The sequence below is a fragment of the Myodes glareolus genome, chromosome 7 (genome assembly GCF_982192425.1).
Source record: "Myodes glareolus chromosome 7, mMyoGla1.1, whole genome shotgun sequence".
Classification (NCBI taxonomy): Eukaryota; Metazoa; Chordata; class Mammalia; order Rodentia; family Cricetidae; genus Myodes; species Myodes glareolus.
This window is the reverse complement of record NC_142032.1, coordinates 95,574,133-95,635,896: the sequence shown is the minus strand read 5'-3', so window position 1 is coordinate 95,635,896 and position 61,764 is coordinate 95,574,133. Positions and strand designations below refer to the sequence as shown.

The window sequence follows — 61,764 nt, the reverse complement described above, 5'->3', positions numbered from 1 at the left end:
GCTTCATTTATCTTCTGCATCTCTCTTAACCTGTGTTAGACATTGGTTAGATAAAAGGATAGAAGGAAGGCAGGATGGAGAGATGGGTAGCAGTGGGGGATGAATTAAATCATCTCACTTTTCTTTGCCTTACACACACTCTTCTTGGAGCTGCTTTCACATATTACAGGTTAAAGGTACCACAAATTGCCATGTAGATAGGGGGTGCCCAGGAGAGAATAGACATCAGCTCTTTGGCTTCTTGGAATAGAGAACTCTGTGGTATAGTAGATGTTGTTTTGGTTCAAAACTGAAGCGTTCCTTATAGACTTGCATTTTGGGTAGTTGTTTCCCAGATGGAACTGTTTGAGGAGGCTGTGAAGCCTTTAGACTGTGGGACCTATGTGGTGGAAGTACATTATTAGGGGTGGACATTTTGAAGGCGATGTCTGACCTCTAGTTCCTAACTATGTGAGCAGTCATGAGCTCTTAGTTCTACACATTTGCTGCCAGGATGGACTGAAACCATGAGCTGAAATAAATAGTTCCTCCTTCCAGTTTTGTCCCAACAGGCACTGTGATTATGGTGATACAAAAGTGACCAATCCAGGTGTGGACCATTAGCATAATGAGAGTGGGGAATGGAGAGTGGGTCATGAGAATTCTGAGGAAGAGCTAGCTCTTGTGACAGAAAATACCAAAGGATGTAAATACTAAGCTGCTCCTTGCAGATACAGCAGCTGGAGAAGTGGGGTGTGCTTAGACCAAACAGGGGCAGGAGTTGTGGAGATCTAGATGTCACCCAGATGGGGTCAGGAGCCTGGAATATACATGTATTGGGGTACTCTGAAATGGGTACTTCTTCCTCTACATTGAGCTTTTCTCACTTGCAGACATCAAAAGGCAAAGCTTGAATGTATGCAGGACTGACAAAGTCCAGAAGGGGATTTAGATTATAGCACCTCACTCTTTGAAATGTCTCTGCAATTGGGGGCGGGGACAAAACCAGCTGTGGAACGTAGAGCCTGGTTCCTGCTTGGCACACTGGGAAGCCTTTGGCATCTCCAACAGAGCAGGTAACACCACTGCCCCTTATAACACCACTGCCCTCCATACAGAGCTCACTGAGGAGCTAAACACTAATGTGTATATTACACTGTGAGGCTGGGAGGAAGGCATGGAGGGACAGTTCATACCACATGTGACAGCAAAGAAAAGGCTTCTGACAGATGCCAGAAGAACCTTAGGGACTGCATCTCCCAGGCCTCAATAAATACAGGGAAGCAGAGCCAGATGGAGTTCAGAGTCTAAGTTAGAAACCCTAATTCAAAGAATAAATGTTAGGAAATAAACACATTTAGACTGAAATCAAGAATGAGGACTGGGGTTGCTGCTGAGTTGATAGAGTGTTTGTTGATCGTGCATAAAGTCCCGGGTTTCAATCCCAGTGCTGCACAAACCTTGTGGCAGCACACACCTTTTTGTTTTGTTTTTTTTTTCAAGACAGGGTGTCTCTGTTGTTTTAAGATCCTGGAATTCACTCTGCAGACCAGGTTGGCCTCGAACTCACAGAACTACCTCTGTGGTGTAGGATGTCCTTCTGTATTTGTATTGCTTTCATTAGTTGAATAAAGAAACTGCCTTGGCCTTTTGATAGGGCAGAATTTAGATAGGTGGAGCAGACTGAATAGAATTCTGGGAAGAAGGGCAGTGTGGTGGACACCATGGTTCTCCTGCCTGAGATGGACGCTGGTTAGACTCATGCTGGTAAGCCACGGTTATGTGGCAATACACAGATTATTAAAAATGGGTTAAATCAAGATGTGAGAGTTAGCCAATAAGAGGCTAGAGCTTGTGGGCCAAGCAGTAATTTAATTAATACAATTTCTGTGTGGTTACTTCGGGGGTTAAGCTAGCTGGGTGGAGGGATGTGGCCTGCTTGCCTCATACTACACCTCTGCCTCCCGAGTGCTGAGCTCAAAGGTGTGCACCACCACCATCTGGCCATCATACACTTCTAATCCCAGTACTTTGGAGGTAGAGGCAAGAGGACCAGAAACTCAAGGTCATCCTTGGCTACATAGTGAGTTTGAGGTCAGTCTTATTTATTATTTTGGTGTTTTGTAACTACTTCCTCTGAATTGAAACATTCTCTCCTGGGTTCAGGAGGGAGCCTCATTAAGACTGAGGAACCTAACCAAGATTACAAGACCCAGAAAGTTGAGAAAGCCAAAAGCTTCCCAAGGTTATGAAAATGGTAGACAATTTCTGGAAAGAGGAAACTGTTTGGTGCAGCTGCCCATCAGCTGTATAAGGAGCTGCAGGAATGCAATTGTTATCAGATATCATCCATAATGGGGTATGCTTTTCAATGACGCAGCTCCGTTTAAGTTACTTCTGTTCCTGCAAAGAACCCCAATAAACCATTGGTTTCCCAAGCTAGACTTCGGTGGAATAATTTCTTTGGTCTGTCATCAGTGTCCCATCTAGGGCACTCTCTGTATTTTTCACATCTCCCTAGGAAAAGATAATAACTCTATTCATTTTATAATGTATTATTTGTTTGTACTTTTCTGGTTCTAAATAGGGAACCATCTGCTCTTGAGCCTAAAGAGTTGTTTAGGAAAATCCAGCACCCTGGAGAGCTCCATGGAGCATGGCCACCCCAGCCCCAGCCTTGACTGACTTCTGGGATGCAACACAGGTTTATTTAAGTTCTGATCTGGGCTCAGGAGCTTTTACTGCAAGTTGCAGAGGTGCTGGTGTCCCCTCACCATGCAGATGTTCCCCCTCCTCCTCGACACCACTCCATCCAGCTTGATCCCATCTTGTCTGTTCTATCTAGCCTTTGCTTTGGGGGGATTCAATAGGATGCTGTGGTGTAGTGGGTCTTCAAAATCCAGTCAAGATAAGGGAGAGCCTCTGCTATTGCCCAAGAAGATTATATGGGGAACCACTTTCTGAAGTGGGGTTGGGTAGAGGGTGAGAGCAAGGCTCCTCCTTGAATGGGAAACGTTTAGTAATTAGCCTTAATGAGGAGGAAAGGGTGGCCCATTTCATTGCAGGAAAATGTGATTTTTAAATCATTTCAAGGGCTGTGTCAGTTCTAAATGGCCTGTAGCTGGGCCTCTGAGGGGTGGTAATTAGCTCTCTTGTCTCTAATGAAAGCAGAGGGGCAGAGGAGGGGGGGTCACATAATGAACACAAGGATTATTTCCCACATAGGCCCTAAGTAAGAAGACAGGTGCAGGGAAGGAGTACAGGGAAGGCTGGGGCTGCAGGAGCCCTAGACAGAGGGACAGCCAGTCTGTGAGAACTGGGAGCAGGGGTTTCAGTGCTCCCGAGTCCAGGGTACTCACCCCTACTATCCTTTATACAAGGACAGCCTCACTCCTTCACTCTGAGCAGCTATGTGTAGAAGATGGTCTGATGTCCCCAGACAAGAAGTGAATGATCTACTGTCACCTTAACAGGGATTTGGAAACCTGCAACCCTGAGTGAAACCCAAGCTGAAGCAAGATGGGAGGTCCAGAGGAGCCAGCCAGCAGACCCCTCCTCTAAGGGGCGCTGTAAGTAGCAACAGGCAGAACCCTGTGGACACCCCTCCTCCCCAGTCCCACCTGTGAGTCACAGCTAAGGGGAGCTCAGCAGCCTCGAGCTAGTTTTGTTCCAGGAGGCACAGAATGAGTGCCAAGGCTTAGCCTCAGCTCACAGCCCCTCCCATCACAGCAAACTGGGCAGGTTAAGAAGGGCCAGAGGGAAAGAACGCAGGATTCATCCTGCCAGCTCCCCATGTCCTGTGGTCCTTTGGGCATTGCTAATGCCTGCTTTTATAGCAAATTGTCTTTTTCCCTAGAAAACTAGTCATGCAGAGTATAGAGAAATCCACTTTCTGGATGTATCTTCTGTTCAGGGTAGTAATTTTAAGTGTTCAGAACAATCTCACCAGGAAACCAAGAGAATCTCCAGAAACCATAGATCCAGCCAATGTGTCCCTAGCTGGAACTGGGAGATGGGTGGTGGCAGCCAAGAACCCAAACCCAATTATTTATTTGTGTTTTACTAATCTGGAAAGCAGAAGGAAGGGTGCACTGAGAAGGTGTCAGGGCTACATGGAGTAGCCTGTCCTCCATCCTCTGTGTCCAGGCAGAGTCTTAGACTGGAACACAAGGCATGTCAGGCAGGAGGCAGAGGCCCATGGAAGCAGGATAAGGACACCAAGTCCTCAAGCTAGATGAATCCAGTGTGTACTTGCCTATCATTTCTTTGGACCTCAGTGTCCCCAGAGTGAGCCCTTTGGGTAAGGGAGTCTCTGTGGGTGGGTGAGCAGAGGCGACTCTAGTCTATCTATCTGTCTGCCTGCCTATCTATCTATCTATCTATCTATCTATCTATCTATCTATCTATCATCTATCTATCTATCTATCATCTATTAATCATCTATCTATCTATCTATCAATCATCTATTTATCTATTAATCATCTATCTATCTATCTTTTCTATCCATCTATCTATCCATCATCCATCTATATGTCTATCCATCTGTCTATCTTACCTATCTATCTTATCTAAATATACATCTTTCCATCTGTCTATCTATCTATCTATCTATCTATCTATCTATCTATCTATCTATCTATCATCTATCCACCCATCCATCTATCTCGGTCTGTGTGCATGCTACAGTGTGCTTGTGGAGGTAAGACGACAACATTTGGGAGTTGGTCCTCTCCATCTGGGTGTCAGGGATTGAACTGAGGTCATCTGGCTTAATGCCAGATACCTTTACTCACTGAGCCATTTTGTCCACCCTAAGGCCTAAATAAGCTTCTCTCTGATGCTCTATGACTTGGACTATTTCCTGTCCCTCCTCTAACCTCTGCATTATTGCTTTGCACTTAGTATTTTCACTTCTCAGCTCTTAGCACCAAACCTGGTACGTAGCAGACACTAGATTCTTGTCAGTTGATTGACTAATAGACTTGCTTCCTGACTGAAGAATGTTGCGTTGGGGTCCACCTCCCTGATAGGCTTCAAGCTGGGGACTAGATGAGGAGCCTGCCCTGGTTATCCTATCTTGCATCCAGTGCAGGTCAGGCTGAGCTGACACGCTTAGCTAAGACATGCACTGAAAGACAAATATGTCAGGCCCTGTCTTCAGCCAAGAACCATTCTGTGTACACCCTCATGGGTATGAAGGCCAGAGGACAACATTCGGCATCATTCCTTAGGAGTCATCCACTCTACATTTTGAGACATGGTCTCTCATTGGCCTGGAACTTGTCAAGTAGGCTAGGCTGACTGGCTAGATGGCCTCAGGGATCCACCTGCCTCTGTCGTCCCAGTGTTGGGATTACAAGTGTATAGTACAGGCTCACTTTTTAATATGCTTCTGAGAATCAAATGCAGGTCCTCTTCTTGCAAGGCAAGCATTTAACCAACTAAGCATCTCCCCATGGCAGCCAGGGCTATGCTTCTGTCTGAAGTAGATTCCCAGATACTCCTACTGGTCAGATCTTTGCCTCTGAGATTTTCATCGCTGAGTAACTTGCATGGAATGGAGAGTCTGACGAGACCTGAGTTCAAATCCAGAACACATAACTCACAAAGTTCCTAGGGGCTCAGTTTTGAGTTTTTTGTTTGTTTGCTTTGTTTTTTAACTGCCAAACTGCAAAAAGGTTGAAATGGGTCGGGTTTAATCTTGTCTGTGAAAGCCCACTTGCTAGTGTGGGATGAACTTCCTCTGGTCCCCACTGCTCCAGAGCACAGTGTTTCCTCCAGAGAGCAGGAAGGTACCAGGGACAGCCTGCGATGATGAGGCCAGGACTGTGGAAGCGAGCCAGGCCTTTGCACAGGAGGGGCCCAGAAACTGCCCTGGAGGTAGACCCAGGCCAGACCAGAGGACATGGGACAGTTTCGGAACATAAAGAGTCCTACACCAAGTGCTCCTCTGGGCTGGCCATCATGTCTGAAGTCGGAGTGTTGTCTAAATCTCAGGAGAACTTTGAAAAATAGGTATTGTCAATATTCTTCTTTCAAGAAAAGAATGTAAGCTGAGACTCGGGTAGCCACCCCAGACTGCGCAGCGGCCGGGTGGGGAAGCTCCAGTCCTAACCATGCCACCCGCCTGGCTTCTGAGTCAGCATTTCAGTCCAGAAAACTTCTTCCTGGACCCTTCCCCCATCCCTGCTCTATCCATCTTCTTGTTTCTTTCATCCCCACCTCACAGTCTTCTCCTTCCCCAGTCCCTCTCTTTGTGTTTCTGAGAGCACAGTCTCATGCATCCCAGGCTAGCCTGACCTCACTATGTAGCTGAGAATGACAATGAACTTTGGATCCTTCTGCCTCTATTCCCTAAGTGCTGAGATGTCAGGTGTGCACCACCACGCCGAGCACCGTCTTATATTCTTTCTCATTTCTTTGTTCTGATCCCTGTGTCCTGTTTGTGTCTGGCCTCAGATCTCACCGATGCCATGGGCTGGCAGATGGACACAGAAGTTGAGATAGGAGAAGGGGAGAAGACTTGAGATTCTGAATCTTCCATAGGAATTTTTATGCTCACCAAATACAGTGGGGGAAACCCACTACGTCAGGAGTTTGACCCACAGCCTGCCTTAGTCCCTAACAAACATCTTCTGCCTCTGGGAGACAAAATGTAACAAAACCTGGAAATTCCAGGCCCTAACCAGAGACCCATTACAGAGCAGACTTAGGCCAGGATCTGTAACTAACCTTCAGGGAAGACCCTCTGGACCCCTCCTTTCTGGAATCTGTCTGTGTGCCAAAGATGGGAGGGACAAGGAAAGAATTATCCCCATCACAAAGGACCACGACCAGCCAAAGGGACCCAGACTCTCAAGGGGTCTTGAATTCTCTGCCAAGCCCAGGCTAAGGGGGATAATTGGGTAGTTGCTTTTGCTGGACTCAGAACCCATGAACTCAGAGAAGCAGACTCTGGACAGCGTCCACTGGAAGCAGTGGGTAGGTAGGTATACAGCCTGGGGGAGGGGGTGGCCTGAAAAGAGGGGAAATGAGTGTTCTGAGGAAGCTCAGCTCATCCAGGGCTTCCACCAGCTCTCAAGGAGAAGTGGTGCCCAGAACAAAAACCACCTGGGGGAGACAAACTGAATGCAAGCCTGTTTGACACAGCCCCTCCCCACCCCCACCTGCTGGGAATAAGAGTTTAAAGACTGATTTCTTTTCTGAGTGCCTGTCTCCCTTCTCCCTGAGCCTGCAGAGAGGAGGAACCAGACCTTCCTCTACAGCTGTGATCAGCAACTGCCTTCTTGCTGGGTCTGACTCAAACCCTGGAGTGTCAAGAAGGTGGAACCCAGGTACAAGGAGCTTCATCAAGAGACGTCCCAAGCTCCAAGAAGGAGACACAAGTGGCTGAAGGGGCAGAAATAGTCCTACATGAAGCTTACTATTTTAACACTGGACTCAGCTAGGAGTCCAAGAGAATCTAAACATGAGCAAGAGCCAAGAGTGCTACAAAACTGAAGACAAAACCATAGGAAGGATGGGCTGGCTTCTGGTGGGTGACAAAAATTGTGGAAAGAGCTAAAAAATAATCTACTTTAGTGGTATCAACAGTCTGAAGTTTGGGACAATCCTTTGTCTTCCTGCCCTAGGGACAAGAAACTAAGACCCTAGATGGGCTAAAACAATATGAATGCCTGCTCCGCCCCCAATCTCATGCAGAGATAAAGGCTGACTGGTTTCTGAGTAAGGTAATTCTTTTCTGGTTTGTGTGTGTGTGTGTGTGTGTGTGTGTGTGTGTGTGTGTGTGTGTTTCATATGATTATTCTCTCATGATAAGCCAAGATTGACCAAACAATTTTTCTGAACCCACCTATCTTTATATCAGCTCATCTATATTCATTCATTTTCAGGAAATTCAAGTTTTAAAGGTAAAAGATAGCTAAATATTGACTCACCAGCACCATTTCCTCCGAGGGTGATGAACAGTTACAGCCAGGAAGCATCTTTCCTGGGTCTGCCCTCGCTTAGTAGTTCTGAGGATCACTCGGCGCCTGATTTAGTTAGCCTGGCCACGAATGGTCTCTGGTGGCAGAAACCAAGAAAAGCAATCATCTCTTCATAGAGATGAGCTCCCCCAGACAGGGATGTCATGTGAGTTTTGTCAGTGCTTCCTGTGTGAAAGGTTACCATGGTCCGGAGAGAGACTCATGTGAGAGTCCATCAAGATTGGAATCAGGTCCTTCCTGAGCCCTGCCCTGGGGTTAATCTGCAGGTGAGGGGCTGGGGACAAGAACAGTCTCCATCATACATGAGGCCCAGGAGCCCTGTGATATTATTTCTGATATCAGACCACCAAGGAAGACAGAGAGGGGAGCTGGAGGCCCACCCCCACACCTGGGGCTGGCTAAGGAAAGGTTTTATGTGTAGTGCAAAGTCAGTCCATAGTTCAAAGGCCACCTGCCCTAGGCGAGACCTGATGCAGCCCCCAATGGCTATTTTCAGAGCTCTCTGTCCCTGAATCTCAATCATCTGTGGGTTGCAGCCCCCAAGGGAACCAAAGTAGGACAACTCATACCCTGCACTTAACTAACTCCCCTAGCAGTGGCTGGGGTGAGGGAGGCGAGGCTTTTCCTAAGTCACCCCCAGAGAGCACAAATGCCCTCCAGATACATAATCCCTAGGCTGCAGCAGTCAGTGCTTCCCTGCCTCAGTTGCCCCATGAAAGAGCGCTTAGTCTTTGTTACCTCCTCTCTCCTAGTGGCTTCACATGGCTAAGGCCAGGCCTGCAGAGTTTGCTTTCAGAGCATTCGTGGACTGATGGGGGCTTCTTGGTGAGGTGCATCCAACTCAGGCCCTCGCAATGTCCAGCATGGTGAGGCCAGCTCATGCCAGGCAGCACAGCCTTCACAGTGTAGATCTGAGTCTCCTGGCTCACCTAGCAACCAGATCATTCTTACTTCCTGGGCAAGGTGGTAAGAAAACAATAAATTGGGTCCGTGACAGTGAGCTTGGAACACACAGAGCTGGGAGAGCCCCCTCCCCATAAGCTTTGAGAGTGGACAGAACAGGTCTCGGGCTTCTGAGAAGGCCAACTCCTCTACTGGGGGCTTTCAAACGCCGCCTGTCTGATTTTGAGTCTATCTTATTGTGAGTGAATTAATTGTTGTGCAACCTAGAGTGGTGAGACAAGTTAATTACATAATTACCGCAGAATGACATGTTATTTCATGGCTGCAATATGGTAACTCTGTTGGAAACAATTGTAATTGCCCAGAAACGGCATTCGAGTGGCTCCGTTATCTCTCCATAACCATGTAATTAACTTGTGTTACAACTTTATCTACAGCAAACTCTCAACTTAGGAGTCAGGCCTTTGGGGCAGGCACCCCGGACCTTAAGGGCCCACAGAGGGTCTGGTGAAGAGGACTGTGCTACAATCTAGGGAGGTGATCTGCTTTTTTTCAAGCTGAGGGAGAAAACTGTTCATCGTAGACTACAATTCCCCCATCTCTGCACATACTTAACCTCCTTCCCAGCCCACTATCGATTGCGCAGTCAGCACCCAATCCAGCCACACCTAACACACACATCACAGACACAAACACCCCCTGGTGTGCTCTCTCTCTCTCTCTCTCTCTCTCTCTCTCTCTCTCTCTCTCTCTCTCTCCCCACACACACATGCATGGGCATAGCTCCTTCACAGAGAATTCCTACCCTGTAATCTTTGGTTCTACCCATTCCTTCCCCTGGCCACAAAACCAGGCCTCAGAGAAGCAGTTTCTTCCAGGCACCTGATAGCCTTATCTCCACACTTCAGACCAGAGGAGTGGGGCTGATGCAGAGCTATGGAAGCGGCAGCCAGAGCCGGAGGTCATGGCCAGGCTCCTGCAATCCTGGCTTTCAGGCTACTGCCAGGTAGAAAACAGGCCCTGAGGAAGAGAAGCACAGGTCTGGGTGGAGAGCCTCTCCATACAACCTGCCCTGGCCAGACTTCTGCTACTGCCCATTGTCCGCTCTGCTCCCTCCCAGGCCCTGTGCCCGGCACTGGGGCATTATCCCTGCTACTCTCAGTGAGCCCAGCTCAGCCAGGCAGATAGAAACGCCACACTGTCTGCCTGTCTGCAGGCCCTGCTGTCTTCTGGCCTGGGCTGTCTGCCTGCTGGCTCGCCTGCCTGTCTCTTCTGCCTGTCGGCACATGTGTCTGTCTGACAGTATGTCCTCTGTCCCTGACTCTCAAGAATCATCATGGCCTATGTCTGCTGCAGGGAACGGGCCCATCTCAGGTCTCCCCAGTAGCATTATGTCTCCCCTGGTGTGCTCTGTCAGTTTTCCTGGCTCCCCCACCCCCCTTACTGAGGCTTCAGCTTTCTAAGTCCCTGGCAGACTCTTCAAGAGCAGGGACTGTGTGTCTCATCAATGATTGAACCTCATGCCTGATTCCCATGGGGTTAACGCCAATGGAGACATAAGACTAAGACCTGGAGTAGAAGGAGGGTTGCTGAGTGGCTGCCTGACCGTCTCCAGCCTGCATAGATAAGCTGAAGGGAAACAGAATTGTTCTTAATTGATGAATAAGAGTCTAGGTTCCAAGTCAGTCACCGTGAAAGAGAAGGGGGATTAGGAGGGTACTGCCACACTATGGGAGCTTGGGATTTGGGGCTCTACTGTGGAGCAGGGCAGAACTGGTTCCCCATCTGGTCACTTTGCTAGGGATTCCAGTGAGGGAGAGGTAGGCTAAAAGAACACCAAGCATCATGCTGGCCCCCTTCGGGGCTCTGCATAGCACCAGGATGCATGCTTTGTAGGAGGGGGAGGGATACCCCAGTTCTCACCTGTGGCTAGGACACTCTAAGTTATTCCCTTCCTTATGATTCCCAAAGCCAAGCTTGTTTTCCCCTGCTTGTTTTTCCCTCCAGCATATGCTGAAGTCTGCTTCCCCACGCCCTACCCACCAGAGGCAGAAGGTGGGGAGGTACAGCTGTGTCAGTCACGTGAACAACGCAGAGTCATGTCCCCGGAAACATTCATAAGTTTAATCCACGCCAGTAATAAAATCGCATTACATTTTTCATAAAATAAATGTTCCCATTTATATACACAAGACAGACTGTACAGGCCAAGCCTGGCCCCAGGAGGGCCCACAGAGATGGGCGGTGGTGATGGAGAAAAACCACCTTCCCATTGACGATGACGTTCTAACTTGTAGGACAGCAGCTGGCCAGCCCGCGCAGGCAGAGTGGCTGGCCGGCCTGCCAGGCATGTGGTCAGGCGGGCAGACGGACAGATGGACCTGGAGGCCAGATGCAGGGCGTTACTGAACCTGGGATTCAAAGGTGCCATTGAGCTGTCCCTCCTCATAGTCCATCTGACACAAGATCATGTTGTTCTTCAGAAAGAATTTGTCTCCCACGCAAAATCTAGAAAAATCCAAGCAAGAAAAAAAAAAGGCTATAGGTGAAGTCCAGCAAGAGGAGGTCCCAGCCGGGCCCAGGAGATGGGACATGCAGGGGAGGTGGTGGTGCTGATGAGCTAGCTCTGGGAATCTTCCAGAGATACAGAAGAAACATCAGAGCAGGCCTGGTCAATCACTCTCCACAGACCCCTGCAGCTAGGGCGGTGGGACAGACAGTAAAGCCACGGGCCTCCCACCATTGGGTTACTCAAGGAGGTGCAGGAGGAAATCAGATAACTCAGAACAGTCCCGGAGAAGGTGCAAGAGGGCATGGAACCAGAACTACACAGAGAGGAGAAGGGTGGGGAATGAGAGATGAGAGGAAGTGGGGAGGGAGACGAATCCCTTTGCCATCCCAGCTTGGGGCTTGAATCCTCGAAAGAAAGTGTGACCCAAGCCCACAGTTTATTCTCCAACACAAGGGAGCTCACACTTTGGTCTCTTTGTCCTCGGGAAGTATTGAGGGATTTCAAGCTTCCCCTCAAAGATATCTACTGGTGGCTGAGACTTTAAGCCCCAGCATCACCGACTCAATCCCAGCAGTGGATCTCAGTCCAACCACCAGGTGGCGATGGAACTTCATAGAGCCCTGCTAGGAGGCGGTCTGGCCAGTGCACAGGGCCAGCCAGTGTCCCCAGTGCTGCCTCTGGATCTCTCAACCTGGGAACATTTGTATGAATGCCTACCTAACCTGAGGGCTCCTGAGGAGATGTCCTGATTGTTGGTGGTAGGTTCCAAGCCAGGGGTGAAGGCCTTAAATCCCTCAATGCTTCCCCCAGGACTGGGAGAGTGTATGGGACCCAAAAATTCACAAAGGAGAAATAGAGAACTGGAACCAGATACACAGGTGTGGAGTGAGGAGGGAGTGATATTCCCTGAAGAGATCTCTCACCCTGTGGACCTGGAACCCCCTTCTCGCTAGACAAGACACAAAACACACGCACACAGATACAGGATAGTACACACATGTTTAAAGCATGTGCATAAACATTCTCATCTCATCATGTAAACGCAGTATACACACACTCGAGCATGAACAAGTACACACCAATCCCATGCACTAGTATCCATGTGTACACAGACATTTAAAATACATACACAAGCACATATATACTGGACATAGTGGCCTACTCCAACAATCCCAGCACTCCCAGAACCAGGGAGGTAGAAGCAGAAGGATCATGAGTTCAAAGTTATCCACAGCTACATTACAAATTTGAGGTATTGGCCTACTTGAGACCCTGTCACCAAGCAAAAATAATAGAGGTTGGGTTGAAAATGTAGCCCAGTTGGTGGAGAGCTTGCTTAGCATGCACACAACTGGGGTCAGGCCCAGAAATGAATGCACCGGACAAGGCAATAAAGGCCTGTGATCTCAGCACTCAGGAGCTAGAGGCAGGAGTTTGAGGTCAACCATGGCTACCCAGCAAGTCTGAGGGTGGCTTGGGATACATAAGACCCTGTCACAAAAACCCCTCCCCAAATGTACATATACTTAATATACATAGTGTGAAAATGCACACATACGCCATCATTAAGCTCATATAAAAAGTTGCCACCCATATGTGTGTATGGAGTGTACACATCTGACCACAGGGTGTAGATACACACACACACACACACATACACACACACACACACACACACACACACACGGTAACGACTGCATGCATACTCAGCTACACACACAAAAGAAGCCATCCTTGCATGCATGTCTCTCCAGCACTCCTGGCCCAAGCAGCAGGCCTCAGTCTGGGGTCTGGGAAGTGTGTTGGGTTGGCTGGTGGCCTGGCACTCACCTCTGATTGCAGAGCTGGCAGGCGAAGCAGTCAAGGTGATACACATTGTCTCGGGCTCGCATCACCATCTCGAAAGCTGGGATTAGCTTGCTGCAGGCCGCGCAGTTCCCTGTGGTGCCAAAGAGCCTGCCAGGGGAAGGGCACGGAGGATTCAGGGCCTGCCAATGAGTCGCCTGCACCCAAGAAACTGCCCCTTCTCTGGCTATGGGATAGCAGGTGAGCCTATCCCACGGACAACCGCTAGATCAAGCTTAAAAAACTGGCATCTCCCTCCCCAGGAGGCTGTGTTAGCACACACAATCCCCCCACACCCATTTCAGGTTTCCACCAGGCTCCCTGAAGGCTGGCCCCCAAGCAAAGGCTCCAGACCCTCACAGGCCTAAGTCTCTGAGGCAATCTGCCCGGTGTATCCTCAGGCAGTCACATGGAATCTCCCGGAGCCTCAGTTATCCTGACTGTCAAAGACTAAAATGTAACACTCACAGGACTATGCACTAACAACGCCTAACCTTAACCCTAACTGAACCTATAGCTCAGAGGCATGCTAAGAGTTTACACACACACACACACACACACACACACACACACACACACACACATAAAAAATCACCTCCTTTGATCTCAACACAGCCCTCTGAGGTCATCCCCATTCAAGATAAGAGTGACTCACAGATAGCTAAATAGCTCACTGGGGGCACATGCCTGGCTCCTCTGGGAGAGTGATCTATGCCACTGACTTCTTGCTTAAATGCAGTGCTTTCTGGGGCTGCAGCTCAGTCAGAGTGCTTGCCTAGCATGCAAGAAGCCCTGGTTTCCACCCCCAGGACCACATGAGTCCTATGTGGTTGTCCATGTCTACAATCCCAGCACTCAGGAGGCAGAGGCAGGAGGAGCAGGAATGGAAAGTAATCCATATCTACGCAGGGAGTTTGAGGCCAGCCTAGCTGACACGCCTCAAAAATAAGATTACAGTGTTTTATGAAATCGCCTTCTGCCGTAATCTCACTCTGTCACTCACCTACGCATCCTTTTCCTTCTTGGAACCTCAGTTTATCTTTTTGTAAAATGAGGCTGCCAGACCAGCACAGCCTGCCTAAAGATGTTTCTCACCCTGAACTGGTCCCCAAAGTAAGTTCCAAGGGAAGCTGGCACAGTGGTCTCTTTGGGGGGACGTCCCTCCTTGCTGCTGCTGGCTGCAGAGTTCTGGGAACAGGGGGACAGGAAGTTCACTCCCTCCCCATTCATAGCAATCCTTGGTTGGGCGCTCTAATGGTCTGAGCAAACCAAGCTCCTCCTTGCTTCCTTTCTGCTGAGCGAGCCCCAAATGGTGCAAGGGGAGCTGAGAGGCGGGTGGTGGGCCCCTTTAATCCCCCGATTTGTCGATGCGGCTCAGACACCTGCAGACCAGCTTGGCTCCATTATTCCCTGGCCTGAGTGCCTGGTGGCTCAGATAAAGGCAGACAAAGGCTGGGCCACACCATCTGCCTGCCAATGGGGGCCTTTTCTGCCACCAGCAGTTGCTGCAAAGGGCCAGCTCTGGGTAGTCACCCCTCCCTAACTTACTGGCCTACCTGGCTCCGGAAGTCATTCCTTACCTCTACCAGAGCATAGGAACAAGAGCCACCAGTCCCTATGGCTGCTAGGGCCCAGAATGCCGTGGGTGCTTTGGAGTTCCTGACAAGCCCACACTACACCATGGTGCTCCTCCCAGACCTGACGGCAGATCACCAATTGTACAGTTACCCCTCCCTAGTCTGCTAATTCAACTACCCAGGCCCCAAACCTCCAGACTTGAAGGTTCCCTTTCCATGCCCTTGGGTGTTAACTTCCCAGGTGTATCTTTAACCATTCTTCCCAACCTCAGTTCCTCTTTCTACCCTAGAAGCACTAAACACCATCACTTAAAAAAAAAATCTGTTTCTAAAGCTAAAGGCAACAATTGAAAGGAAAGGTACAGACAGGTAAGTCTCGGGCTCTCCAGGGAAGGTGGGCGTTTCTAGATAACCCTGCCCCCTCCAACCTGTCCTTACTTGAGCAGAAGTCCCACCAGCTCTCACCCCATTCTGCTAATTAATGTGATAGGCCTTCCCTTCCTCACAAGGCAGCCCAGCCACCATACAGCAGTCAGTGACAGCCAAATGCAGGTGCTGGGTCTCAGCCAAGGCCCCTGCTTCATGGCCTCCTTCCAGCCTTGCTGATGTCATACATGGCCTAAGGGAGGGTTAATTGAGGAAGGCAGCCCCAGGAGATGGGATCCAGGTTGTGGCAGAGGGGCAAGAGCTCTGAAGAATGCAAGGTGGGGAATGGGGGTTTTAAACAGAGAAAAAGTTCGAACTCGATGCCCAGGGCTGCTTCAAACCCAGGTCTTTAAAAAGCATTGGCAGTACTGGCCTTGTCCTAGGGTATGACTCCCTGCTAGCCAAGATAATGAGAGCCTAATCCCAGCACACCTGGGGAGAGGTGGGCAGGAGATGCCACCAGGGAGAAAGGCCCAGGCAAGTCTGGGCCATTTCATGTGCTCTTCCAGGCCCCTCTGAGGTATCCCCTCCGAGATACCCCTAGGAGATAGGTAAGGCTGAAGCCAGGCTGGTACCTATGGGGAGATTATCTTGGTGTCCGATTGCTACCAGTGCCTGCTTGGAGAGTGTGAGGCCAAGTCCAAGGAGTTAAAGACATAGGCCTGCTTTGGGGTGGCCCACAGGGCCGACAAAGGGGTAAACAAGGAGTAGCCACACGGCTGTGCACACAGGTTGTCTGGTTTAGAGCCTGGGGCCGAGTTGCTCCAGACTGGAAGGACAGGGGCTGTGCGAGCAGGGCGGAGCAGCAGAACCCACCTCAGGTAGTCACGCCGGCACAGGATGAGGTTGGCCTTGGTGTAGAGAGTGGAGCCCACCTCGCCCAGGCGGCAGTCACAGCAGGCACACTTGAGGCAGTCCTCATGCCAGTACTTGTCCAGCGCCTTCAGCAGGTACCTGTCCTTGATCTTGCGGTTGCAGCCTGCACAGCCCTTCTGCTTCCCTTTAGGTTGGACGGAGAGCATCGGCACACCTGTAATGGGAAAACAGACGGGCACGGGAGTGACCTGGAGCTCTGGCAGACCCTTCTCCAGGGAACGGGGGCGAGGGGGGGGTTACGTCTTTCTCTCTACTGCTTCTTCTAAGTAGAGGCTCCCTGGAGTCCTCACTTCCTTCATCCCCAGGCCTCAAGTCTGGTCTTCAAGCAACATACCATGCCTTTGTCCTGTCTAGACCCCTCAAGAGGTCTAGAGGCTGCTGGCCTTGCTGGGCCCTTCCCTTCCCAGCCACTGTGCCCTGAGTGATCCGATCCAGGCAGACTCACATCCTCCTAACACAATCAAAGCTGGCCACATTAGAGCTAAAAACGAGTTCCACTGAGAGTCCCACCTCCAGCATTTCTTGAAGCGCAACAGTCACTCTGCGTGGACCGTGGCAGCCTCCACCTACAAATGCAGAATGGTAGCATCGGGAAGAAAGGGGGAGGCTCAGGGTATCAGCCGAGGGGCTGTGTGTGGCTCCCCTCACACACAGCCAAAGTCAAATTTCTATCTGTCCTGGTCTGAGAGAGAGAAAGAGAGAGGAAGGAAGGGAGGGATGAAGGTTCCAGAGCCGCTGAAGCCTGGTTCAACCTCCCAGTTTAGGAATCTCCCTCCAGCAGCTCCCTCGCAAGCTTCTCAGCATATAAGGAGCAACAAGTACCAGGCAAGACTCAGTGTGCAGTCACTGAGGGCAGAGCCTGCTGGGAGGTAAGCAGGAACACTCACACAGCCTTGTGCACAGCATGATGTGCAGGTGTGGACAGAGGTGAGCACACAGGCACACATGCCTGGTCCCGTCCCCCAGAACCACAGGGAAGAGCAGCTGAGGAGGAAACGGGGCACACGGTGTCCACATAAGAGACCTCAGAAACCAAATGTTTGATTTCTCAAGGAGGGCTGCTGCAGAACAAGCCTCTTCAGAGAGCAGAGGGGGGGGGGGGGGCTAGAGGCAGACTTTACCCATGTCTAAGGCACACCAGCAAAGCCTACCATTCCAACAGGCCAGCTGCCGATAGGCCCGGAGTCTCTGCTTCCACTGGCCTTATCATGTCCCAGATACATACGTTCTTTCCAGGTGTATCATTCGGTTCCATTCCCGGATACTTCTGCCATGTCCAGCCCCAACTCTGCACCCACCTACAGGCCTAGCTGCTGAGCCACCTCGCTCCTTTGCCCTTCCTTCTTCAGAAAGGAATATGTCCTCTGGCTTCAGGGGAGAAGCTGTCTCCTAGAGACCTTAGATTCATAACTGTCTGGTCAGAATGGCCCTCGGCTTTCTGGGCAGACGCTCTCCCCTACATCCAGGGAAACTGAGGTTCAGGTGGTGATTGTGACCACTACACCACTGATGGAGACAACTTCAGGATTTGCTCCTCTCCCGTGTTTCTCCAGCCAACCCCACTGACTTCTGCTGGAGAGGAGAAGAGGCCCTAGGTCAGGGAAACCCTCTCTGCAAGAGAGCTCAGACCTATGGCAACACAGGACCAAGGGGACAGGTAGGGTCATGGAGGAGGACATCCTGTAGCTGCCCCAGGCAGGCAGAGGTTGACCCCCTTTCCCTCCCTCCTCCAGTCATCGCAGGACCATCTGTTAGCTGGGAAGTTCACCGCCTAATTTCCTTAATGCAGCTCTAAAGGTTAATTGGTCTGAATGAGAGATAGTATTCAGGAAGATGGCTGTCCGGGGTCAGTCTGTGTCTTCCCTGACAGAGCTCAGCTCTGTCTGCCCATGAAGCAGACCTCATAACAAGTTCCTTCTAAGGCTTGGCCTACAGGGAGGGATGAAGTGTAGGAAAATAGGGGAAGGCCTGGGGTCCCAAGGGTGGGAAGACTGTCCCTGGGACCTGTGGATGGGCACCCAGTCAGTAGAGCTGTTCATATAAATTCTAATTCAGATCTCAAGGTAGGGCCATTATAGCCTCAGTATGAGTGCTGTTCTTCTTGTTCACCTGGCTTGGCCTCTTCAGGGCTCTGTACTTGGTACTATCGGTGGGTGTGTGAGTGGCTGCACCATACCAGGGAAAGCTTGCAACCACTAAGTTATACACCTAAACGAAAAAGGGACAGAGCAGACCCCAGCTCTAAAGCATCTACGCCAGCTCTTCTGCCTGATAGTTGGCATTCATTCCAAGCTTGGGTTTCAGCATGCCTGGCCACACTTGAGGACCCAATGGAAGCCACAAGGAGTGATACCACAGGGTGCTCCTACACCCCTTACATTTCCATCCTCCCTAAGCCCATGCTGGGCCTGCCACACATAGGTTACCTAAAAAAGTCTATGCAAGGCTCCAGGACAGTGTGAACTCTGATCCCTGGGCTCTGCCTAACTCTTACAGAAGCGGAAACTTGAGGAAGAATCCTATGACCCTGATTCTGGACACCACAGCAGAGATCACTGAGGATTCTTCACTAGGAAAAGCCTATATCCCAGCATGTGCCTGTGGTGGACCAAGCTGTAGTCAGGTAGTCCAAAGGAAATGGTCTAGCCTCTGACCCTTAGTTCTCCCATCTGCCCAGTAAGGCAAATGGAAATAACCCTTTGCTTCCCACTGGAGTGGTTTTGGCTCTGCAGGGGAGGTAAAAACACCTCCCAGGGAAGTAAAGGGGCTTTAAGGGGGTACATCTACAACTTCTTGCTTCCCAAATGAGGCCTGGGCTCCCACTCCTATCTCCCCAGCCCCCTCTACCCTGCCAGCCAGCCAGCCCTTTGCAGACCCTCCTGCCCCTCCTCCGCTGGCTCTGAGAGCAGAGCCTCGGGCCATGCACTTTCCATTAGGGAGATAGCAGCCCTCTGCTGAAGTCCATTTGGGATCCATTTTAGCGTTATCTAAAAATCAAATCTACATGGTAATCCTTTTAACGTACTCCCGACTTCAGGAGGGGGAAAAAAAACAGCTTTGCACTCCTTCAGGAGAGGTTTTAAAGCATTACCCAATAATTACTATTCACGCATGAAAACACCCATCTTCGACAATGGAGGCTGCCTGTGCTCACACACATGCCCAGGCACATGCTTAGGTACACACATTGGGCCTGGCAAAACAATCAGCTCACTTAGCCCACGTGCCACCCTCAATCTCAGGGTGCAGGGTGACATCTGAAGGGATACAGGCTGAACTCCCGTCTTCTTCTGTCCCAGGGAGGGGGCCGCAGGGCTGATGAAGGAGGTGGCCAGGCAGTGGGGGAAGTCTTCAGTTTCCAGGTCCCGCTGTCAGCAGTGAGTTACCTAAGAGGTTGGTGCAAGGCTCCAGGCCTGTACAAACTCTGATTCCTGGGCTCTGCAGAACTCTGACTTCACCCTCAGCTCAGCAATGTGGGCCAAAGTCAGACACCCCAGTGATGAGGTGGGACGGGCAGAAGCTAGCAGTCCTTCCTCCTACCATGACCCTCACCCTGGAGAGAGGCCTTCTACACAAGAAGCTGTCCTGCCAACCAGACCCCATAGCCTCGGCATCTCCTACCTACACAGCCCAACCCAGGCTGCTCCTCTCCAGTGGGATGTGGGCCCCCCTCCCCCAGCCGCTTCTGCAAGGCCAGTTTGCCCCTGGTGTGTCTACTCCACTCTGCAGCAGGTCCCTGCAGCCCACACCTCAGATATGTCCCCTACTGGATTGCAGTATTGCCAGCGACAGATACCTGGGGACAGAGACTGCCGGTGCCAGACAACATATCCTGCTGCTTCTGGCTGCATCCTGGTGCCCTTCTCGTTCGAGCCTTGCCAGGGACCTTGCTTAATTTCTGCCCCAAGGGTGGTGTTCACCACTGCTCTGGGAGAAATGCCGTTGTCCAGGCTATGGCCTCTGTCCTGTAAAGGACAGAGTCAACTGTGGGCCGTAAACTGGGGGTTAGAGGCCCTCTGGAGAGCTAGAGGCCGGGAGCAGCCCCTCCCTCCTGACCTGCATCTGTGACACCAAGCCATGGGTTCTCATTGTTCACAGACTATAGGTCAAGATGAAGCTAGGAACCTGAGGCCATAGCCCAGAGGCTGGAATGGGGTAAATATACACCAGGAGGGTGCTATTCCTTAGGGTACTTGCTTCTTCTAAACTTTTTTTTTTTTTATCATTTTGAGCTTTACATTATTTTTAAAGATACATCTTTTGTGTTACCCTAGCTGTACTGAAACTAACTCTGTAGACTAGGCCGGCCTTGAACTCACAGAGATCCACCCGCTTCTACCGCCTGAGTGCTGGGATTAAAGATGTGTATCACCACCACCCGGTTTAAGATTAATCTGAATTTTGTGTCTGTCAGTGTGTGGATATGTGCATGTGAGCCCAGTGCCTATAGAGGCCAGAGGCATTGGATCCCTGGAGCCAGAGTTCCAGGAAGTTGTGAACCACCTGGTATGGGCACTAGGATGTGATCTCAGGTACTCCCTGAGCAAGCCATGAGGAGCAAGACAGGAAGCAGCACCTCTCCATGACCTCTGCATCAGCTCCTGCCTCCAGGTTCCTGTCCAGCTTGAGTTACTGTCCTGACTTCCTTTGATGATCAACAGTGACGTGGAAATGTAAGCCAAACAAACTCACTCCTCCTCAAGTGGCTTTGGTCATGGTGTTTCATCGCTGCAACTGTAGCTCTAGCTAAGACACTCACTCACTAGAGGAATTCCTAGGTATCCATCAGCACTTCTGAGGCAGAAACGCCAGCTATTTCTGGAGTATCCCTGACCTAGATTTATCTGATACTTTTTCATTAACCCTGGGCCTTAGTTTTCCTCTTTGTAAAACGGGTATGAAAACAATACTCTTGCTGGCCATGGTGGTGCCTTCAATCCTGGCACTTGGGAAGCAGAGACAGGTGATCTCTTTGAGTTTGAGGCCACCCTGGTCTATGTAGTGAGTTCCAGGACAGTCAGGATTGCCAGGACTATGTAGTGAAACTCTGTTTCAAGGAAACAAAACAAAAACAAATAAAGCCCAAAACCAAAGGAAATAAAGAAAAGAATCCTCAACTCAGAGAGCCCCCGTGAGTTATAAAGGAGTCTTTACGATGAGCTGAGCCTGAAGGTCAAGCGAGATGAGAGTTCTGACTCAGCACACTGGGAAGCTCAGTCACAGCCCCACCTCAGGGGCCGACAGTAGGGACAGACACTTCCTTTGCAGAGCAGAAGTCAGATATGAACCTGCCACTGTGGTTAGAGTCATGTGAGCTCTGGCCAGATTTCAGAGTCATCCAGAGGCCAGAAGAGCAGTCAGTGCGAGTTCGTCAAGGAGGAAGTCAGTCCCACTTGTTTGCCCAAAGGCAGCTCCAGCGGCCAGGTGAGTGGGGAAGGCTGGCTATAGGGCTCAGGGAGGTCTCTCGGAGGTTCTGAGCAGTGTTCTGGGGCCTCAGGCATGAAGAACCTTGGTATCTCTCCTAATCCCTTAATGAACTTCCGTGTTGGGTCCATAGTAGGCCAGAGAAGGAGGAAACTCAGCTGTAGGCCATACCCAGAGCCTCACAGCACAACACGGATGCCAGGTACCTTCCGGGTCTCCCCTTTTTCACCACGAGCACCCCTGGCCCTGTGATAAGCAGGGACCTGGGATGGACAGTCTGAACTAACACCCTAAGGGTTTTGCTCACCGCTGAGTTAGGGCTGCATTCCTTCCATTCCATCACCGGAAAGGTAAGGTGTAAGAAAGGCTCCCAACTCTTCTGCAAAGCAGCTAAACCTTGGCAGTCTGTCTCTGGGCCCCAAGTGTCCTGACCCAAGGCTGGGCTGTTCAATGAGGTCCTAAGGACACTCACACAGGAGATTTCATGAACACTGGACAACACTGGGAATTATGAAGATGCACTCAGCCACAGGACACAGGCAGAACACACAAACACTCCTCCACAGGCATGGAATCACACAGTCCACACAAGAAGGATTTGTGTCTGTTTCATTCTCCCCATATCAGTTCCGTCAAAGCCCAGCTTGGCACTGACACACACCAGGTGTTCGGTAATGCACATGAAAGCACATTCATGCGTGCAAGTGTGCATACGCATGGCTGGGTCCACACACATGTTGGTGTGCTGATGTAAATGCACGCTGAGGCACAGGTGCACACAGCCACGGGCTGTCACAGCACCACCTCTTAAAACAAACCTGACACCTCCGGGACAGAAGGAAGCTGTAGTCGCCTGAATCCTTGCAGAGCCCGAGAGCCCCCAGCAGGCAGTCCTGTCAGCCCAGGACTCAGAGGTTTCACAGATCGGGGCTCTTGCCATCCACCTGGGCCCATCCCAGATGTGGAGCTGCAGAGATGTACCCCAGCGGATCCCGTCTCTGCTCCTCCTAGGCATCAAGCCCCTCGAATAAAGAAATTTGAAAGTGTAATCTAATTCTGCCACATCTCTCTCAATCTCGTTTTCTCAGAAGTAACTCTATTCTGCACAGGCCCGTGCAGCCTGCAAGAAGGCTTCCATTTCACACCGGTTTTATCTCCACAATTTCTCGTCTGACTGCACTCCTATCCCAGGCCCTGCCACGTGGCAGCCGAGGCCTGCGCTAATAGCATTTCCTACTCATTTGGAATCAAAAGCCACGGAGAACAACCACTGGGACCCACGGCCATGGTCACCTAGTCCGCACTCATTACTGACCTCTCTGCGAGTCCATTTGCAGCATGGTGCTTACTGAGTCAGGTAAGGGAGGGAAATGGAGGCTCCCATGGCCTCCAGCTCCCTATTGAGGCAGGGAGGGAAAACTGGAGATGGGTCAGTTTAGGTGAGGGACTGATGCCTTTGCCTCTGAAGTTAGAGAAGGTGAGTAGCTAGCAGACATTTGAAGACACGTGGCCTCTGCTGGAACTCTGGTTCTGTTATTTTCTAATTTTGATTCCATTTGCTCATTTACTAAAGGTGGGTAGACTATGCCAAACGATTGCTTTGAAGATTAATTTAGGTCATCACCATGAAATACTTTTAACTAATTTTGACACAATAGTTTAGGACAATCAGCTAAGAGAAGGCACGTGTATGCTATGAGCCAGCAATTCTATCCCTAGGGTCCTGGCAAAGCAGCAGAGCTACATGCAGAGGTAAGAACTTGCAATTCCAATCCAGGGTGGAGGGGGAGGCTCAATGCATGGCTGCAGACTTGTGTGTGGATGATGGGTGGGGCCCTGGAGAGTTCTGGAGGGGGCCTGGCACAGGGTAAGACACTGAAATGTAGTCCTACAGCACATGTCTTCTCTAAAGTGCCCAGTTTCTCTGGGCAGTCTACAGGAGTGTCCTTAGCACCTGCTGCCAGTGTCACCTCACGCAGAGGGATGGTAACACTCCACATCACCCTTTCCTGACTCATTGTGAAGCAGGGCCCAGAAATCTCATGCTATTTGCCCCATGGCAAACCTGGGAGTGACCAAGGATGCCACGGAGGCTGGCTACTGTGAGGGAGCACCCATGCCCAGCCTGCTCTATCCTGGGATCATGGGTGGCATCACACTTTTTCCCAAACAATGGGGAAAAGTGATTTTTTTTTCCTTTGGGCTCCATGTGAACCGTGCTAAGGCAGAAAGCTCTGGGCTACACTGCAGAGACAGCTAACAGGAAGGCTGCTTGCGGGTAGAGCGCTGACTCCGGCTCAGCAGGGTGGAGAGTAAGGGAAGAGTAAGAAGCAGGAGGCACATCTGTGGTAGGGGTTGCGGGAGGCCAACTGTCCTTAGGATCTTGCATCTAAACCCTGAAAGCACTGTGGCCTTAGTGTCTCTAGAGATGACAAGTGCTGAGGCCAGGGTTGGGGGAGAAAGCTGGACTCTGCAGGGCTCAAAGTGTGAGACAACGCCTCACAGACAGTCTTCATCCACCCGGTCACCCCTGACAGAGCATCAGATTGGTGGATTGTAAATAACAGATTAATGTTCCCAGTCTAGGTCCTGGGAGTGTCAAGACCAAGGCATTGATCCATCCATTGTCTGATGAAGGCCTGCTTCCTAGCTCATGGACAGTTGCCTTCCCTTGGTACTTCACACAGCAGAGGGGTCCCATGCATACGGATACCAATCCCATTCATGATTCTGCCTTCAAGGGCCACATCTCCTAACAGCACTACTATTAGGAGTTTGGGATTAAGCTCAGAGATTTAGAGGAGACATATATATTTCAGGAGCCGCTGAGACCTTGTAGAATGGCCAGCAGGAGGAAACACTCAAGACTCTGACGCAGCTTCATGGGTTAACCTCCGACAGTCTTTCTAGGTCTTCTGTAGGTCCTTAACCAGGACCTGGACATACAGGAAGCCGTGCATGCTCCTTGGGGTCCCCTAACTAGAATGAGGCCTAAATTAATGACACAGATATCCAATGTGGCCTCTCCCTCTGTGTCAGGAATGGGTGTCTTCTATTTTATTTTGGCTTTTGCTTTTGTTTTTTCTTGTTTCCCTGCAATCTCAGGCATACCTAAAATGCTACAGATCTAAGCTAGGAGCTCTGATTACCAACCCAAACCTGATTTCTGTGTTCTGTCTCCCCTTCAGAGTAGCCATTAGTCCCATCCCTTCGCTCTGTTCTTAGAGGAACTCAGCATCAAACACCACACACACACACACACACACACACACACACACACACCACATACACATACACCACACACACACCACACACACACATACCACATACACACACATTACACACACACCACATACACATACACCACACATACCACACACACACCACACATACCACACACCACATACACACACACCACATACACACACCACATATACACACATACAAACACACACCACCACACACACACTCACACCACATACAATACACACACACACACAACACACACATACACCGCACACACCACATATATGCAGCACACACATACCACACACTCACACACACATACATACACACACCACCACCACACACTCACACCACATACAATACACACACACACACACACACACACACACACACACACACACACATCCTATTCCCCATCCAAGCCACTTCTTTCCATTTGAGCCAAGGTCTCATATGGCTCTCAGGGTGGCCTGGAAGTAACTATGTAGTCAAGGATGACCTTGAACTTCTGATCTTTCTGCCTCTACCTGAATGATAATTTTACAGGCATGTACCACCCTTCCCAGTTTATACAGTGCTGGGCAGCGAACTCAGGGCTTTATACATGCTCATTAAAATCTCTCTCAACTGAGGCACATCCCCAGGCCCCCATGCCCATCTTTCACTCTAATTTGGGCATAGGTCCCCCACGCTTAGCGCTCTGCAACCCACGCTTCTTTCACTCAGCAGTAACAGAAGCCTTTCCACTGGTCACTGCCCAGCTTGGAACCTTTCCATGGCTTCCGGTACACTGAGCATGGCACACCTGCCCTGCATGTAGCCTGGAATAGCTTCATGTGGTCTGGCCCCCTGCCTCCCCATCCCATGCTGAGCTCCACCCAACTCCCGCTCTCCCTTCTTGCTTCAGGCTCTTTGCACATTGCAGATTCTTTCCCTGATTCGTCGGTGGTTCCTGTCTTCCATCCTGGAGCTTTATCAATAGAGAGGACTTTTCACCCCCATTTCCTTATTTAAACCACCCATTCCCTGCCTGTCATTTCCTTTTGAGTTTTCAATAGCAGCTGGTCATGGCTTTTGCTTTCCTTTGGAGAATTTACTGGGAAAATGATGGGCCTCTCTCCCAAGAATAGAAGCCCCTAGGAAGGTGCAATTCTTGTCTTATCTACCACTGTTCTCCGAGCACGGAACCTGGCAGCAGTCCTAGGCAACGCTTCCATACATGAATGACGAGACTTAATGGCAGCTATCCAGATATGGCTGGCCAGCGTCTCTGGCTGGAGTGGGTAGACTTATATAGGCAGGTCCCCAGAGAGGGGGCCTTGATGGCAGACTGTTGCTTCTCTGCCACACAGCCCAGGACACTTGTGGCTCCGTGGCCCAGGACACTTGTGGCTCCGTGGCCCCATTGAAAAGAAGAGACAGGACTTCGTCTTGCCTGCCATAGCAATTTTGTTCTCCAGTATGTATGCATGTATATTTGTGCTTTTAATGGGTGCCAAGGATCAAGCTTGGGTCTTCGTGTTCATACAGCAAGCGCTCTCCTGAAGTACATTTTTGAGAGGTGAACTCCAGGGCTCTACTCCATGATTCTTTTACACACTAACACTCTGACCTCCTGAGGGAGTAGTAGGCAGCACTGTAGGGTTCAGAGGTCAGTCGGTGGGAGGCCAACAGTTCTGTCTTTTCTTCTTCAGCTCTGTCCTGGACCCCTTGTCTCCTCACACAGACCTGGCCTCCCTTGCTCTTATCTGAAAGTCCTCTAGGTGTATTAATGTGATTTCTTCCCCCTTATAGCCTAGGTTGAGCCTTTAGCAGCCAACAGGAAGAAACGCTGCCCCGCCTCCGGCATTTTCTGTAGAGAACCCAGAGTCTTCCAATCTCATCCCAGGATGCAGAAGCCAGCCCCCACGTTCTTTAGAGATGTGCTGCCTGGAGCCACACATCTGTGGAGGACTAGAGAGGATGTGTCTGAAAGCTGTGTTCCCCAGATGGTGACTCAGCTATATCCTAGGTACCTGCAAAGCCAGCATCACCCATCTAATGAAACGGGGCTCCCACGAGGCCTACAATCTTCAGAGGAGGAGGAGGACCCAGACTCTCCGAGGAGTCTCAATTTCACAGCATCAGGGACGTGAGCACCAACGCGCTGAACCAGAAAACGAGAGTCTGGCAGGAGCCGCAGACACACCATGAGCATCGGGAGAGCAGAGATTAGGGCCCTTCAAAATCAATTTTGAATTCAAAGTTTTAAATGTGTTCTCTAGGCACAAAGAGGGGATCCTCCAGCCGGGCTTGGCCTACCCAGCTGCTGGCTTTGCCTCTCTCCTGAAGCAGCAGAGCACAGGCAGCATCTGCTGGCTACTATGAGAGGGACAGCTTGGGGTGGGCTGCACCTTGTCACCAGGACAAAAAGGACAGGGAACTTCTCAGTCATAGCCGAAAGAGCATAGAACTAGGGATTCCTACTGACATCCTGGGGGCTACTAGAGCTCTTCCTTGCAGGACTGGGAATGGCCCAATCTTCTGGAAAGCAAGTTTGTTGGTGGAATTTGAAGAGGGATAGTTATGGCCTCTAGACTAGCCATGCGCTCCTGGGGAGAAGATCCTTGTTCAAAACAAGCTTCCCTTTCAGCAAAACGGAGGAAGAAGACCCGGCAAACAGCCCCAGGGAAGTAGGAGGCCTGGGGCACAGCCGCAGGGAAGCAGGGGGACCTACGTGGCAGTCAGCAGAACAGACTGCTGCTAACACAGCCACCAGCTGTGCGACACGGTATCCGTAGCTGGGAGCTGCCTGTTGGTCAAGCTGTCTGTCATCCATCAGGCCATTCTTGGGGGACTGTGAAGTAGCAGCAATACACAGGGCACCAGAAACCTGGGCAGAATAGACTACTTCAGCCAAACCACAGAGAAGACTCCAGAGCTTGCAAGAGGAAGGCCAAGGGGGCCCAGATCATCAGTGTGTGCTCCAGATGTCCCAGCTTGGTCCTGTGCTCCTACTAGGGCTCCTCTTAGCTTACAGCTGACGTTTTCTCGGGCTCTGGGTTGGGAAGCTACCCTCTGACAGTGTCCCTGCAAGCACAGCCTCCCCACTTCCCCAAAAAACCTCAGGCCTCTTTATGCCACGTGCCTACAACATAAACCCCAATAACCATGAAGCACTCAGCAGGAGACAAACAGCCACAGGAGTATCAGGGTCTTGCTCCTGCTTCATGGGGAGCTCCTTATTTAAAAAAGGAACACTGGGGATCGGCGCTGGGGTTCCCAGACCACATAGGGGAGAGGAGACAGGGGCCCCCTAGCCTGGGAGTGGGCGGCTGGCTTTGCAAGGAAATTGCAGCGAAGGCCTGGGTAATGCTCCTTTTAGTTACAGCGTAAACTGCGGCGATAAAGCGTACCTGGGGAATGTTTAGAGAAAGCACTAATGATTTCTTCCCCAGTGGTTAATAAATTCACTTCTAGATCAATTTGTTCGCGATAGAGCCCGGCAAGCGGAACCCGCGCGGCGGGCACAGCCGAGTGTGTCTTTTTCAGTATAAATGATTTATTACGATGATTAGCGGCACATAAACAATTTAAAATACAACGCTAATTAGTTTGGGGAAGAAAGGAGGGGAAAAGCCACCCTGTCTCTCTCCCCATTATGTTCTACTTCTCTAAGTATGTACTTTTTAATTAAATCCAAATGTCACAATAAATTTAAAGTGTTTTATTACTGCTTGGGCTAACTGAGGCAGTCAGGCAAGCCCCCTCACCTCAGGCATCAGCAGGCAGGGTGTGTGGAGGGGGGTGAGGATCAGGGGCACCAGAAGGGCTGCTTACATCTCTTCTCCAGGGTGCGATCTCCTGGGGCTCCTGCAAAGCCCTCTAGGTTTGTGGCAGCCCCGGACTGGCAAACACTGAAATCTGCCAGGTGCCTCCCACCTTCCCAGGCAGTCTGTGTAGAATCTCTTCCTTCAAGTTTGCTCTGAGCAGCCTAGGCGCGAGTCACTTCTCCATGATGGTCCCATACTGTCCTCTATCCCCATCAAGCACCCAGAGTGCTTTACCGACTGCCTTCTCTGGGGGACACTTCCTGTGTGCCCCTTCCAGGTTGATGATCTGCTGTGGGTATTTCAGCAATTTATCCACAGTCTCGCAGCTAAAAATCAGGACTTTTGACAAAGGCTCTGTTCCTTCTCTAGCACGTTCTGCCTTGGAGTCTACACCTGACTGGATCTGGGTCTCATCTCCTGTGCTCAGGACTAAGTAGAGAACTGGAGGCTTCAGGGAGCCTTCAGCCAAGATGCATCTGAGGCAGGGATCAGTCCTAGTTTAAGGACTTGGATATGTCTGGGTTCATGTTCTGGTTCTTCCATTGACTAACGAAGTAGACTGGTTCTTTAGCCCTCTGAGAGCTTCAGCTTTTTCCTCAGCATAACAGGAGCGGCCAAACCCAAATGACAGGACCAAGGAGTGCAAACAGTGGAGGCAGGAACACCCCGTCATTCTTCACATGCCACAAAAGTAGTGATTACATTTCAAAGTCCTCAAGGTGATTTGAAGGGGTACGACCCTATTTCACAGATTAGAACACTGAGGCTTACACTGAATCCCAGAACCCAGCAGGGATCAGATGGCAGGTCACCTCACTTCCAGAACTCAGACAGCTAGAATTTCACCCAGAAACACTCTTAGCACTGTTCATATAAGAACAAATAAGAAGATGGATGATTGGGTAAAGCACCGATCACCGGAACCCCCAAAGCTGGACACAGTGGTGCATGAGTCTGTTACCCCTATCCTCCCACAGGATGGTCAGAGGTAGAGGCAGGAGGATTCCCAGAAGTTTACAGTCCATCAAGCCTGGTATGCACACAAGAGGCCCTGTTTCAAATAAGGTAAAACAAGGACCAATACCTTAGGTATCCCTCTGACCTCCACACATGTGCCATGGCACGCACACACCCCTCACAAACACATGTGTACACACACCAACAAAAGATCTCTAAGTTTCCATAGGACCCAGCAATTCTGCTCCTAAGTATTTGTCCAAGAGAAATGAAACATTGGTCTGAACAACGCGTGCAACAGTCAAAAAGGTAGAAATAATCCAAAATGTCTATCATTTACCATCTGACAAATGGGTAAATCAAAAAATACATTTACACACAGTAGAATATTATTGGATCATGAAAAGGAATGATGAACTAATTGTACTTGTTTATCTTCCAGGGCTCTGTTGAGTGTGCCAAATCTTAACCACTAGACCACGGAGGATGGGCTCGCTGTTGAAGCTTCTGTGTCCTTCAAGGACTATTCCCTATCTGCAAAGTGAGCATGCCTGTTGGGGAGGGTCCCTTTCAGAAGCTTGAGCCCATTCTATACGGGGTGGTGTGACTATGCACAGTGGTATGTGAGGAGTGGCATGGTCTGTGGGGGTCATCAGAGGTACAGAATGGCATGTGCACAATGATTGGGTTCTAGAGAAGGTTGGGGAGAGGCGCTACCCTTTCTTGGGGTCTGTGAGTCTCACCTTGGGCAGGGTGTGAAGGTTCAGATCCCAGGCACAGGGCCAGAAAGGAAGAAGGCAAGGATACCCCTGGAGGGGCTAGTCTAAGAGGGTCAAAATAATAAAGCATTCTAGCCAGCGAGGGGTGTCAGACACACACTGTGGCAGGAAATAGCCACTTGCTCCAGAATCTGGGCTGAGGATTGGGTCAACAGCTCCTCTCAACAAAGGCAGGCCTTCTTGAGGAAATGGCCTCAAGAAGGGGGCAGCATGGTTCTGGTCTACGAGGAGGGTGTCTGGGCCTTCATGTCATTTTCTAAGTCTGAGGCTGGCTCCTGTAGGTCTCCATGGCTTGTCATGGGTACCAGCTTAGGAAGCTGCACTTTATGAAAACTACTCTGTACTTCTTGAGAATTCCTTCTCAGGTGCCAGGGAGTCTAGGACTGAGATGTCTAGAGGAAGAGATGGCTGGAGGTGTGGGAGGTACTCCTGATTTTCCAAAGCCACCAACAGTGCCAGCCAGACAACAAAGCACATGAAAACAGTGTCTCTCATTTGAGATCCATTCAGGGAACACTGAGCATGCTCTGGGTCCTGACTTATATGTGAGGAAAGCAAGGATCAGGGAAATTAAGTGGTTTGCCCAGAGTCACCCTGCAGATCTCATAGACAGAGGATGGCAGAGCAGGAATGGGACAGGAGCTGTAGTTGCCACCTCCTAGGCCGACAAGCCACCTCTGCCGTAGTCAGACCTGCATGGGGAGGTTCTTTTTTTCAAAGGTTTCTACAGATTTCAAATTTGCAGTGTCTGGAGAGGTTCTTCCCCTTGTGGGTCAACATTAACTGCCTCTTTCAGAACCAAACCAGACCCCTCTCCACTGCCTTCTCAACAGGTTCAGACTACAAGCTAGGAAGGGAACTAAAGGAAGGTACAAGGACATGTAAGCTGGAGGGGAGGAGGGTGGGCATTTGCAAGGCTAAAAGAGGACCCCTTCCTCCTACTGTAGACCCTATTCTCTGCGTTTAGTTTTTATCCTGTCTAGCCCACTCCCCACAGAGTGACCCAAATGATCTGATAAAGTATCCTGATCCCACATAAAACCTCAACGTGAATGTTAATCCTAACAAAGGCACAGCCCACAACAGCGTGATTCTGTCAGTGGTCGCCGGTGTGGCCATACCAAGGATGCTTTGGTCTCTAGTTACTCACCTCTTTGGCCACCACCTCACCCTCTCTCTGGGACAAATGAATCCTATGGTTCCCACTGCCTTTCCACTCTGGATCTCCTTACCTGTTAGCTCATGACCCATGCAAATGAAGTCACTAACCCCCTGCTATTAGGACCTGGTTGTTGACCCCTGCATTTTGACAATAATGGTAGTGGTTTTAATTAAGAAAGTAATTCTTAATAAGCTTCATTAGTTCAATTGGATTTCTTGATCAATTTTTCTGTTCAATAGCATGAAGCCACACCTTTTATTTTAATTGTATTGGTATTATTTTCATCAAGAACAATTATTTTTTTTTAGATATTTTAGTGACTTCTTAGTCTACGATTTGTTTTTTTTAGCTCATATCAAATCTTATAAATTAGGGTTTGTCACCATTGAGACTTCGTTTGTGACAATGATTTCTCATAGAAAATATTTCCAGAGCCAACTTCTGCAGATCTAAATTTTGTCAGGAAGATTCAATTCTTCTGTCAATTTTTAGTCAATAACATATTTTACCAGGTGCAGGCTTAACTGCTGCCAGCTTTGCTCTGTGTTAATTATTTCAACTGATTTTAATTTTTTCCTGGATTCTTTTTTTTTTACTTTGCATTTTCAATAATACTAATGAGATATTATTCTTGTGGGTAAGACAGCTTTGCCATGAAGTTGATAAAGTCCGCCTGAGATCAAAGAGCAGCATGAAGACATCCTTGGGGCAAACAGGCAGGTGAAAACACCACACTCTGCATTTGGGCGGGTGCCAGGTTGCAACCAGGTGCCCCAGGGAGCCCTGCCCCCTGCCCAGTGCTCCCCAGGGTCCCTGGCCCCTGCCAAGAAGAGGCCTCACAGATGGCAAATGGCTTCTGGGTAGGGGAGGCAGGTGTGCAGCTGCCTGGAAGAGGCAGCCTCCCATCAACAAGCAAAGAGCCCAACTGTCCAGGTTGCTTTTGCAGTCAGCCACCCTGCCAATGTAACTGGGGACAGGACCTGCCCAAGGACATGCTACTAGGCAATGGGCCAGGATGGGGATGCTGGAGTTCTGGCTTTCAGCTCCATGCTTCCTGGCACCTAAGGGAGTGCTCTAGTCTCCAGTTCTGTCCCCTCACAGGGAGTTGGGAAGCCATCTCTGCCTAGGCTGCCTTACAGTTCTGTCCTCATCTCACCTAGCAGAGCCACTAGGGATGGGTGTCCTAACAGCTAACAGTTACAGGTAGGCTGGCTCAAAAAGGGACCACTTCCACTTCCTCCAAGGTGCTGGGAGATAGGGAGAGATAGAGATAGAGATAGATAGATAGATAGAGAGAGAGAGAGAGAGAGAGAGAGAGAGAGAGAGAGAGAGAGAGAGAAAGCTCCGGGCAACTGAGTCCTATCAGACAGCTGCTCTGGAGGACAACAAAACAAAACAAAAGCCCCAAAACCGCCAGATCGAGAGAGACCATCTATGTGTGCAGGAGTAGGTAGAAGTGTGTGTGTGTGTGTGTGTGTGTGTGTGTGTGTGAGAGAGAGAGAGAGAGAGAGAGAGAGAGAGAGAGAGAGAGAGAGCGCCATCCATTCATAACCCTAGAGCCAGTCATTTCCCAAGCTTCTGATAAGCAGGGGCCTCATTTCAGCCCTACCACTCACCCACTCACCCACTCACCCACTTTCTGGGATATTTCAGATTAGTGTTTTCTACTCTGGGAGTGACCTATTGCTCTACAAGATGGAGCAGTGGAAGGAGGATCAGGAGTTCAAGGCCAGCCTGGACCACATGAGACCCTGGCTTTGTTTGTTTGGTTGGTTTGGTTTTAAGACTTTGTGGCTTCTGGGTAGAAGATGAACAGGGGACAGTGGACAGTGCGGGTTGCCTGCTGGACACCTAAGGCACATTTGCAGAAGCTGACTATGACTCTCTTCTCAGTCTGCTGGTGGCTTTCAGGAAGCAAGCTGCCACAGCACAGAGGCTGCCGAGCACCGCCGAGGCTCACAGCACTGGAAGAGATGGCAGCCTGCGAGGCCCCCAGTCCAGTCCACCTATGAACTGAATCTTTCCAGGCAAATAAGAGAGATGAAAAGTGGTCATTTCCCCAGGTGGATAGCTGGCAGACATCCTTCATTCCCATCTCCGAGAGGCTCTGAGGACCCAGCCAAACCGTCCCAGCCTCCTGTCCAGCAGAAATGCAATGACGGCTGTGTATTGTGGTAAGGTGCCAAGTTCAGGCTACCTATTACCCAGAGGTAACTAATCTACCACCATTCAGGCCACTGAGGGGACCTGAGTCCGGAGCTACGATCTTCCTTCTGGAGGACAGGCCTCACTATCGAGTGTGAGGAAGTGGGACTTGAACCTAGTCTGTCTGACTAAAAGCTGTGTGAGATGCACTTGTTTTCCAATATAAAACAGTGAATCGGAGAGTTCAAGCATTCTCTGGCACTCACAGGCAGCCCTACCCATCCAGCACTATGGATGGCGGTTCGTGTATATATCCAAGAAAGAAGAGACCTTGGGTTGGTGCAGGGTGCCGGCTGTAGGTCCTGAGAGTTCAGGCTAGCACTGCCTGACTCCCCTGGAAAGCGTGGGTCTCCCCCCTTTCTTTCAATGGAGTTACAGAGAGCCAACCAGCAAGGTTGAATTATTAAAACTCCTTTCTGGGGTACCACGCAGATTTCTCTCTACGAAGACCGAGAGCAGAGGGGTGGCTGCTCCCGCCACACGATATTAAAATGTCACGAGTTTAAGGCCTGCGTCGGTTGAGTCATAAGTTATCAGAACCCAGTGAGGGCCGACAGAAAGCCTCCCTTAAATTATTAAGCAGAGAGCGTCAGACTGTAATATTTTGCTAAACCAAAGTACAGACACAGACAAAGATGTCATTTCAATATTTGAAACCAGCAAGTTTAATTTAAAATAAGAGCAAACCAATAAGCTCAGAACATCGTGGCGCATGAGAGGAAAATTATACTGTGTGTGTGAGGGGGGGGAGAAAGTGGAAGGACTTAAGAAATTTATAAAAGTAATCTCCAAGTAGAAATTAGAAATCAAGGCCTAGAAACAGAATAACACAAAAGAAATATTACTGTCCACTTTCTAAATCAATATAACACCGCTCCACGCCGGAATTACCATGGTAACTCAAGTAAAAAGAATCAAGCAATTCTTATTATTTCAAAATAAAATCACAGCCTGAAGCCTGGGTTTTATTACAACCACTGATAGATCGCTGGCTTGTATTTATCTGAAATATTGCTTTTCAATCAGCTGGTTTATGAATGTACACAGGCCTCTCACCAGCCCACTTACTGCCCTGCTTTGAGGCCAGGGGCCAACCAATGACTTTGGTGTACCCACCATCTGCATACGTGCTCCAGTTAAGGCTAACCATGGAGTTTCACCCCCTTCCAGACTGTCCTGTGACTGCATAGGACAGTGGAGACAGAAAGAAGCAGGGGAGATGGGCTCATAATGCTCCTACCCCCAAGCTTGCCCTTGGAGGAATGGGCCCAGGGCTCCAGAGAGTGCCCAAACACACATGCACACACACAGAGCCCACCTAGAGAGCCCCTTCTGGGGCTCTACCAGAAGTTCTGCTCGGACCAAAGGGTGACAGATAGGAAAGGGACAGCAAGTCAGAGAGTGAGCCCAGGGCTCCAGCATCATATCTCCTGGTTTCATAGCCCAGCCCCGGCATAGCAGGCTGTGGAGTCTGGGACCGATCCACCGGGCTCTTCACACTGTTTCCTCATCTGTGGAATGAGGGGAAGAAGAGTAGCTTCTTCCTGGGGTTGTTACCATTAACAACATGGGCACTGAATGAGATTAGGGAGGATGCTGGTGATGGATGGAAGGGTGGGTTCAAAACTGCCTGATTTCCATACCTCTTGGTAGCCATGCCCTTCATGATACAAGCTGATACCCCCCTCTTCAGGAGTAGTGTCTGTTCCCCAACTCCTTGAACCTGAGATGACCTTGTGATTTGCTTTCACGAGTGGAATATGTCATAAGTGACACTATCCCTTGCTAAACAGTGGCCCCAGAAGCCTGGTATGTATCCATTCTCTCTAGACCTGTCTCTGTAATGATAACCAGCCAGATGACATGGCTAGAAGATGAGGGTCTTGAGTCTTGTTACCCCAGCATCTAACTGAGCAGCCATCCTCCATCCTCCGGGTTTGAATACACCCAGCTGAGAAGAGAAAAGCTTCTCAGCCAAGCCCAGCTTAAATCTCCAACCCAGAGATTTGTAAGCTAAATAAATGCTTTCGTTTCAACCCACTGACCTTTAGGTGATGATAATAGCCATCACTGATACGTATGAACTGGACAGTGCCTTGTGTTTAGGGTTCAGTAAAATGAAAGCTACTGTAAGTTTATGACACCTAAGGACTAAGAAAAGCCAAGAAAATCATACGGCAGAGAGGAATGTCAGCTCCCACAGGCATGAGGTATCCTGGTGGATTGCATCTGTGGACCACAGGTACCAGGAACTACTCGTGCTGTGGAGACAAGATAACTGGTATCCAGTAAGTTGTCTGAAGTCATGCAGCCTCCAACTAGGACCACACAGGTCTTCTGAACCATGTTAGTAGGCTCCACTGAAATCATCAGGACCCTCAGGAAAGCCCCGCTGATCCCTAGGAGAAGGGACAGGCAGAAGGAGCTAGTGATGTGGCTTAGTAGGCCTTCACATTAGGCATCTTCTGCCCCTGAAACCTGGTCCAGTCTGCTCACTTCTCTCACCACCCGCCTTTATTTGTCTCCAGCTACATCAGTCCCAGTGGGCTTCTGCCTTAGAACAGAAACACAAGCCAACCAATGAGAGGCAAGCTTATTACTACGTAGGCACTGTTTCTGAGCATGGCCAGCTAAGGGAGAATGGCATGTAGGGCAAGGGGAACGACAGGAGTGAAAGAATGGAGACAAACAGTGGGACTACATGGAGCACAAACCAGCATGGATGTATTGCTACATGGCTTAGTGTGACGGTTGGGGTGGCGATCAGCCTTTGGCAGAATGAATGTCAGAGTGGCAGAGGTCAGCTGTCTGGCTGTAATAAGCACCAAAAGACAGGTGGTAGATGAGATGGAAGATGGTAGGCAGAAGAGAGAGGGGTAGGTCCAAAATCTCACTTAAATGCAACTTGGACACATGCTGAGAAACGCTAAGCCATCAGCACCCCAGGAAAAGGACCTGATGTGCTGTCTGCCAGGTTCCCGGGTACAACTATCCACAACATGACCCTTTCCAAGCTGCTGATGTCATGTCATTGAGCTCAGAGTTGGAAGCAATGCACAAAAACCGCTCTTGCAAGCATTCCAAGTTGCCTTCATGGTATGGTTGTATCATGAGTAGGGGCCTGCCAGGAGGCCTCATATTAGAAAGCGCTAGAAAGCCTGGTATTGGGAGAACTCTTGCATGCCTCAGTGTATTTAATCTCCATGCATCTCAGAGAGGCAGGAAGACAGGATGGGCTATATGTCACATACATGTGTGGGTCTTCTCAGTCCAAAGGCCCAGGACAGATAGGAAGCCTTATCTTATCTGAGGACAGTCCCCTGAGATGTTGGTAACTTGTCTAAGGCCATGACTAGGACACCCAGACAGGCCTGTTGTTCCAGTTTATCTGATGATTTGTGCCCAGATTCACCATACCTTGGGGCCAAGACAAAGGGCACATTACCTGGACATGAAAACCAGAAAGACACTGAAGTTCTGGATTGTATCTCTCCACATAATTCTAGATTACTCTCTTGCTTTCTCTGACCCTTAATCTAGCCCCGCCCATATAAACAGAAGGACTTGAGAAAAGTGTTCATGAGGGCTTTTCCCATGATGCCATTTGCCTCGGAAATCCAGACACTAGTAAGAAGTAAAGGTAGTTTGTCCCCCAGCAATGATCAAAAGCCAGGAGGGACAGCAGGAAGGGCCCAGTTTTCGCTAGTGAACAGGCCACTGGACTGGGCCCAGGGCTTATTACAGACTGTACAGAAACCTAGCAGGAGCAGTGATGCCTCAAATGGTCGTGGAGTTTGCTATTGGCAGAGTGTGTACACTGACAGACAGTACCTCATTTAATTCTGGTGATAATCTAGGTGGGTGGAGCTGTTCTCGTTGTAGAGGTTGGAGGATACGGAGGTAAAGCAGCCTCAACCCTGGGCAGAATGTGGCACACAGAACACACACTGCACTGGCAGAGCTCAGCAAATGGTAGAGATTGCAGCAGGTCTAATAACCTGGCACACTGGGGTGGATACCCATACCCCTTTCCCTACCATCTGTCCTAACTCTCAGTCTGTCTAATGCCTTGATCAGAATTTTCTAGGAGGCCCTGTGCTTGGGGTATTGATCCAAGCAATAATTTGGCCTCCCTGTTACACAGATAAAGATAGGTTTGCCATGCGTGGGGCACAGCTCTGGGGGGGGAAGCCCCAAATCGCTGAGTCTGATTTTCTTGGAACTTTTCCAACATGGCCCAAGTCATTCATGAGCTCCCCGTTCCCCAGTTACATCACCACAGCTCTGTCTTCTGCTGAAAGATGGCCCAGCCCAAGCATCCACGGCTATGTCCCAACACAGGTTGCCTCGAGCTGGCAGCCCAGATGAGGGTGAATCTCATGAGTCCTTCTCCCAGGACCACAGAGGGTCTTGCTACCAATGCTCATCAGCAATCATCCTTTTGTCCTGGGGGGGGGGGCGAGAGACCAAAGTAAACCACTTCCAAGTACTATTCATAAATGCTGAGCGGCTCTTTAAACTGAGGAAGGCAGGACCGCACTATCACTAGGTCTGATTTCTATGGGACGGCGGGGGCTGAGGGGATGAATTCTCAGAAGAGGTGAAAGGCAGACCCTAACATATTTCCATGTGCTAAAAGCATGTTTGTGGGCACATTCAGAGAGATGGGAGCAAGGGGGCAGGCAGCTCCTGCAGCCACAGAGGCCTAGCAGGTGGCCATGTCAGTGCTGAGCCCCGGCGCGCAAAGGGTGAAGCTTTTAGGCAAGCAGCGGCTAGTGATCTCAGCTTCCCTTGGTCTTAATGCTCCTGAAAGGCTCCCTGTAATTGGGCATCAGTAGTTAATGCAGTATTGACTGCATTACACGCTCCCGTGCCTCCCCTCGCTAATGCCAATTGCATCACCTTGTACAGTCACCGGCTTGCTTAGCCAATAGCCGTTAAAAGCAATCCAAATCATGAATCATATGGGAAACTTTTAGCAAGACACCGCCATCCAAGGAGACAATTTACAGTTGAGTTAATCTGGGTACATTAGTGAGACAAGGATTCTGGACGACAGACCAATTTATGTTGTTTCCCTGCCCCCCCCCCCAGTCCTCTGTGTGGGCGAATGAATGGAAGAGCAGGGGAACTGAGTGAAACACCTGCCTCTCTGCCCAGCGTTCCAGGAGGGGTGGGGGAGCCCCATCTTTGCAGACACTCTGCCTGCTTGAGTTTGTACAGGAAGGGGCAGCGACTGTCCTGCTGCTTGGGATTGGTGCCGCCTCCCTCCCAGCAGAGTGCTGTTGCTGAGACTAGTTGTGGCAGGTGTGGATGAAGGCATCCCCTCCTGCCAGGCACTAAGTGAGTGCCAGGTGAAGTCCCCGCCCTGCCACCCATGTCAGGCCTTTACTAGCTCTTGGAAGGCTGTAGTTCCCACTGGCTTCTGCCTTTTTACCAATGGGCTAGGGTCTCTGACATGGAACAGTACTGGGGCCTGCTCCCCACCTCCAGCACCAGGGCCAGCGAGACCAAGGCCACACTCTTCTCTCTGTGGTCTAGGGCATAATGGGACAGAGCAGGAGGTCCTGCTGGCAGCAACCTCTCAGACAAACTGGGTAGGCTGCCCAGGCTGTGTTCCTAGCAGTCATTAACAATTGAAGACTCGGCTGCTGTCTGGTCTTCTTCAACCCAGCTCCACTCCTCCTTAAGCATTTTTTACTTATTAAAAATGCTCTGGGAGTCATGTCTGGTGTTTAGTTCCACAATGTGCCTGCTGCTTCCTGTGGTCACCCAAGCCATCCCGCTGGGCTTTACAGAGGTAGTTTAGCCCCAGACCAGCCCTGCTCCAGCATGCATCTGGGAGCATGCCTGCACTCCCAGCTGGGTGCCCTCAGCATCCTCTCTTGCCCAGGCTCCCCTACAGCTCAAGCTCTTACTGTTCAGTGTGTCCCCACTTGGGGGCCTTTTCTCCATCAGTGAAGGTCAAATTTGATTTGCAGGGTTCAGGGCAGGAGTTTTCTTTGCTCCCCTGAGACTTCAGTCTCCCCCGCCCACACTCAAAGTCCATAGCCTGGTGACAGCCCAAGCTGCAGGTGCCAGGGAAGGGGCTGCTTTTCCAGGAGAGTTGGAGCTTGTCCGGCTTTCGCTGACAGAAAGAACAGGCAGCATTTAGAAAGCCCAGACCCTGAGTTCCAGTAAAGTGGAGACGGCTAGGCCAAGAGCAAGCGTCCAAATGAAAGCAATTAATCTTAAAACCCGAAGTTTAACCATTTGCAAACAGATCTTTCTGTCTTTGTGGTGACCCTTCACTGCTCGACCTAATGGATTACTTTATTAATAATGCACTGTGCTTAAAAGCAAAAAAAAAATTTTTTTTCTGACGATTCAATACTTCAGAAAGTCTCTTAAACCCGTTGCTAGGGCAAAACGATTGATATTTTATTATCTTTCAGAAGTGCAACATGAAAGCCCTGCAGCCCAGCAGAGAGAGGGCTTTGGTCCTCTGCAGCTGGCAGACCCGACTTCAACCAGAGGAGCCCAGACTATCTCAACAAGATGCTGTCAGGTACAAAAAAGGTGTTGGGGGAGACTAATAGGAGCCCTGAGGTCCTGCTGCTGCCAGACAATGGGTGCTGTGTGCAGCACTGAGGAACACACCCCTAGGGCCCAGGGTACCACATCTGCCACACAGTCCAGGTGGCCACATTCTGGGGAGGCAGAAGAGTATATGGAGTTAAGCCTAGGACAGAGAGGCAGGTAACTTTATACACAGCTCATCTTCGGTCCCCAGGGAAAAGGCCGCCTCCAGGACCATAGTCACTTGATTTCCTTATGTTGCCACGGATCTCAAAGACCAGTAGTGCCAATGGTGAAGAGCACCATATTGTTGGAATGCACAGGTCGGGGATGAAGGGACATCTTGAGCTCCTCTCTGGAGTTCTGGTGGGGATGAAAGTTTACATGCCCAGGACATCCAATTACATAGCGGTTCGATGGTCTGCAGACATCCACTGCCTTTAGCATTATAAATCCCCAGAGCCCAAACCCTTCTAGGGCACAGATTCTTGGTAGAGGTGGAAACACCATTTGCCAACATACAACTCATCTTTCTGGATGGAGAAGTCCTACATACAAAACTCAGGTCTTTCGGGTTCTTGGCTTAGGCCTGGGGAGCCAAGAATATGGAATAACTGTGGTCAAAGATACATCTCGATTTCCATATGCTTCTCATAGTGACAATCCCTGTAGACACCAGAGAAGGGCCCTCTGCACTCTTTTATAAAAGAGAACTCTGGAGCTGGGCATGACTGAAGTAACACAGGATAAGGAAATACTGATGAAAGCAGCCAAATCAATGGCTCTTCTTTCCCTGTCTGGCCTGTCCCCAGGCCTCTCCTTCCTCTTTGCAACCTATCTAAAACAGCTCCTGCCCAGTGCTGATGGCCTTCTGGAGCTCCAGGGGTGGGTCTGTGAATGGAGGAGAATCTGCTGCAGATGATGTTATCCTCCAGCCAGCCCAGAACCATCTAGATCCCCTCTTTTACCTCTTCCTTCAGTCATGCCAAGAGCCAGTCTTCGGGAGTTATGGTCCCATGTCTTCCCTGCATACACCCACCCAGGCCAGACATCTCAAAAGCCCTTTGCTGCTGGTCCCTCAGTCCGTATAGTTAGTCTGGGATAGCTGGATGAAACTGCAGCCAAGTGAACATCCGGTATGACCTTGAACAAGTCACTTAACTTTCCGGGTTCAGCAGTAGCCATGGCAACAATGTCTCAATGGACAGAAGGCACAGGCCCAGTGGAGGATTCCTGGGGATGTCCCATTACTCCCAGCCTTTCCAGTCCCCACCCAAATGTCAGCAGCCGTGGGCTTGCCAACAATCCTGCCCAGCTCTCCCTACAGCACCTACAGAACATACAGGCCTTACCCACAGGGCCCAAGGGCCTGAGACAGCCACTCCCTGGACCTTGGTGCCTGTTTTAGGTCACAGGGCATGTGCTGTGTTTTCTCTCCAAAGCAGCTGGGATTCCCCAGCCTTTGAGGCCACTTACTGCAAGGCATTCTCCCTGCTAAAAAGACGTCGGGGGTCTATGAGACCACCTGCTAGTGGCATACTATAGCCATGTGACTCTCTCAGCTCCCAAGCCCTCCTGAATGCACCCAGGTTCTTGCCCATACATCCGGGCCACCCTCAAACCACTCCCTCCGGAGTGCTACTGGCCCGTGGCGGGACGATTCTTCCTCTGGCTCAAATTCCCGCCTTCACATTCAAGGAGACGTGAGGTGAGATAGTGGCCAGCACAGGAGACGTCCCTCGCACCAAGTCATGCCCGTGGGCAGCTGTCTCCCTGAGGGCCCAGCTGGCCTTCCCCCTTTCTGCCAGGCATCCTGGCTTTCGCGCGGTCGTCCGCGCTCCCTCTCGTCCCCAAGCTCTCTAGTCCAATTCTCCCCGAAGCTGCTGATTTGCTGGGCGCTCAGCGCCTCTCGAGTTACGCGGCCGGCGCGGGGGTGATGGCTGCGGTGAGCGAGGAGCAGCCGCAGAGACCAAACGCTCAGCGCCAAGCGCCAGGGCGCGGAGACCAGAGGGCAGCCGAGCCTCACGGCGCCCCTCGGCGCATCGCCTCGCCCCGCCCGCCAGCCCGGGGACCGCGGGACCTGGGGGTACTAGGCCAGGAGCTCACCCACCCCACCCGGGTCTCTCTTCCCGCCCCGGGCTGCCGGCTGGCTCCACAACCCGGCGTGGCCCCGCGTCTGTGTGCCTGGGTCCTGGTGCGTGGCATCCCGCGCGCCGTGACCAGGGCGTTGGGGGCATCGGGATCCCTGCCCGCCACCTACCGTCCTCCTTGTCCAGCACCATCATCTCGGGCGCTCCGTGTCCAGCCGCTGTTCGGCTCGGCCGGGAAAAGGGCGCCGACTCCGGGCGCGCTTCGGCTGGGAGGCCGGTCCTCCGGCAGCGAGCGGGCTCTAATTACCCGCTTGTCCGGCTCTTAACCTAGATTGCACTCAGCTAGAATTACATTCAGGAGTGAAGCACTTCGCAGATACAAAAGCAGTCTCACCTACTTTTGTGCCTCAGAATTGCAAGGAACTACGAACTGCAATTTAGAGAGAGAGGGAGAGAGAAGGGGGAAGAGAGGATCAGAGCCGTTTCTTTGATTCTCACCTTCTAAATGGCTCAATTTGCCCAGTATAATCTGTCTTAATGTAATTGCATTTGATAGCTCATAACCCTGGCTCTGGCAACGACACAGCTTTCAGCCTCATAAAGTGTTTTCCCCTCGGATTTAATCTGAATCTCAATCTGAAATTATATTCAAAGAGATGGGGGAATCTCGGCGGCCGACTCCCGCTGCCTTTCTCCCTCAATGTATGAGGTTTGCACTCCTGCTACTGAATAAATGCACACATTTCCCGAGGACCCCCTCCCTGCTGGGTTAATGGGGAGTGGAGACGCACGGTTGCCCGGCTCTGCAGCGCCACCTGGAGGTCTCTACGCTCCAGCTAGGCGAATGACTGCGCTGGACTCCCAAGGTTTCTTCCTGGTCTCCAAAGTCAGTCTGGTGGACCCTTGCCTGTCCTAGCCCCTTCAAATCTGGTTTCTGCTTCCTCCGAAGAGGGCTAGTTCCCTCACGACTCCTTTCTACCAGCTCTGCCTAGGGTTTTTAGTTGATTCTGTAGTTGTTTGGCAAAGTTAACTCCTCTGCAAGGCACAAAACCTCCTACTGTGAGTCCTACAGGGGTTGCAGCGTCTGCTACCTCATCCCCACCACCCATCAGCATCTTGATTCTGTGTAGAAGACACATCCTGTTTCAGCTTCCCTCTGAGCAAGCATAGATGTCTGAAGGCGTTTTTCCTTCTGCAAATATTTACTGAGCACTTACTATGTGCCACATACTACTCTAAGGCTCTGGGGATACAGCAGAGAAGAAAATGAAGATTCTGTTGTGGAGCTAATTCTTGCTATGGAACTCACACAGCAGGAAGAAAGACAGGCCCCGTGCTTTTCCTCTTAGACCATGTTTCCAGGAAAAACTTGGTCCAGGCTGCCATATACTTTTAAGACTCCAAGAGGTCCCCCCCCTCACAAATATAGAGCTCCAAAATGGAGTGGAAATGGTTTTTCTTCAGTTCAGGAAGGGCTCCAGAGAGATGTGCTCAGAACTTGGTCCTGGCAGTTGCAGAGGACTTCACTCTGGCAAGGTGTAGGAAGGTTGAGTCTCCTGGGGGGTGGGGGGGACATCAGATGGGAACCTATTCATTTGTTACCAATTAATAAATGACAGAGCTGGCAAGTCACTTCTCTTTTTGCCTCAGTTTCCCTGCTTATGAACTAGTCACCTCTGTTCTGTCTCTAAAGAGGCCATGAAAATGTAGACTAGTGCTCTGGATAATGTGGGGTGGGGCACTGTCTCATACAAAAGAGGCCTGAAGGCTAAGTCTTGCCCCTCCCTTCCTGGCAGGCCCCTCTACTTTACAGGAGTATGGGGGGGGGGAGCTGAGCCCATCCTCACTCCAAGGCAGGGAAGCCAAGCTTTGAGGAAACTGAAGTGCAGCTGTTTCTAATGAGATGCCTCATCCGCAGCTCAGAGGGTTTCGCGCTCCCCTTCATCTTGAATACTTAATCCTAATAGTCCTTGAGTATATTTGATGTTAAATATATCATTTTGCTCAGACTCGCTGTCCCTCAGGACCGCAAGCTTGATCTCTCCCCTGCCACTGCAGCCAGAGCTGTGCCCTCGAGGTGTGTGTGTGTGGGGGGGAGCTTCATTGTTGCTGCTGCCTCCACCCATCTGGTGCAGCCCCCACCCTTCTCTGAACTGGGGCCAATCAACGTGGCAAGTACAGGGCCTGGCAAGGACAGCATTGTGAAGAAGAAATCTCTGTACTATCTGGAGACATAAGGTCTTCCTCCCGGTCTCCAGAGGACCACTTCTTGCTTTGGGGGTCTGACCCTGACCCACAAATCAGGACTCAATTAGCTGGAACCACATTCCCACTCTCTTGTCTGAACCTCAACTAACCCCAACTTCCAAGGTACCCAACTGAGAGCCACATGGCTGGCATCCCTCTGAGGAGTCAGGACCCCTGCTTCCCTAAGTCTGAGGCACAAAGCAGTGAGCTACAGAAGCAGGTAGGGCACATCAGCAGGGGATTGGTGCTGTATGTGAAGATGGCTCGTCCCCACAGGTGGTTTCCTTTATACCCTAGCTATGAGCATGACATCCCAATCTGAAGGGAGAACCCCAGAACTAAGTGGCAGAGCTGCCCAGCAAGTTTTTGGGGATTTAAAGAACCTTGAAGCTCACACCTAGGAAAGAGCCAGATGTGACTTCACTTGTAGGGTAGCCTTAAACTCATAGGTGGGTCTCACCCTCCTGCCCTCCCCCTCTCAGACAGCTTCCAGATCCAGGGACATGCCAACGATGTTGAGTGGAATCCTAAGATGCCCTGGGGCCGGAAGAGGTAGTTTTCACTCAGTGCATTCCACAGGTGGTGAGCCAGCACTCTCTCTTCAACACACCAAGAGTGCTTCCAAATGCCTCTGAGGACAGCGGGGGGGGGGCATTCACTTTTTCAGTCCCTAGGGATGCCTGGAAGAGAGAGAATTGGGGTGGTTGCTAGCTGCCTGACATATTTCTAAACAGGTCCCAGCAGTTCATACTTGTGCCTGGCAGAAACATCCAGAGAAAAGGGTTCCTGCACTGGGGGTGGGGGACAATTCCACTTGATGCCTAAGGGCCCAGGCAGACTAGATAATCCAGAACTCTTCAGAGGCTAGCCAACATGCCTGAGCCTGAGGGCCCTGCTCTCAGTACAGTGAAGTTATCTCCAGGATGGGGTTACAGACTGGCCTCACAAGAGGTATTTAGGGTGACAAAGACCCTTTCCCTGTGCACATGACAGTTACAGGACAGAGCACACCATTATTTGCAGTGGCATCAGGATGCCTGTTAGCCAAGCCTGGATCCCCAGCCTTTCCCCTACAGACACAGAAGCAGCCAATGCACAGGAATTCACAACCAACTTATCTTGGAGAAGTGCACAGTCGGCAGACTCCCTCTTTGGGATTCTAGAGAGGCCTTTCCAGAAACTGCATTCACAAACACTTAGGCCTTAGACATGCCTAAGCCAAATCAGCACAAATCTACCCTGTCCCTAAATGAAAGCCACCCCTCCACCAGCCCCCATACAAGAGGCCCTAGTCAGCTAGGGCTTTAGGAGGACCCAGGCCTGCCCTAAGACGGAGGGGTTCCCTGTGCTACAAGACTCTGTGCTAAAACAGACTGCCCTGGACAAGCCAGGACGATTGATCACCATAGGGGAGATGGCAGGATAAGACAAGTAACCAGTGGGACCAAAGAGAAGGCCAGACAGACAGACCCTCTTCCTGCTAATCAGCAGCTCCCAACCCTAAATTTCTGAGCCTCCTGTCCTACTGTGTCATACTCCAGGCATGCCTGTGTGTCTGTCCTCAGTCCTGAGGATGATACAAATACCTACGATGGAGGGGGTGTTAGTTAGAGCCAAGGGTAGACTTAGATTTTGTGAGGCCCAAAGTTGACAGCAGTTTAAGAGGTGTAAAAAAAAAATATGATCCTAGGTTACACAGTGAGTTTTTGACCAGTCTGGGCTGCAGATCAAGACCTTATCAACTGTCCCAAGTCTCCCACCCAACCCATGCGGCAAAAAAACCGAGAGGAATATAAGATTGCTAATCAAACTGATCACCAGGAATCTGGCAACCCGGGAATCCCAAACTTCTCTTGGCTAGTCCACCCCACACTCGCTACCGCAGTCTCGGAGAACTGATGGCATGCAGTCTCCTAGAACTGCAGGGAGACGCGACAACATCACTCACCAAGCAGGCCCTGAAGTCCTGGACTCTAGGCGAGAGACGGGGAGACCCAAGGGCCATGCTGGTTAAAATGCACCTTCACCAGCCAAGTTCTCCGAGCACCTCCTGGGGGATCCCTTCCACACCGAGGTATGGAAAAATATGAAAATACTCAGAGAGGCCCAGAAACTGGCTGGCGATGGGTACTATCGGGAAGCCTACGCCTCATGAGTCTCTGTGCGCTCCGGATGGGGGCAGGGGCAGGAGCGAGAAAGTTCCCTGTTGGAGCATGCTCTCCTCACAGGCTCTAGGATGCAGGGTAGGGAGGGGGCGACTCCTCATCGCAGGACGCAGAACCTGGCACCTTACTTACACACACACACACACACACACACACACACACACACACACACACACCAGCTCACACATCCAGCTTCCGGGAAACGAAGACCGGCTCCAAGTCGGGACCGGTGTCTGGGCCTCTGCCACTCGGGTCGAGATGGCCTCGACAGAGCTCCTGCTGCTCCCAAGTGTCCCCGGGCACCTACCGTCGTCCTGGTCCAACACCATAGTCCCCAGGCGGCTCCAGCCGGGCGCGGGAGGAGGACGCAGAGAGATTCGCGGCTCGGACCGTCGCCAACCGGGCGCCTGCACTGCTTTCCGCGGTCGCGCGTGGGCCCCGCGCCCCGCGGCCGCCGACGGGGGCGGACGGAGCGGCGCCCCGAGCGCAGCGCCGCGGGCAGGGCGCGCGGGAGGAGCGAGGGAGGGCGCGGCGCTCTGGGGGGCGGGCGCCGGGCGGGGCTGCAGCCCTGTGGGCTGAGCTGCTGGGACCCGGCCCGAGCCGAGCGGGAGCCTGAACCGAGCTAGGGCCGGAGCCCGGGCCGGAGCAGCCTCCACAGCCGCGCACGCGGGTTCCCTCTTGCAGTCTGCCGCGCCCGCTCTCAGCAGAGTGCAGCTTGCATTTCCCAGAGCCCCTCAGATTCCCCTGTTAATTAAATCAATTCATTATGCTCAGATCTGATTAGCGGCCCTTCCCCCCTTTGAATCAATTATTCAATACACAAACATAATTGCTTGGGCCAGAGGTGCCCGCCATTAGCTTATTTAACTCCAAGGACACTAATTACCCGCAGGGCACGGGAACTTTTCTCATTAATTCTGACAAAACACAAAAGCACAGCCAGAGTGTGTGCGTGTGAGGGACTGTGTGCATGTGTGTGTGCGTGTGTGACCGCATGCCTGAGTGAGGGATGAGTGGGGTGGTGGGCCTCTGGGAGAGTTTACCACCGGAGGGGAGGGTGGCATTTGTGCCATCGCGTGTGGAAGTATGCACTTTCCAATCTATGAACGCTCTGGTGTGAGTGTGGGACTCCGTGTGTGTGAGTTGGTGTGGGTGTGGCTCTGGGTCTGGGACTGCGGACCGAGGTTGAAGACCTAGCACAGGAATGCAGAGTGCTTCTGTGTGTGACTTTGGGGTTCTGTTTTCCTGTCATTTCACCCCTTCCTTTTTCATTATAGCCTGCGATTGCAACTGCAGGGACTAGCAAAGAGAAACCAGGCTGGGACAGGGGTGGGGGACAGCGAGGACAGAAGGGGTGAGACTGGAGTCAGTTGAAGCCACAATATCTACTCGGGCTGCAGTCACCTGCTCCTGCAGTGAGTTTTGCTACATGCACCCTCACGTTCCCACCCCACCCCCACTCTGCTCCTTTACCCTCTCCCTGCCTCCCCCATTTAATGGTACCCTCACTCTGCTGTAATACGAAAGCCCCCACTTCCACATATGCTTGACACCAGGGCAACTCCACCCACCCCATCCTAGTTTTCCTCCAGTCTCAACGCTGGAGAGAGGGTGTGCTTCTAGTGGCCTGACTCTACATTTTACCTCCCAGGAAATCTCTATTGAGGGAGCCAGGGAGAGAGCCCGCAGAGGCAGGGACACAGAGGGTAATTGATTCCCCCAAATTAGGTTTCTGCTTTCCAAAGACTGGTATTGTTCAAGTTCTCAATGTGCACAGAGGTATTGAAGATTTCCTTTTTGTTTCCTCGGGCAATGAACGAGCTTAATCCATTTGGCTTTTATAAATCAGGAAACTAATATTCACTCCTTCCATGGAGGCTTAAAAAATTTAATTGGTGGTGGTGGGGGCTTAGTAGCCCTTATGCTGTCCTCAAGCCCCCACTTATCAAAACACATTCTGATGAAGGGGTGGGGGAAAGAAGGGGGGTCCACACTGATCCTTCTGCCCTCCTCCATCTTTGCAAACGGTCTCCAAGTATCAGGGAAAGTTTCTGAAATTATTGCACAAATTATGTCCACTTTAGTGATGAAAAGAAGGCCCTTCAGAGGGTGCCTCCAAATTGGCTGCTTAGGGGACCTGTATGCTGAGGCCCTGGATATATCCGTGCCATGGTGGGTTTGCCAATTCCCTTTTCTCTCCATTCTAAACAGTTCCAGAATTGTCATCTTCCTGGTGCCAAGTGTTACCTTGTGCCTCTCCTGCTCCAACAATCTTTTTTTGAGGGGAGGGAAGTGTTGGGGGGGTGGTTACAGGGAGTTGGCTCAGCAAGCAAAAGCAGTTACAGCCAACTGGCAACCTGGGTTGGATCCTGGGCACCCATATGGCTGAAGAAGGAAATGAACTCTTGTTGATGGTTCTTTGACCTCCATATGTGCTCCATGGAATGTGTTCTCTGCCCCACCCACTAACTAATTAAATGTGATTTAAAAAATTTAAACAGTCTTTCTATATGCATTTGTGTGTGTTCCCGTATGTCTGTGTGTGCCTGTAGGTGTGTGTGTGCGTATTTGCGTGCACACACATGTACAAAGGTTTGAGCACACATACATGTGTGTATGTGAGTGGGTTCATGCATCTGGAGGCCAGAGAGAAATCTCAGATGTCACCTCCAGGAACACTGCCCACCTGCATTGACACAAGGCCTCAACAATTAGAGACTGGCTGGCCAGTGAGCCCCAGGGATACCTGCCTCTGCCTCCTCAATTCCTGGAATGCAGAGCCTCAGGTCTGTGAGGCAGCGACGTCAGCAACTGAGCTATCTCCCCAGGTCCTGCTCAGACCATCTGTGATGGCTCTCCAGGGTTTAACAGATAAACTTGCAAGTGCTTAATCTATCAGTTTAGGCTCCTTGTATTCTGGGGACACCTGGCCACCATCAGCCCCTTGCTTCAGTTTAGATGATGTTTATGAAGTCCCATCTACCTTCACTCCTGCCTTAGTGACTCTTCATACATAATCCTCTCCACAGAGGTCCCTTCCTGGTTCTCTGCATTCCCCCAAGCGGCTGTGCACATGAAGGCAGAGGTTCCTGAGTGATGTGTGTGTGTGAGTCTGTGGAGACATGGGCGATGAGTTCAGCCTTGGGGTGAGCGTTCAGTTCTCGGTTCTCCTTTTTTGAACTGTGTATTTCAGAATGGAGGCTCAGAGTCAGAACACCAAGTTTTCCCCGGATGTCACAGAGATGGCCTGGGACCAGAGTCCCACAGCGTGTTTCTTCCACAAATGCAATCTGTAAGACTCTGTATGTTCAGGTCTCCGTGTGACCAGGCAGAGCCACTGTCTAAAACTGGTGTTAACTGGTCTTTGTACTTGGACATCTGGTGAAGGGGGCAATTGGGACCTGAAACTCTGCCCACCACTACCTAAGCCATAGACCTGGCATAGGCTGCACCTACTCCTTCTTGGTAAAGGCATCTTTTGATAATTGATACAAAGTACCATAGGGGCCAGCATGGGGAACTCTGCATGGGGCCCTGGCATCTTTGCAGCCATCCTGACTGTGGCAAAAGCAGATGTGAACCTAAGGGCCCAGCTGAGAGAGGGAACACACACACACACACACACACACACACACACACACACAGAGAGAGAGAGAGAGAGAGAGAGAGAGAGAGAGAGAGAGACCTAACTTCTACAGAAGACCAATACTGCCTGTTGATGACAACAGACAGCTAGCCCCATCTTGCATCTGTATATGACCCAAAATCTTGGTGAAAGATACTGAACTTAGTTCATAGCTCGGACTGGGACATGAGTAGACCTGTCATAAGGGCTGAGGTTCCGGTTGCATGGGGAGGGGCGCTGAAAACTGAGGGAGAGACAATGCACTGGGCTAGGCTGTAAGGCCTAGTTTGGAGGAAGCAATGGTTTCAAACATGCTGCTAGACCGAGAAGGGGACCGTAGAGAAAGGAAGACATTGGGTCACTAGGAACTCTATAATGTTGCTTTGGGAGCCCCTAGCAAAACAACTGTCCCTAGAAGCTAAGGTGTCACCTTGCTGGACTAAGATGGGGTGGGGGAGGGAGGGATCAGCAGCGTGGTGGCATTGGCAGAGAACGAGACAGCTGCTCTAACTGTAGGGAGGCATTGATCCTCCGAGCCCATCAATCCTACCTCTCTACCCTTGGATTGTCAGGAAATTACTCTTGGGAACTTGAAATCTAGTGGTGTCTAGAGGGCATTTGAGCTGTAAACATAAGCATTTTTAAAAGGTCTTGCACATTGTGGAGAAGATGTCCTGGAAAAGAGAATTGGAGCAACAGAATTTGGGGTAAATTATTGGAACTGTTTAAGACTGGTACTTAGCATTTATATAGTCTTTATGTTCCAATATGCTTCAAAAGCCTTGTCTGCCAGGATGGACCAGAACAATAACAAGAAAGCAGGCCCCCTGCCCACTTCCCCTGGTGGCCATGGAGTTCCATGCATCAGTATGTTACAGGGAATGCAGAGAGAGTGAATTTCCTTACTGCAAAACAGATTGTCTGAGTAAGTTAAAAATTAAAATACAACCAAATGCTGTTTACAAGAAATTCTCCCAAAACAAGGTGATAAAAAAAGACTGAAAATAGAGCAAGGGGCAAAAAATATACCAAGCAAATGCAAGCAGAGAGGGAGTAAAAACAGCAATATTAATGTCAAACAAAGCAAACTTCAAGGCTAAAAGCATAAACGGCTTGAAAATGAAAGCATACGCTCTGGAGTTACTTTTGAATCAAAAATGAGATCAAACCTAAAATAGAAATCATCTAATAATGGAAATGACAACAACAGCATGCCGTGCAGAACCTATGAGACACAGCTGCAGTCAGAGGGGAAATCTATACCCTTAAATGCTTTTAATATCAAAAAGAAAATAGAAAATGGAGGGTGGAGAGAAAGGCCTAAAATAAAAGATCTATATACACAATATAGGAAATAGGAAAAGGCAGAGACCTTTCAGATGGTTCAGACAGTCAAGATGCCAGCCTCCAAGCCTAAGGACACGAGTTCAATCCCTGGTTCCCACTGGGTAGAAGGTGAGCTAACTCGTGCAAGTGTCCACTGACCTCCACATATGCACTGTACATGCATGTACATCCTTCCACCTTCAATAACAAATGAAATTAAGCTGGGCAGTGGTGGTGCACGCTTTTAACCCCAGCACTCAGGAGGCAAGGTAGGTGGATCTCTGTGAGTTCGAGGTCAGCCTGGTCTACAAGAGCTAGTTCCAGGACAGGCTCCAAAGTTACAGAGAAACCCTATCTCAAAACAAACAAACAAACAAAAAATCCAAAAGAACACCCAAAAATGTAATTAAATGTTTTAAGATGAAAAAGTGCAAACAAGTCTTTAAAAACATAAGGAGTTAGTCAAATTAAAGTTAGAAAGTGATTAAAAATATCAAAAATAATAATTAATATGAAAAATTAAAACCCAGTATACTTTTATTAAAAAAAGGCCAACAAAATAGAAAAATTCCTTCCAGGAAAACTTGACTAAGAAATAAAGAAAGCAAAAATGTACAATATCAAATACAAACAAGAACGTGAGAGCAAAGGGTACTTGGAGATCATCACCGAAACAGAACATGTTAAAGGGTTGTAACATTCGTATGCCTAGACCTATGAAAGTCAATGTGAAAAGCTAGAGGAAATGGATGACACCAAGCAAGGTAGAAAATTATAAAAACCAAGCATAGAAATCAAAAGAGACTAATAAAGAAATCAACATGCTGTCATTAAAACGTAGCAAGATTCCATGTGCTCCAGCAGTTCCTCTTTTGGATACACACCCCAAAAAACTGGAAGTTTCCCCAGCAGCAGTGTTTACAATTGTCAGTAGGTGGAAGCAGTTCCAGAGCCCATCGAGAGGTAAGTGGGTGAACTACGTGTGGGATATCCCTACAGTGAAATACTAGTCAAAGAAGGAAGATGCTACAACATGGACAACCTTTAGGATGTGATGGTTAGTAAAATAAGCCAGTTACAAAAAAGAAAATACTGTTCAACTTCACAATATGTAGAGCACGGGGTGACTGGTCTACCAGACACAGAGCAGAATGATCGCTGCCAGAGACAGGGAGGAGGGAGCCGTGTGGAGTTAGTTATTGCTTGATAGGCACACCATTTCTGATTTTCAAGACAAAAAAAATGGTTGCACAATAATATAAATATGAACAACTAACCTATAAATCTAGGGAGTATAAGGACAATATATATGTGTGTGCGTATGTGTTTGTGTGTGTATATATCTTATCACAATTAAAACATTTTAAAACTCAAAGCAGAGATTGTATTACAGCAAGTTTTACACATTTTATTTTTTTATGATTTGAAAACTTCTTTATTGATTTTATTGAGCTATATTTTTTCTTTGCACTCCTCCCTTTCTCTCCCCTCACCCGTGGTCCCCATGCTCCCAATTTACTCAGGAGATCTTGTCTTTTTCTACTTCTCATGTAGATTAGATGCATGTATGTCTCTTTTAAAGTCCTCATTGTTGTTAGGTTCTCTGGGATTGTGGACTGTAGGCTGGGTTTATTTTCCCTTTATATCGAAAAGACACTTATTAGTGAGTACATATGATATTTGTCTTTCTGGGTCTCGGTTACCTCACTCAATATGATGTTTTTTAGATCCATCTATTTGCCCACAAATTTCAAGATGTCATTTTTTTGCCTGCTGTTTAGTACTTTATTGTGTAAATGTACCACATTTTCCTTATCCATTCTCCTATTGAGAGGGCATTTAGGTTGTTTCCAGGTTCTGGCTGTGACAAACAATGTTGCTATGAACATAGTTGAGCACATGTCCTTGTGGTACGATTGAGCATCTTTTGGATATATACACCAAAATGGTATTGCTGGGTCTTGAGGTAGGTTGTCTCCTAATTTTCTGAGAAATCACCATACTGATATCCAAAGCAGCTTTACCAATTTGCATTCCCACCAGCAATGTAGGAGTGTTCCCTTTACCCCACATCCTCTCCAGCATAAGTTGTCATCAGTGTTTTTGATCTTGGCCTTTCTAAGAGGTGTAAGATGGAATCTCAGAGTTGTTTTGATTTGCATTTCTCTGATGACTAAGGATGTTGAGCAATTCCTTAAGTACCTTTCAGTCATTTCAGATTCCTCTGTTGAGAGTTCTCTGTTTAGGTCTGTACCCCATTTTTTATTGGATTATGTGATCTTTTGGTGTCCAATTTCTTGGGTTTTTTTGTATATTTTGGAGATCAGACCTCTGTCTGATGTGGGGTTAGTGAAGATCTTTTCCCATTCCGTAGGCTGCTGTTTTGTCTTGTTGACTGTGTCCTTTGCTTTACAGAAGCGTCTCTGTTTCAGGAGGTCCCTTTTATTAATTGTTTCTCTCAGTGTCTGTGCTGCTGAGGATATATATATGATCCCCTGTGTTTATGCATTCAAGTGTACTTCCCACACTCTTTTCTATAAGGTTCAGTGTGGCTGGCTTTATGTTGAGGTCTTTGATCCATTTGGACTTGAGTTTTGTGCATGGTGAAAGATATGGATCTATTTTCATTCTTCCACATGTTGATATCCAGTTATCCCAGTACCATTTATTGAATATGCTTTCTTTTTCCATATTATATTTTTTGTTTCTTTGTCAAAAAACAGGTGTTTGTAGGTATATGGATTGATATCTGGGTCTTCAATTTGGTTCCCTTGCTCCTCTTGTCTGTCCTTATGCCAGTACCAGGCTGTTTTCAGTACTGTCGCTCTGTAGCAGAGTTTGAAATTAGCAATTGTGATGCCTCCAGAAGTTCCTTTATTGTACATTGTACAGGATTTTTTTTGGCTATCCTGTTTTGTTTTGTTTTTCTTTTCCATATGAAGTTGTGTATTGTTCTTTCGAGGTCTGTGAAAATTTTTGGTGGGATTTTGATGGGCATTGCATTGAATCTGTAGATTGCTTTGGGTAAGGTTGCCATTTTTACTATGTTAATTCTACCTACCCAAGAGCATGGGAGATCTTTCCATTTACTGGTGTCTTCTTCAATTTCTTTCTTCAAAGATTTAAAGTTCTTGTCATACAGGTCTTCCATTTGTTTGGTTAGAGTTACTCCAAGATATTTTATGCTATTTGTGGCTATTGTGAAAGGTGATGTTTCTCTGATTTCTTTCTCAGCCTGTTTATCATCTGAAGTTTTACACATTTTAAAGCCCAATGTAATGCTACTTAAACCATCCCAAGCAATATAAAAAGTTGGAGAGCTTCCTGGCTTGTTTTATGAGCTAGCAATTTCTTAATTCCCTAACTTTATAAAGATTGATTTTTTAAAAGAACGGGAAAAAAAATCACAGAACAGTTTGATAGGAGTATAAAGTCTGAAATAAGGTATTAACCAACTGGAGATGGGGAAGTACCAGCATAATAGCACACTATAAAAGAAGTAGGTTTATTGACACACTACAAACCTGAATCAGCATCAGAACACCTACCTACATGAATACCCACATCAACAAATAAAGAAACAAAATAAAGCAGTAACAGATGTCCAAAGATCAGACCCAACATGCTGGCACATGCTATAATCCCAGCACTAGCGAGGTGGAGGTAGGAGGACCGGGAGTCCTTGGCTACATAGGCAGTTTGAGGCTAGCCTAGGCTATGTTAGATTCTGTCTCAAAAGAGCCAAAACAAAAGTCAAGAATCACCAGATTCAGCATATGTTGGTAACAAAACATTCAGAGACACAGAAATAAAAGAAAACCACTCATTGTGCAGGGCAGGGTTCAAATCCAGGCCCTTGCAGATGCTGCGTAAGTGCGCTCCCACTGAACTCCAGCCCAGGCCCATTAGTGGCTCTATTATCCAACATTTTCTGGAGACTATAACTCAGTAAGATGAGAAAAGGAACTAATGAGAATAAACAGTAGGTTTGTAAAAGGACAAAACATGTTTATTTACAAGTTATGTCATTGTATAACGAGAGCCCAATAAAATTTACTTTAAAAGCAGCATAATTGGCTCAGTAATTGAGAAGGTAGCTAAATACACGAGTAAGTGAAATATGTAGAGTTTTCAAATGCAAATGTAAAATAAAAATAATTAAAGGATAGACTATTTGTGACGAAGGGATCGATTATCTAGGAGTTGTTTAAAAACAAGAAGCACCATGACAAGTAAAGGTCTTCTTTGGAGAAAGTGACAAGATTATATTAGAGGCATATGACAAGTTCTGAGCATACAGAAAGCCACATGCTAGAAAGAAAAGAAAGGAAGTAAGGAAGGAACTGTATAAAAAGCCAATCCTCCCTAAATTAGTATATAGATGTGATGGATTTTTCCTTAGAATCTTCAATTTAAAATCTTTAGAGCTAAAAACTTCATGTGCAATATATTAGGTGTGTGTGTGCATGCGTGTGTGTGCATGTGTGTTATACATGCTCCCACAGAGGAGTGAATGTGGGTGTGTATATGTGTGCATAGGCCAAAGACTAACATCTTTAATCTTCATCAGCAGTTCTTCACCTTGTTTTCTGAGACAGAATCTCTCACTGACCCTGGAGCTCACCCGCACAACAGGCTAACAGGGCAACAAACTCCAAAGCCCCACCTGTCTTTGCTGCCCAGTGCTGGGATCACTGGCATGCACAGTGTCCCTAATTTTTTATATGAATTCTGGAGGTCTAAACCCAGGTCCTCGTGCTTGTGTAGCAAACACTTTACCCGCCAAGCCATCACACCAGTCCTAATCTGCAATGCCTTTGAAAAAGAATAAATATCTGAAGTTAGTTATGAAAATACATCTAAGAAAGGCCTGTGTGAGGAACTTGTGTTATCAGATAATGAACTTGCTATAAAGCTACCCATAATCTAATGGTGTAAGCCAGAAAAGTAGACTAAGTCAGAGAACCTGAGAGCCAAATCATGGATTCAGGTACAGAAAGGAATTTAAACTATGACAAAACATTCATTCCTACTCATTAGAGGAAAAAAAAATAATCAACGGTGTTGTCATCTGCAAAGGTCTCCACAGAAGACATATACAATAAAGCCAACAAGACCTGAGAGGACTCTCCGTTCCATCTTCGACCCAAAGCAAAGCCAGAGAGGACTGGAGAGAATGCGCAACAGGGAAGAGTGCTTGCAGCCCTACAGATGACCTGGGTTGTGCTCCCAGCACCCACACGGTGGCTCACAACCGTCTGTAAATGCAGTTCCAGGGAATCTGATGCCTTCTTACAGCGTCTGTGAGCCCTGCATGTACTCATACACAGAAAAAATAAAAATAAATATTTGTTTAAAACCTCAGTAACGAATATTGTCAAAGACATAGACAGATATCAGAACCTTCCCGCATGCCTAGCGTGAGTATAACATGCTACAGCCACTCTGGAAAGCAGTCTGATGGCACCTCAAAAAGTTAAACACAGAGTCCCTATCTGTCCCGCAATTCCACTTCACTCTATATGCCCAGGACTGATCATGTGTGTCTGTGCAAAAAATTGCTCATTAATGTTTAACATAGTATTATTCACAAAAACCAAAAGACGGAAGGAAAATAGAATATCTTTCAACCAAAAACGAATGTCATTTGGCCATAAATAAGGATGCCATAAGATGAAGGGAGGCTGAAAACACTGTGTTGATGCGGGAGAATTGTCTGTATTCTGTCAATCATATTTTAATAAAACGCTGATTGGCCAGGCAGGCAGTATAGGTGGGAAAACCAGACAGGAAGTAGAGGTGATGCAATGAGAACAGGAGAATTCTGGGAAGCAAGGAGGTTCCTCAGCCACTCCTGCACAGATCACTGAAGAAGCAACATGTAAGCTGCCCCCGCTGGAAAAGGTACTGAGCCATTATGGCTAATATAGATAATGATAATGGATTAATATAAGTTACAAGGACTAATAAGAAGCCTGACCCAATGGGCCAATCAGTTTATAACCTTATGGAGTCCTGTGTGTAATTTCTCTTTGGGATTTGCGGCTGTTGGGGTACCGGGCGGGACAGAAGCCCCAACAAGCCGGCCCCCGTCATGTTACACTGTGTGAAGGAAAGCAGTCAGGTAGCCCACACGAGTCATTCCATTCCTACGAAATGCCCAGGATGTGTGAGGGTGTAGAGACGGAAGGCAGCTTGGCTACTGGATAACAGCTAAAAGACATGGAGTTCTTTTTGAGGTGGTAGAAATATTTTAAAACAGACTCTCATGGTTACCTAAGAACTGTATACTTTAAAAGGGTATATTACGGGAAACGTGAATTATATCTTAATTAGTTTCAAAAATGATACTAATAATTGGCTATGCATCTTTGAGATAGAGTCTTATGCAACCCAGGCTGGCCTGGAACTCACTCTCATCACGGAGGATAACCTTGAACTTCCAATTCTCCTCCCTCTACCTCTCAAGTGTGCACTGTTGTGCCTAGCTTCATCTATCTTAGAAATAAGAGATTCCTGCTTCCTGAAATATAAAAATCTTATGTTCCAAGTGATATATTTACCTTAAGAATAAAATACAAAGTGTTAGAAAAGTGTTAAGAGAAAGAAATTAAAGAGTTTGAAAAGTAAAAGCACAAATAATTTGTTGAGACTAACAAAGGGGGAGAAAATATTCCATATGCTTTTGGCTGTCACTTATTTTAGAGACAGTTTTGCAATGAAGCGCAGGCTGGCCTTGAATCCTCAATCCTGTGCCTCAGCCTCCAGATTTCTGGAGTTATAGGCATGTACTGCCATGAAGGGCACCTGATAATTTAAGGCTTCAACACCAAACAATAACATAAACAAATGAAGAATACAAGTAATTTTCTGAGAAAATACTTGCTAAACATATGGGAGTAAAAGAAAAACATTGCTGCCTATATAAAGTCTCTCTGCAGTTTGCAGAGAAAGGAAGGAAACCCCAAAGAAAGTTACACCAGGCATAAAAGGGCCTCTCACAGCAGGAGGCTTCAAGGGCCCATCAAACGCTTACCCTCATTATCCCCTGGGAAAATGCAAGTTAAAACAAAATAAGTTTTCATTATTCAAATTAGTCAACGTTGGGGGGAAAAAAGTGTAAAAGAGCAAAGTGTTCATGTTTACTAAAACTTTGCTGCTGAACAGGGCGCCTGGCATGGTCTGTTACAGTCTGGGGTGAATGTGTCTGGGTGTGGTGTGATCTTCCTGTAATCCCAGCTCTTAGGAGGCAAACACGGGAGGCCAGGAATTCAAGGCCGTCCTTGGCTGCAAAGGGAGTGCGGCCAGGGCTACAAAGTAAGACCCTAACTCAAAACACAAACAAACAAAACCCCACAACAAAAGAACCCTGAAAACGTTGTCCTCCAGCCTGCTGCAGAGTACCACGTCACCATCATTCATGCCCTGGCAATGCTGAAGCTGGCATGGGCAACCCGTTTATGGTGGTTCCCCAGCTGCTCCTGTCCTGGGCAGTCCTAGATGCTTGTGTTACTGTCACACCCAAGGTTCCACAGTCTTCCTTTGTGCTGTCTATCCAGCGTTTTCTGGGCCTTCCTCTTCGCCTTATCCCATTCACTCCTACAAGCAGTGCTATCTTTGGGTATCTGCCGGGATACCCATTCATTCATTCTCATAACATGGCCAAAGTATCTCAATTGCCATTGCCGTAGCCTGTAGTTTACTTCCTTCTGTAGATGGAGATGGTTCTTAATGTCATTGTTGTGTAGCCTAGCTCTTCCTGTGAGCACCACGTACCCCTGAACAATGGGCTGAACCGTAGCTGCTGATGACAAAGCATGTCTGTGATGCATTGCAGTGGGGCATTGCCTTCAGAGTTACAGGGAGTAATGTCCCATTGAGAGGATGGGAAGGTCTGTCTCTGGTCAGACTGTCAAACTTGGAGGCCTTAGTGAGAAGAAGAAAAGATAAAGGAGGAGGGGCTGCTGAGAATACTTTTGTTATTTAGAATGGCTAAAGGACTTACCATTTTGATAAAAAAATAAATTGAAATGTCCCTTTTATTTTGTTTTGTGTTGGCATTTTCAGACATGACCAAGCCAGCCTTACATTCATTATGTAAGCAACGATATCCTCAAATTCTCCTGCCTCTATCTCCTGAGTGCTGAGATTACAGATACATGCAACCATGCCCAGTTTATGCAGCCCTGAGGACTGGACCTAGGGCTTCACACATGCTAGGTAAGCTGTGTTCTCAACTGTTCGGAAGTTATTTTTGACACTCTTAATCCTGGTCCTTGGTATTGCCCCAGTTCAGGGACCATGACTTCTTGCCCATGACTGCAAGATCTGCTCACTGGTACCTCACATTCACTCTGAGCTCAGTGCACAACCAGGAGATGTTTTAAAAATACAAATCAGAGTTTGCCAACCATCAAGCATGTAGTGGCTTCCTGCTGCTCTTTGGAGCAAGCAACCCTCACACCCATCCTCTGCACGTTCTTCTTGATTCCTGACATGTTCCCACCACAAACACCCACTCCTTGCTCCCATGATGAAATTTATTGACCCTGTTTCAGGTTGCCCAAGGCACTGCCCACCTCCAGGCTTGCGGAGGTTCTGACTCTGGTCTGGAATGTCCTTCCTCTCCTCGTTTGGATCCCCTCTTGCTCACTCCTGAGGTCTGGAATTTAACATCAGGGTGGCCTGTCTCTGCAAGAGTAGGCTGGATCTCCCTGTTGAAGTCTTCTTTTTTTTTTTTTTTCACAGCACTTATCAAAATGATCTAGTTAATTACAAGTTATTTGTATAATTATTTGTGTGACAAGGATAAAAGGAAAACTATTAAGCTAGAAGTATGCACATCACCTCTCTCAGCCTCTGACTTGGGAGAGCAATGGGTCAGATGATGTCAGACGAGGTCTCCGCAGTGTAACCCATGTCAGAGATTCTAAACTTGACCTCGCTCTCTATGCATTGCCACCTTTGCCCTCCACTTACTTCCCTCTACTCTTTGAGCTATCTAACCGACTAGCTTGCTCTGACAATTGATTGCGACAAGAGTCTAAGTTGCTGGAGAGCTGATGGGCTTCTTCAAAGCTGGGGTGATCTCCAGTCTCCAAATGGATTCATTTGTGTAGCTTCTATCCTTCAGGACCTTTCCCCAAAGGTCACCAGAACCCCAACGGTCACCTCTGAGACTATAAATTCCCTGCAACTGAGCTCCAGCATGACCTGATGCTTCAGAATCTCAACTTAAACTCCCCTTTTGCACAATGAGGGGTCACCTGTTCCCATTTCTGCCTCCCTCTCACATGTCCATTGGAGACTGAAGCCCTGCAGGGATCCTGACTGGTTCTGAGAGGCCAGATATTGCCAAATGCTCCCAAGACTGGTGCTGGTCCACAAGCTGCATGGACTGTCATGCTTGGTCCATGGAGCTGGGTACGTGACTCACTCCCAGAGAAGAGATAGTTTCCCGACAAACTCATCAGAGTGAACACACCCACACACAGGTGGTCCCCTCCAAGCTACAACCGCAAGTCCCAACAGCACGCAAATCTCAGAAAGAGTCCTCCCCAGTGCTGCAGGCAGGGGCTGTGGTATGTGGAGACAGCAGGCTCCAGGACACACCCACCCAACTTATTCCTTCCTTCCCTAGTTGCTGGTAGGGTCTTCATGTCTCATCTCTGACTTGTGATCCAAGATACCAAAGGAATTCCTCTTCACCTAGCACCCAAGCTATCTGAGAGGCCCTGCCAACTCCTAAGTGATGTAAATTTGGGAAAGAGCCATCATTCTAGAAGCCTCTATTTCTTCGCAATCAGTGCTACCCAGGGCTTGTCTGGGCCCTACCAAGACAGGCTGCGAGCCCCTGTATCTGGGCCACCTCCTGTAGTGAGTCACAGAGATATCTGAGTCCCATCAGGGTTGTGGGTCATGAGCAGCCACCACTCAGAGCCCACACTAGACTTGCCCAAACAGAGCAGATTGAGCCACCTGGGCGACAGGCTGCTGGTTCAGTGTCAGAGCCAGCAAGTGCGACCAAGGGGGCATGCATCTTGGTGACAGTGGCTATAGCCT

General features: G+C 49.2%; 1 protein-coding gene across 2 annotated transcripts; it reads right to left on the bottom strand.

Moving 5' to 3' along the window:
• Positions 1-10,972: 10,972 nt before the first annotated feature.
• Lmo1 (LIM domain only 1) lies at positions 10,973-47,253 on the bottom strand. 2 transcript variants are annotated; one of them, XM_087908579.1, is made up of 5 exons: positions 47,059-47,253; positions 42,510-42,769; positions 16,047-16,260; positions 13,213-13,338; positions 10,973-11,378 (listed from the first exon to the last, which is right to left on the bottom strand). In XM_087908579.1, the coding sequence occupies exons 2-5, from the start codon at positions 42,532-42,534 to the stop codon at positions 11,273-11,275; spliced, it is 471 nt and encodes a 156-aa protein (XP_087764705.1). In that variant the 5' UTR covers positions 42,535-42,769; positions 47,059-47,253; the 3' UTR covers positions 10,973-11,272. The 2 variants fall into 2 exon arrangements, with proteins under 2 accessions (XP_087764705.1, XP_087764706.1); XM_087908580.1 differs by lacking the exon at positions 42,510-42,769 and having other exon boundaries at positions 47,059-47,251.
• Between the last annotated feature and the right edge of the window lie 14,511 nt (positions 47,254-61,764).

Bases quoted from the DNA above. Each gene is read 5' to 3' on its own strand.
- Lmo1 (XM_087908579.1), bottom strand. From the start codon at position 42,534: ATGATGGTGCTGGACAAGGAGGACG. The intron at 16,261-42,509 runs GTAGGTGGCGGG...TTCCCATTACAG, and splicing joins GGTGCTGGACAAGGAGGACG to GTGTGCCGATGCTCTCCGTC. The intron at 11,379-13,212 runs GTGAGTGCCAGG...GGATTTTTCTAG, and splicing joins TGCCAGCTCTGCAATCAGAG to ATTTTGCGTGGGAGACAAAT.